The following is a 60,120-nucleotide window of genomic DNA, read 5'->3' on the forward strand; positions in this document are numbered from 1 at the left end:
ACCCTTTAAGTCGGTTGAGATCCTCCTCAAATCCCTGTACGGAATTGAGCAATTGATTCCCTAGCATTTAATGGTGGGTTTTAAATTTTTTTATTGCATTGATTAGAATAAATGGGCCAAGCCCATAATTCCAACAATCCCCACCAAGAAATTCAAGCCACACTAGAAATGCTCTCATTCCCTCATTGATATACCAGTATTTGATAGAGACTGTTAAGTTAAACTTCCATCTAGGACAAATGCTACACTTATTCACAACTGTACAATAGACTATGCCTTTAATTGCCAGTCTTGTGCACACAAGTTTGACCAGAGCCCTACACTGGTACTAGGCTGCATAAGCATCCTCGTGGTTTGGAGCTTATAAGTCATACTCCAGGGCCTTCATGAGTTTCTAGAGAATACCCAGTTCTCATATACCATGACCAGTAGTCAGACTGATATAGGTGTGTTCCTTTCAGATGTTCTGTAGGACAACATCTTTGTTTCAAAAAAACAACTTATTTGTTTTAAAGAAACCAACTGGAACACATTAAGATATAGACCAACCTGTCATACAAATTAGAAGAGAAATGCACCTTATACACGGAATGAGCCTTTTTCACAAAGTTCTCTTCTCTCAGTCAGATTTTAGTTTGTTTCACCATCCTACTTCACGGGATCTCCGATCGCATAGGACAGGTTTCCACTATAGAATGACTCACGTGGGTCTCAAGGCCAATTCTATAGATGCATTGTCTATCACATTTTGTGAAAGACCCTTTGTAAACTGATCTGCCAGATTTTTAGCCGTCTGACATAGTCCAACGCTATAACTCCGGAGTTTCTCAATTTTCTGACAAATTTCAACCGCCTTTTCACATGTCTAGATGACTTCATGTTATTCTTTGAACTGTTCACCTTGACAACCACCGTTTGATTGTCACAGTTCATTAGAATTGCCGGTATTGGTTTTTCAACTATTGGCAAGTCCATAAGGAGCTCACGAAGCCACTCAGCCTCAACAGTGGCGGTATCTAATGCTGTGAGTTCTGCTTCCATAATTGACCTCGTTAAGATGGTCTGCTTGCAAGACTTTTAGAAAACAACTCCACCACCAAGTGTAAATATATATCCATTTGTGGCATTTATCTCATCAGCATCAGAAATCCAGTTTGAATCACTATACCCTTCTAGTACCCTTGGGTACCCGGTGTAGTGAATTCCATAGTTCATTGTCCCCTTTAGATAGTGCATTACTCTTTTAAGAGCCTTCCAATGATCATCTCCCGGGTTTGAAACAAACCGGCTCAGTTTGCTTACAGCAAACGAGATGTCAGGTCTTGTAGCACTAGCTAAATACATCAATGAACCAATGATATGAGAATATCTCAGCTGATCTCGTATTATCCTTTTGTTCTTCCTAAGAATTAAACTGGCATCATATGGTGTTGAGACAGGTTTATAGTCGCTATAACCAAAGCGACTTAACACCTTCTCCACATAATGAGACTGTGTAAGAACCACCCCACCATTACTCTCTTTTACCAGCTTTATATTAAGGATAACATCAGCTTCTCCCAGATCCTTCATCTCAAAACTTTGTGATAAAAACTCTTTTACTTCCTTAATCACATTAAGGCTAGTGCCAAAAATCAGTATGTCATCCACATACAAGCACAAAATCACTCCTTCAGCCCCACTATAGCGATAGTACACACATTTGTCAGCTTCATTCACAACAAAGCAAGCAGACATCAAAGTTCTATCGAACTTTTCATGCCACAGCTTAGGCGTTTGCTTGAGACCATATAAAGATTTCAATAATTTACAAACCATTCCTTCTTGACCCTTTGATACAAACCCATCCGGCTGATCCATATAGATCTGCTCTTCTAACTCTCCATTGAGGAAAGCCGTCTTAACGTCCATCTGATGAACGAGAAGACCATAAGATGCTGCCAGGGAAAGTAACACTCGAATTATGGTCAATCGGGCAACTAGTGAATAAGTGTCAAAGAAATATTCTCCTTCTTTTTGGGTATAACCCTTGCCCACAAGCCTGGCCTTGTATTTTTCAATAGTACCATCTGGCCTAAATTTTTTTTTGAACACCCACTTGCATCCAACAGATTTACATCCATAAGGACGTTCATCGACCTCCCAGGTTCCATTAGATATAATAGAATCCATCTCACTCCTCACTGTTTCCTTCTAATAGTCAGCATCAGAAGATGAATATGACTCTTCAATGGTTCTGGGTGTATCATCCATGAGGTATACAATGAAATTATCACCAAAAGACTTTACAGTCCTTTGTCTCTTGCTTTTTCGATGAGCATCATTGTTATCCTCCTCAGGATTTTCCACAAGTGTAGATTTATTGTGTTCTATCGGCTCAGCAGAGCTATCATCCTCGATGAACTCTTACTTAGATGAACTTGTTCCATCTCTCATGGGAAAAATATTTTCAAAAAATGTAGCATCTCTGGACTCCATTATAGTACCAACATGTATGTCAGGTACTCCAGATTTCACTATTAAAAATCTATACCCAACGCTGTGAATAGCATAATCTAGAAAGACACAATCCACAGTTTTAGGTCTAAACTTGCGTTTCTTGGTTATTGGCACACTCATTTTTGCCAAACAACCCCATATACGTAAGTATGAAAGTGTTGGCCTTTTCTTCTACCATTTCTCAAATGGTGTAATCTCTTTATTTTTTGTAGGAATACGGTTTAAAACATGACATGCAGTCAATATAGTCTCACCCCACCATTCCTTGGAAAGTCCCGCTGTATCTAATATGGCGTTAACCAAATCCGTTAGAGTGCGGTTCTTTCTTTCGGCAACTCCATTTGACTGAGGTGAAAAGGAAGGCGTCCTCTCATGAATAATACCATATATTCTCGCAGAATAAAGTGAATAAATTTGAGAAGTACTCGTCAACACGATCTGACCTAACTTTTTAATCTTTCTCTCAAGTTGGTTTTCTACTTCAGCTTTATAGATTTTAAAGTAGTGTAAAGCTTCATCTTTTGACTTCAACAAATAGATGTAACAAAATCTAGTGCAGTCATCGATCAAAGTCATGAAATATCTTTTACCATCTTTTGTCAACACTCCATTCATTTTGCACAAATCGGAATGAATTAATTCTAAGGGTGCCAAGCTCTTTGTCTCATGGGCCTTATGAGGCTTGCGAGTTTGTTTTGATTCAACACATACATGGCACTTAGAATTTTTGACAAAAGTAAATTTTAGAATTAAACTCAAATTAGCTAAGCGCATCATACAACCAAAATTAACGTGACAAAGCCTCGAATGCCAAACATTTATTTTATCAACGTTAATAATATTGTAAGCAACTTTATTACAAACATCTGTCAAAGAAAGACGGAACAAGCCTCCGCTTTCATAATTTTTTCCAACAAAAATACCAAACTTAGACAAGATACATTTATTGGACTCAAAGACTAATTTAAAACCATCTTTACACAGTAGAGAGCCGCTGTCTAGATTCTTCTTGATGGTGGGGACATGCTACACGTTCTTCAGCTGCACTGTCCTCCCCGAAGTAAACTTCAGATTTACTGTACCAACACCAAGAACACGCGCATGCGATCCGTTCCCCATCAGTAAGGAGGAAGTCCCGTCATCCTGGTAAGAAGAAAACAAAGAAGCATCAGCATAAATATGAATATTAGCACCAGTGTCAACCCACCACTCGGGTGAACAAAAAACTGAAAGAACTGTAGGTAATAAATTACCGTACCCCGATATTCCTCCAGGCTCGCTAATGACCATGTTGGTGGAGTCGTTGCCTTTGCGGTTCGGACACTTTGCAGCAAAGTGTTCTGTACTAGCGCACACATAGCAAGCTCCCTCCTTCTTCTTCTTGAAGGTGGTTGTCTGCTTAGTTTTTGGTTGGCTCTGCGGTGGTTTTTTCTTGTTCTTGTGGGAGTTGTTCTTCTGAACAAGATTGGCGCTAGAAACACCAACAACTCATTTCCCACGTATGTCTTTTGCTCTCGTCTTCTCCTCAACATCAAAAGTCCCAATGAGTCCATCTTTGGTGAACTCCTGTCTCTTGTGTTTTAGAGAAGTAGCAAAGTCCCTCCAAGAAGGTGGCAGCTTAGAGATAATACCTCCGGCCACAAACTTATCGGGTAACACACATGGGGACTCTTTGCTGTAATTTTTGAGATCTTTTGCCAGAGTATGTATTTCATGAGTCTGTTCCACTACAGAACGGTCTTCGACCATCCTATAGACAAGGAACTGCTCCATCGCATACATCTCACTGCCGGCATCAGACACTCCATATTGAGTCTCAAGAGCATCCCACAATTCTTTGCCAGTTGGCAGTAGGACATAAGAATCCACCAGATTTTCAGCGAGAACACTAATGACGCAGCCTCGAAAGAGGGTATCAGCCTCATCGAATGCACTCCCTTCCTCTGGAGTGAATTGTTCAGGCTCACCCTCTTTTACATGCATCACTCTCAGTACTGTCAACCATAGTATAAGCCGTTCTTGCCAACGTTTGTAATTGGAACCATCAAAAGGTGGTGGTTTGATTGTTGCAGTAAAGCTAGATACCGAAAGCCTATTAACAAGTTTAGATTTTTTTATTGTTAGAAAATTAGGCAATTTTTGATATATTTTAATTCCAAATATTACTAGCAATTTCATGACATAAAAGAATGATAATGTGTGAACAAAATATGTGCTTGTGTTCATGTTATTCTCACTAATTAACATGAACAAAATATTAAACCAAAATAGGTTTAGAATGTACCCCAAGGAGGGACCAGTGCCGAAGGCACCGGTTGCGCCGTTACCAGCTGGAATAGACATTCTATTCGACTGGCATTGCCTGATGTAGCCGAACGACGTCGATGCAGGAAGAGGTTCGCAGTGCAGTCCCATGAACGGTCACCAGAAAGTAGACGAAGTAGTCATTCACGCCGGGATGTAGACGAAGTAGTCGTTCAGGGAGCGAGCAGTCGCGTCAGACGCTCCCCAAAAATCTAATTGCCCGCACCCCGTGCAGGACCTTCAGCGAGCAGAGGTTCCGGAGGCCTGCTCTCACTAGAGCTGTGTGCGCAACGCTAGCGATGGGAATAACAGAAAGCAGCTCTAGCAACGCTAGCGATGGGAATGACAGAAAGCAGCAGAGGGAGAAGGGAGAGGTCTCCTAAGCAGGAGTACCTCAGATTCAACGAACCTGGACGTCATAATGGGCTTTGATGGGCAGCAATTACTGGTGCAATTGAGTCACAGGAATCTCATTAACCGCAAATGTTTTATTCTGTGTCATCATTCACCTGTTAATGCCAACCTGCACGCCACGTCCGGCCGCGCCACGCCACGCCACGCCTCGCCCTCGCCCTCGGCTCGGCGAGGCGAGCGAGCGCGCGCGTGCATGTGGTTCACCGACCTCCTCTTACCGGCTTCACAAGTGGTGTACACGAGGTCCACCCTTTAAGTCGGTTGAGATCTTCCTCAAATCCCAATACGAAATTAAGCAATTGATTCCCTAATATTTAATGGTGGGCTTTAAATTTTTTTATTGCATTGATTAGAATAAATAGGTCATGCCCATAATTCCAACACCCATCAGCAGTTTACTTTGTTCGCTTAACTTAAGAACATAATTTAGGGACAATTTACTTCCTCCAACTATTTCAATTAGTCGACTATATATACTCTCTAATGCGATTTCTCTTTTTTTTTGTGGGAGCCAGATTACATGACAGCCTATTACATAATTGTGTATTGAAAACTTTAATGTTTTTTTCGTAGTTTAATTAGTAACATTTGATAGGAGATTGACCCTCCCTAGAGATACAAACTGCATGTGAGGATCGGATTTTCTTTGTTCCGCGTGCACGCACGCATGTGCATGCATCCCTGAACCGCGTCCGCGCGCGTACCAGCTGGATCCGATAAGAACCACGGCCGACATGTCTCGTTCGACTGAGGTGCCGAGGTCCGGCGACGACGACGCAAGCGATGATGCGATGCGGAACGAGAGGATCGGAGAGCCGGAGACCAGAAAGGCTGGCTGACGCGGGCACCAGGAACCCGCGAAAGTTCATTCCTCCCTCCGACCCGGCGCGGGTCAAGGTCCAGCGCCGACGGCACCACCACCACCACCGGCTGTATTCTCGCCCGCCGACTTGCCTTTTGGACTCGCTCGCCGCACTCGCAGCCGCCGCCGCCAAAAGAGGAGGGCCCGCCCGTGACCGGCCTGCGCCGGGGATCGCCGCGGGCTCGGCACCCTTTCGGCCTTGTCGCCTTGCTCCCGTCTCTTGACACGTGTGCGGGTGACCCCGGCCCGGCGCGTTCCCGCGCGGACACGGGACGGTGGACAAGTGAAGCCACCCGCACCCATGCGCGTCACGTGGAGTGTCCACTACGCGCTGTCTGTCCGCTGCTGTCTACCCAACGACGACGCAAGCGATGATGCGAGATTAAGTTAGCTATTTAGTAAGTTAGGAGTATTAGAGGAGCTAAATTAAGAGTCAATTCAAAGCATCTATGAGTACACATACTATCACTAAAATTTTAAGAAAAAAATTTATAATGGTTGAGACAAATAAGGATCCTCCATCAGGTAAAATCGACGGCTGAGACATTGGTACATATTAAAAAATACGAATCGATATAAAAAAATAGGTGGGACTCATACAAAAATAGAAAAGATATTTTCCAGTACCTCTCGGTACTTTTTGGTACCTTACCAATACCTCTAGTACTTCCTGGTACTTTTCCAACCAGCGTAACAAACCTCAAATTTTCAAGTTTTAACTAAACTTTAGCCTATTCTAGCAGAGTTTCTGATTGGATATATACTAGTGATAAAGTTTAGCACTTTCATCCATTAGCACTTGATTGAATAGGACCTCAAAACTGCACTTGGAATACAAATCATCGATGGAATTTTTAATCAGGGGATTTATAAAACTTTTGGCGTGTCCTTGATAAAATGACTTGTACGAGAAGCGGGCTCGTTCAAAAAGCCAAGTCCACAACAGTGACCGTATCAAAACTGTTCATCTCTCGTACTTTTTCGCGACCTTTGCAAGTGGTGGGGTAGCTAGATCCAGCTACGGAGCTACAGTACCGGTCACTGTTGCTGCCCCCAGTTTCCAACCGTCTCTTGACCGGCCTGCACTATGCTAGCTGGACTGTCACGTCGCAAAGGAAGAAAAAGAACGGGTGTGTTTAGATACGTAAAAATGTGGTAGAAAAGATCACATCGGACACTGTAGTATATTGTAACACTTTTCATTTATTTGTGATAAATATTGTTCTATTATATGCTAACTAGGTTTAAAAGATTCGTCTCGCAACGTACATCAAAACTATGCAATTAGATTTTTTATTTACATACATTTAGTACTCTATGTATGGGTCATTTGCTATATTTAATGTTTCGATATGATTTCGATGTGATGAAAAATTTGTAAAATTTGTAGGAAATGAACACAGCCAACACTGCTTGCTTGAATGGAGACTCGACCACAAGCTATTTTTCTCTTATTTTCATTTTTTTCTAAAGATTGCAGGAGCACTGCTACATCATCTACTCCGTAGCTACAAGGTCCTCTCGCCTCGCAAGATTACGATTTCAGCGAGACTCTGCTAGCTACGAGCAGGAGAGTAGGGATACATACGTCGACGTGTACAAATATACGAGCATACGACCCATGCACTAGACGGCGTGGGATGTAATCCTAATAACAAGATGCTTGCGGTCAGCGGCAGAGTTGTTGTGCCGGACCAGGGGCGCGTACTACACGAAAGACGGGACGGCCAATCAACGAGACCCGGCGGCGAAATACCCAACGGGCAACGGCCGGACCCGCGCCAGGGACCAAAAACTTGGACTTGCTAGCAATTCGTCGTCGACACGATAATGCGTCGGAAATTGGTGCCGGGGTCGGAGTTTCTTTCTCGTCGCATTAACTGTGCTGTTCGCCGCCGGGCGAGCAGACGGTCCGCGATGGCAGGATAGAAAGAACGGAGGCCAGCCGGGTCGGGCTCACCATCGAGCCGCAACGGATTGCGGCGGCCGCGTGAGTTCACATGTGCCCGAATTGTAGTCCGACAGGGACGTCGATTATTTTTAATTTTTTTTTGTAGTGGATGTAGTAGAGGATTAGTTCCAGTTCAAGTGCTGACTAGGCATACGTGTCCTTTAGTTCGCACACAATATGGTACTACTATCGTTTCTGCAAAAAAGAAAAGAAAAGAAACGCGGGGGGGGGGGGGGGGGGGGGGGGTATTATCGTGGCTAATCACGTTACGGTCCCCTCAAGAAAAGATCACCCTGAGGTCGCGAAGGCGAGCTCACCTGGCCAGAGTTGTTGGTGTTAATGTGGAGGAAGAATAATGATTCGTATTCTTCCAAATCCTAGAAGAATGGGATATATAGATCTTATATATGGATATTTAGATGGGCCTCTATATATGGGCTCATATATACACCAACACCCCTCGCAGTCCGAACTACCGGCGCAGCGGTGTTCAAGACTGAACAACAAGAAAACCAACACCCCCCGCAGTCTGAACTACCGTTGCAGCGGTGTTCAAGATTGGACAAGAAGAGAGTACAAAGGGCAAATACCCCCCGCAGTCACAACTAGCCACCTGCTACATTGAGGCTGGAGCGAAACTCCGAGAAGGTCGAAGAGGGTAGTCCCTTGGTGAAGATGTCGGAAAACTGGGAGGTAGTCGGGACATGGAGTACCCGAACATCGCCGATGGCGACTCTGTCACGCACGAAGTGTAGGTCGATCTCCACATGCTTCGTCCGCTGATGCTGGACGGGGTTGGTGGAGAGATACACGGTGCCGACGTTGTCGCAGTAGACGAGCGTGCTCTTGGCGAGCGGGCTGTGGAGCTCCGCCAAGAGCTGTTGTAGCCAGGACGCCTCCGCCACGCCGTCAGCGACAGCACGGTACTACGCCGTTTTCCAGGGCGGCAACCTGGTCTCCTGGTCGTTCAAGCGGCAACCGGTTGTCTTCCGCTCCAGTTAATTTGTTCATCGAAGTTTTTTTTTTTGACTTGCTACATTTTTTTGCGAGGGGACTTGCTACATGTGCTTGCACACGACACATTCATCTATGCTCTACACCGTCAACACTATGTTGCGACCCGGCGTGGATTCTCTAATACTTGCTGAAAGCAAAGTTACCTCAGACTTTCCTCCTCTTGCATGCCACATCGTCCATCTTATGGCTGCTAAATCCCTAGATCCTTTTTATGCATAGTAACAATTAGCAACTTAGCACAGATGATGGTTTAGCTCGTGAGGGTACAGCTTGGGAGGGAAATGGGCCTAGTTAAGTAGGGGAGACAATAATATAAACAGAAAGGAATGAGTTAAAAAAAACATATACAGATACGTGATATTCACATGATAGGATAGGCATGTGTAGGCTCATCGGAAATTAGCCATTGTTTTCTTGCTGTATAGCGCAATGCTGTGGTTAATCATGTTGAAGTCCGGAATGTATCGGGTGCAAATCAAGTGCAAACTTCAATCTGGACTACCGGACTACTGGATTAATATATCCAAACGGCATGGATGGATTGAGTAATTTTACAAGTAACTACATGTCTTAGAATTGGGTAATCACACTTTTGCAAATCCCCCCTCTCACCCCCCCTACGCCCCTCCCCTTGGATATTGATCCGATGGTTCAGATTCGAGTTTGCATGGTTTGTGCGGAGAGATTAGTTTGCACATGATATGTTCCTATTGAAGTCACGATCGAGCTTAGTAAGGTAATCTAATTTTCTTGCGGAGAGAATGTGTATATGTTCATAAGTCGTCGGCGTGCGTGTATGTACACAACTGCTATACCTTTAGGTGTTTTAATTTTCAAAATGACAATAAAAACGCTCGTTACTAGCCAAGATTATTACACGTTTAGAGATGGATCGCCTCAACTTTATTACTTGTTAGTAACGTTAAGTCTTTCACATTGAATCTTAAACAAAATAACGAGACACCATCGCCAACTGATGCCCGAAACTCTGACGCGAACGAGCCAAGTTCTACCGAGTCTCCCTAACTGCCGGTCGAGTCCACGCCGGTCCTTTACGTGAGCTTTGCCCAATTTCCTGTTCTTTCTCTGTTCCTGTCAATGACAAGTCCCTCTCGCTCGCTAACCTTTTCGCTGCCCAGATCCACTGAATATACGGAGCCCAAAACAAAGAGCGTTTCCAGTTTCACCCGTCCTTGCCCCTGCACCCTCTAGAAGAGAATTCAGAATTCAAAAGTGGCAAGCCTGCGCCGCCGGTCAAGAACAGCTTCTGGTTACGACCTAAAACCTCGCCAGGGGTCATAAAAAAATGGTGCAACATTGACCCGTGCGGCGAGCACTATGGGAGTCTGCCCCGGAGAAAGAATGTTTTGGTCAGAATTAGGCAAAGCCACAGCCATTTTACAACTCGTTGACAGTTCCCCGGGTTTGATTGGGGGCTAGTTTGTCCCGGGGCCGGGCGTCTGAAGTCTCGACAGTCAGTTTTGTTGCTCACCAAACAAGAAAAGCCAGCTAGAAAAGAATATAGACGAACAATCTTACCTCACTTAAACTAGATGAGCCACTACGAAGGAAACACTAAGAAACAAATTTCATGAAGGATTTGAAAACGAAGAGAAACGAAAGGAAGGCTAATCCTGCCAGCTTAGGTTCCAAAGCTACTAGGTTCCAAAAGGCGGGTCAAGAAGTCGGTCCTCCCTCACTCCCCGAGCAGGAAAACCCAGGGGGGGCATTTCCGACAAACCGGCGCAAGTTGGCGCGACCCCCTTTCGCTAATTTTCTTTTTGTGAAAAGAATCCCTTTCGCTAATTCGCCCCCCGAATCTTGTAAGCATGCGGTGTATTTTCTTGACCCGGGCCGACATGCCTTTCCGAGCTCAAAGCTCACCCGCCTGCCTCCCACCCACCCGTGCCAAAATTACTCTACTAAAGAAACGTCGCGGTGGCCGGCCTGCCCGTCGCGTCGTCGTCGTCGTGCCTGCTGGTCCAGCACCCTCCACTCCCCTTCGTCTTCGTCGGCGTCGCCCTCCTCTTCCGATTCTCCCACCACATCCGCGTGCGCGAATTCCACGGCCCCGTCCCGTTTGTTTATTGGGTCGTCTCAGCGGCAAGACCAGGCGACGGGCGTGTGCGCGGGTGACGGTGACGTGGGCTCCTCTCCTTCCCCCTCGCCTCCCGCTTTCCAGAGACCGGGCAAGCAGGACGGACCATTCTATACTCCCCCTAGTCCTCCAGTCCCCGCTGACGTGTCGACCCATGCGCCGTGGGGCCCACGTGTCAGCGGCACAACTGCACGTGCAGTTACTGCACCGGATCTCTCTCCCTCGAGTCCCCTCTCTATATATTGCGGCTCGTCCCCCGGCCATTGCCCTCCACGCTGCTCAGGCATTCCTCCTACTCCAGCTCCTCTTCTCTCTTCGTTCTCTCGTCTCCTCTTCTCAATCGAGCGCTCGATTGTTGACCTGCTCAGCTGCACGCCGGCCTGAGACATCGGAGGGGGGCGTGGTGACCGGCAGATGGATCCGTGGATCAGCAGCCAGCCTTCTCTGAGCCTTGACCTGCACGTCGGCCTGCCGCCGCTCAGCCGCCACCAGGCGCCGCTCGCCTTGGCCAAGCCCAAGGTGCTCGTCGAGGAGAACTTCCTGCAGCCTCTCAAGAAAGAACCAGAGGTATGGTGGCGTGACTGATCTCGATTGATTCTAGCTAGCTAGCAGCCTCCGTGTTTGACTTGATTGATGAGCTGCCTAAGACTACGATCGAGTCTAACTAACTGATCCCCGTGGACGCGCAGGTCGCGGCTCTCGAGACGGAGCTCCAGCGGATGAGCGAGGAGAACAGGTGCCTGGCCGAGGCGCTCACGGCGGTGGCCGCCAAGTACGAGGCGCTGCGGAGCCAGTACACGCAGATGGTCGCCGCGGGCGCCACCACCACCGGCCCGTCCTCCACGTCGGAGGGCGGGTCGGTGTCGCCGTCGAGGAAGCGCAAGACGAGCGAGAGCCTGGACACCGTGGCGGCGGCGCCGGGCGCGCAGCACCCGCAGTACGGCCTGCACGGCGGGCCGCACCCGGGCGCCGCGGCGGCGGCGGACCAGACGGAGTGCACCTCCGGCGAGCCGTGCAAGCGCATCCGGGAGGAGTGCAAGCCCAAGGTGTCCAAGCTGTACGTGCACGCCGACCCGTCGGACCTGAGCCTGGTGGTGAAGGACGGCTACCAGTGGCGCAAGTACGGGCAGAAGGTGACCAAGGACAACCCCTGCCCGCGGGCCTACTTCCGGTGCTCCTTCGCGCCGGCCTGCCCCGTCAAGAAGAAGGTGCAGCGCAGCGCCGACGACAACACCATCCTGGTGGCCACGTACGAGGGCGAGCACAACCACGGCCAGCCCCCGCCGGCGCCGGCGCAGCAGGCGCACGACGGCCCGGGCGCCAGCAAGAACGCCGCCGCCAAGCCGCCGTCGCCGCCCAGGCCCGCCGCCCCGCCGGCGCCTCACCACCCGCAGCTCCACCACCACCACCACCACCACCAGCAGCAGCAGCAGCAGCAAGACGTCGCTGCGGCGATGAGCGGCGAGCCCGTGGGCGCGGCGGCCGCGGCGACGTCGGAGCTGATCCGGCGCAACCTGGCGGAGCACATGGCGATGACGCTGACGAGGGACCCCAGCTTCAAGGCGGCCCTCGTCAGCGCGCTGTCCGGCCGGATCCTCGAGCTCTCGCCCACCAAGGAATAACAACCGGGGAAAAGGGAAACGTATCCCAATACCATCACACGAGCTTCTTCTTGGTTGCTCAGATTTCCTCGCAGCCATGGCCAACCGGGCTTGGCCTTCCTCTGCTCACTGTTCTAGCAAAACAGCAAGATCACTGGTGGACGTGAGGATCTGCAGTTCGGCATCAGTATCAAAACGACTGAAGAGTCTGCGCCGCGCATCCGGACATGGCGCGGACCGAAGATCACCACGGCGGGTGATCTGACCTGAACCTGATTGACCGGCGATGGTCGAGTTTATTAGCAGATCGAAAATAGCACAGGAAACAACATCAAACTGTACAATCCTTGTAGGCAAATTATTGTTCGCCCATTTTTCCTTGATAAAATGAAATCGTTATATTTTTCTCCCTCTCCATTTGAAACGTGGTCAGTGACCACCGGTATGTCTGAATGAATTTGAACTCAGAGTCTTTTTGGATTTAGTATTAGTAGCAGCTACGCATATTCAGTTAAATTAATCAGGAGCTGTGTGGGCGAGACTGAGCAGTGGGCCACCCACCATTAGGCGAGATCTTCCTCGGTCTTATCCATAACACAATGGGGGCGTTCTGCTAGACCGGACTAGACGGCTAGTCGAAGACGCTTGCCGAGAAGGGGGGTTGAAAAGTAGGCGACCCTGATATTTCAAAAAAAAAGTAGGCGACCCTGATATTTCAAAAAAAAAGTAGGCGACCCTGTGGGATGGGCCCACGAGGAAAGTCCCTCGTCCCCGCGGCGGGCGGGGACCCACGTGCGATGGGCGTTCCGTGCTGCTGTGTTGACCGTGCGTGCCTCGCCGCGGCGGGACCGACCGGGAGAGGAAGTGAAGGGAAGGGTAAGGAAGCCGGGTGGAAACGCAAAGCCGCCGCGGCGTCGGGGGCTGGCGGTGGCGGGCCCCGCGGCGCCGTGGGCGGCCCCCCTCCCCGGCCGGGCTGGCTGGCCTGGGGATTCTAGTCAAACACGTGCGGTCGGCGGGTCCGCTGCTCCACGACCCGCCGGCCCCGCCCCGCCCACGCTCTTGTTGCCGCCGGAGCACGGCAGCCGCGTCGTCCGCTGGCTGCTGGCAGGCATCCCGCCATGCATGATGCATGCCGTCCGGGCAGCTCTCGCTCGCCGGGCTCGGAGGCAACAAGCACAGTGGCATCTGGAAGGTTCGGGGGGGTCGCCGCCGCCCGTCGCGGTCCCCGCACGACCCGGGGCGGCCGGAACATGGGGCGGTGGACGACCGGGCGGACTTCGCTTCCCCAACCCCACTAGCATCGTCGCCGATTGACCGGGGCACCCGCGCCGCGCCCACCCGTCGCGGCGTGTGCCCGCTCCATTAATAATCGCCGTTAGCTAGCCAACCGTGCGCGCGCCGCAATCCGTGCGCCATCAGCTGCCTGGTAGATGATGCTCTCATCTTTACTCTGGTCAGGTAGCCATCGTTTTCTCCGGGCGTATTATTTTCTTTGTTGCCTTGGAAAAAACCAGTGTGCTGCCCAGCCATGGAGTAGATGGACCGGTCCCGTGGTCGCATACGGCACCGCATGCGATGCGCTTTAGTCAAGCGCACGACTGCGACTCTTGGCCTCTTGGGTGTGCAAGTCTTCCCGTCGCGGCCCACGTTTGACTGGGCGGGGAGGCGGAGCACGAGCACCCTGAACCTCGACGTGCACATTTCCGGCTTCGGGGAGGGAAAATTAGGTCCGGGACAGATACTGCAAGTGTGCAAGTTGCTGGAGCACAACTCAAGCACAACCTAAAACCGGCGACTCGCCGAGAATTCCAGTACCATCATCGTGGGAATCTGGGAACGGAGAGCTCCTAAAAGAGCTGCTGCTATTTCCAGAGCCTGGGGAAGATAAGGGAAGGAGAAGGGGCAGCGTTTGAGATTCCCTCTGCTGGACTCGAGAGTTCAGAAACAGCCTGCATGTTCTATTGCTCAGTTCAGTTATCTGATCCAGTAAACGCACAGGCGACCACAGACTTCTTGCCCTGTCACGGACCTGTCGGTGTCCCGACCCGGGGGCCCAGATCCCAACTAGTAAATATTGCGTGTTTCCTCGTCCCAGATGATGATGCAAGAGGCAACACAGTAACGCACGGTTTATCCTGGTTCCGGCCGCGGGGCCGTACGTCCAGCAAAGGAGGTGTGCGAGGGCACTGTATTATCTTGCACCCGACGTGCTTGTAGTAGGGGTACAAGCGAGACGAGAGAGGGAGGAAGGCTCCCAAGTCTCTACTAGAAGAGGGGTTGAACGGGGCGAATAGGGATGCCGGAGCGTGGGTGACGATGGATCTCGTCTAGGAGCGTTTGAGTGTCCTCCGAGAGAGATAGGGTAAGAGAGCCCGTCTACCGGTAGCCCGCCTCCTCTTTTTATAGTCACAAGGAGGGGCGGCGCACATGAGTGGGCGTGGAAGTCGTCGTTTTCCCCCGAATCGCGGGGTACAGTGGTCGGATACTGTAGAAAGTACACTGTGGGGATGGCGGCCCGACGTGCGTATCGTCCTTGGTCTTGCGGAGATCGTGCCGGCGTCCTGCCCGTCCTTGCGGGCGGCGTGGTCGTCACTGGTGTATGGTCTTCTATATACGGCGCGGTGGCGTTCAGTGGGCCCTGTGGGCCAGGGTCCTGCACGCACCAGCAGTAGCGGTAGCGGGGTGCGCGGCGGTCCCGGACCCCCTGGTCGGAGCGCGGTCGTGCGCACTAGAAGGTCCGGGGGACACGTGGAGGTCCCGGACCCCTTGAGGGGAGAGGACCGGGACTCCGCCCGTGCGTGCTGGGCGCCCCTCTCTGGGGAAACACATGGAGTCGTCGGACCCCTTCCCAAGTAGGAGGTGGGTCTGGATGGCCGGTGTAGGCAGAATAGTAATCGGGAGCAGTGCCGAGCCTGTCTTGTCCCGCGTCGCAGGTCCCACAGTGTTGCTACAGCATCCAGTATGGCGGGGCGGTGGCTGAAGTCGGCGGATGAGACCCCGGTCACATCCACTGTGGGAATGGCGGCCCGACGCCGCCCGTCCTGGGAGCCGTGGAGGAGTGGCTGGCTTTTAATGCCTCCGTACGGTGAGTGGTTGAGCGGCGGGGCCGTTTGTCCCTTATGCCGAGAGGTGGCCTCGAGCGAGGGGGAGATGAGTTACACCCTCGAGGGTAGGTTTGCCACCCTCGAGCGAGGCGGAGATGTTTTGCCCGCTCGAGGGTAGGTGCGCTACCCTCGAGCGAGTCGGAGATGCGGGGCGCAGTCGAGGGGTCTCTACGGGGACCCTCGAGCGAGGCGGAGATCGTCCCGCGGGTTTGAGGGGGATGCGAATGGGCCGCACGCTGTGTCTCTTTGAGTCATTTCCTTCAGATTGGAAGGAGGCCGTGGGCCTTTGTGGGCCCAGTTGCCTTAGCATGTGTTTTGCGTTTTAAGGCGATCTTAGTACCCCGATTAGGGTGTCCCTAATCGCGGTACCCGACAGGACCGCATTCATGTTCACATCGTCTTCAACTTCATCGGCCTCACGCGTGTCCGCCTCATCCTCATCTTCTTCGAGCATTCTCAACCCGCCTAATGCTGTAGCCATATTAAAGTCCACATCGTCATCATCATTTTCCAAAATGAAATTATGTAGGACACAACATGCTAGAATGATTTCTGCTTGTGTACGCTCAGAATATTTAGGGATGCCGTAGTACAGAATTCTCCACTTCACCTTCAGGATCCCGAATGACTGCTCTATGACCGACCTAATTGAAGAATGCGCTTTGTTATATACCCCTTGTGTACCCGAAGGTCCTGGTCCCTTTCTCCATGCCCGCTGATGGTACTTCACCCCCTGTAAGGTGCTAGATATCCCGGTCTGTTGGGGTACCCTGCATCAACCAGATAAATCTTTCCTGCATTGACAACGCAACAATCAACCAACATGGTTTACATATTCATTGCAACATACAACAATGCTTACTTGCAAACAATTTACCTGCGGGTGGATAGGGAAAATTTGTGCCATATTTGTGAATGGCTTCTTGCAGCACTGTCCAATCATGTGCTGATCCAGGAATCCCCGCAGCAACAAATGTGAAGCGACGATCAAAGTCACATATGGCCAGTACATTTTGAGTTTTTTCATTTCGCCTATCGATATATTGGCCAACCTTACTGAAAGGTATGATAGCTTTGACATGTGTTCCATCTATTGCCCCTATTGCATTGTTGAAGACAGGAGCAGACCTATAATTCGCTACCTTGTTGTGGACAGAACAGAAAGTGGAGTCCTTGGGGCGAATTATATCTATGGCTAGCTTCAGGACAGAAGATAAGACATGGTGGAATTTGCGGCTAACAGTCTCCATGGACCTCTCAAATCTATTTTCAGCCTGCCTAACAGGTTGTGGGGGTCCAACCATGTAAAGGAACAATCCTAAAGTCTCTCTAGATGACATCCTCTTAGTAGACTTCAAACCATATCTACCAACCAACTGTTCATGTAGCATCTCCCACACATGCGGCTGCATCCTAAACATGTTGTAGCAACTATTTGCATTTCTTAATGTCCTCTCTACCCACTGAATTCCTGACTCCACTGGCACTCTATATGGTTGTTTGCACAAGTAAGTGTCGTGGTACATACCTACAAGTATGGCCTTCTTCATCAGTTTCCGCCTCCTCCTTGGACTGTCCAAGGTAATCTTAATGCCCTGGAAAACTGGATTTTCTTTGCCATACAACTCCTCTAGCTCCTTGTACTGCTCCTCATCTACCTCATCACTTGAGTTATCTTCACTCACCGAACTCGAGTCTCCTTCAAAACGATGCCCTCCAAATCGAATCCTGAGGTGTCCCCGTCGATGCCCTGCTCTGCTGCCACGGAAGGACCCATTCCAAAAATTTATGTGTTGTCACCTCGACTGGAACCCTGCATTGCAAAGACATACAACTTAGTTAGTAAATGTAGTATGGGATAAGAAACTAAATAGGGCATCATGTGTAAAGGAATTCCGACTCAATTATGACATAACAGGCCATGCGTACTACCAGAACATAGTACAGAAATTACTAATGCATGCACTCCCCGATACATAGTACGAATACAATTAAACAACACAGTACAGTGGTTCTAGCAAATTACACACCCTTAATTAAATAGTTCCTAGGACAATATACACCCATACGGCACGACAACACATCACTACTGCAGTACGACCTAATAGAACGTCCACGGTAATGGTAACCACTCAATCAATGCCGGCTCTCGAACGCTCTCTGGATCCAAATCCGCCTAGCTTCCCGTGTTTTCAGGGACAAGTACGCGTCTCGTTCTCGCTCGTCCTTGAAATGGTCATGAAGAAAAAAGTACTCCTCGCTCGCCTCATCGATCCCACAATCAACTGCCAACTGCAAGCAACGCATATATGCCTCGCGTTGCTCTTGGATCCGCTGATGCTCCTTGTCATTAAGCTGGGTGATCGCCTTTGCAGTTTCGCCGTCATTTGCTTTCAGCTTGCCTAAAAGTTTTTGTAGCACCGTTTTTGATTTTTTGGACCGACTGCTGCTTGCTAGGGACATTGCTGGTTGCTCCTTCTTGGAAGGGCTGTCAGCAGTCGATTTGGTTACGTCACTGCTTCCCCTCTTACGGCTACCTGATGTTGGTAGAGTGGTGCTATACTGGATAGGGGTGTCCTCGGAATCCCTCTCTGCTGTGCTCCGTGCGGCCGCTGTTCCAAGTATGGAGCCCCACTCAATGGCAACGTCCTTGAACATGGCGGGCAGCAAAGAAGCCCAACTTGGCTCCTCGAACTTCAAGCGTTCCACCTCCTTCAGCTTCTGTCAAAGTAATATAGACACCAATTAGCTTCAATGGCATGACATGTAGTACCAAAGACTTCAAGCATAGAAAATGGAGGTACTGTGCAAGAATGCTTACTTTAGTGTAGTGATCCCAAACATCTTTGCGGGCCTTGTACCCGCCCCCTGCTCGGCCACCCCCTGTGCTGCTTTTCAATTCAGTCAAACAAGTATGGAAGATTTTTAGCTGCCGGTACCTAGCAAGCAATTGATTCTTATCATGGTTCCACCCTGTTCTTTCTTTGAAAGCCTTAACCAGGTTCCTCCACCCTAAACGAGACATTTTACCCTCTTGACAGTTTCCTTGCTACATTTGTTCCAGCCATAGTTCACACAACGCTTCCGTTCGAGAATCATTCCAGTTGGCTCTACGGGTCTCGTTCTACGGCCACAAATGATTCAAGAAGTGACAAGTCATCAGGCATGCAACAAATTATTCAAGAAGTGACAAGTTCAATGTTCAAGCATAAAACAAGAAAAAAACAAGATTGTTGATGTCAAAGTGTTGTATGTTTTTTCAACTAGGCACACAACATTCCTTGCTGTTTATGGAAAGGGATAAGCAAAATATAAGTCCAATCAGTTAGTGAACCACTAACAGCAAAAGAGAATAGCACATCTGAAATAAAGATTTGCTGAATTTAAGTATAAAAAATAAAGGTGAAAGGGTGCGCATTGGAGATTGTATATGCTCAAAACAAAATGGAGGTAGTAACCTCCATGTTTAACGCATTAGCTTACAGCTACATTCTCTGAGTACATCTGAACCATAATCATATGTGTTCATAAATGGCCTCCAGACAAAAAGGTGCAGCAAGGTGCCAAAGGAAAAAAAAAATGTCATACCACCTGTATGCTGCACGAGAGTGATGCATAATACAAGGCATCAAGTACTCTAAAGATAGGAAGGAGACAACTACTGCCGTAGCCATTCTGAATACCTTGAGGCTGTTTGTCATGCCCAACCATGACCAGAATATCTAAAAATGAACATCAGAATATTTTGTTTTTAAAAAATAAATGGACTATTGACGTAAGTAGCAAGCAGTGTGCATAGTGCCTGTAGGGTCTCAGAGAATTAACTCCAACCACCTCTGCGTATTTTAAACATGTCCAGCAAGTTCCTCCAGTTGTTAACTAAAATCATGAAAAAGATGCAATGTGGCCCCAGGTACTATGGGAAGTCCGCATCAGAAAATCAAAATCCTCAGAATAACTGAACAATGTAAATTCAGTGGATAGTATTCAAATATATTTTTCCCTTTACAAGGCATTGCAGACTATGAATCAGGCAAGTCGCAACAATTATTTTTTACGGTCACTTATTCCTAATATAGTTGGGCATTTTACATGGAACAAAAGTAGTCAATCCAGCAGCTCAACTGGAACCAATTTTGCATCTCACGCATCCTAGGCCGTAGGGACCATTCAGCAATCAGCACAGTCAAACAAACAGTAGTCGAATACTTGTATCCAATTCAAATGGCGGCATATAACCGTATAAAATTACATGTGGCAGGAGTGCACTAACACATCAACACAGTACACAGCTAGCAATTGGAAGTAGTAATTTGAATTAGTAATCTATATATCTTATATAGATGACACACACTAACTATTTCTCTCTTCATGCAAGGTGTCCATATCATTCCCCACTAAGTGTTCCACTAACTTGCAATCCTTTCATGCAATCTATTCATGTTTTCTTATTAATTACAAAAAATATCCATATCATCTTTACTATGTGCAATACTTTAAATATTTAATCTATTAATATAAATCATATATGTACGCTATTTTTTCATCGCCTATTCTTCTATAATATATATCTTATATAGATGGCACTCACTAACTATTTCTCTCTTCATGCAAGGTGTCCACATCATTCCCCACTAAGTGTTCCACTAACTTGCAATCCTTTCATGCAATCTATTCATGTTTTCTTATTAATTACAAAAAATATCCATATCATCTTTACTATGTGCAATACTTTAAATATTTAATCTATTAATATAAATCATATACGTACGCTATTTTTCGTCACCTATTCTTCTATAATATGATCAAATATTCTATTGGTGTTTCTTCTATTAGCGTATCGATTTTTACCTGATCCGATAAACAAAAAATGTTCATGTCATCACTACTTCTAGCAATACTTTTAATTTTTAATCTATTAAAGTAAAGTTATATACAAACACTATTTTTTTTATCATCTATTCTTCTATAATATGATCAAATATTCTTTTGGTGTTTCTTCTATTAGCTTATCGGTCTTTATCAGATCCGATAAAAAGATAACATGCAAGTAAAATGCACCATCTATTTTTCCCAATATGCAAGCTATATATCCATATCATATAGAAACTCATTATATCAGAGGCCATCATTATCCACTAGGACCAACTATTTATATCTTCCACCGATTTTCTGTGAATGTTGCCAGCCAATCACCTTAGTATTTCTAATTTTAAATTTCACCTTAAAATTTTATTTAAGAAATACCACAGCAACGCGCGGGGTATCACCTAGTTTACTGAAGACTAACCGCAAAACTTTGTTTTCCTCACTCCATTTCTGTTATCTGCTAATATCTGAAATCACAAACTAGAAAATGCATTTCTTACCGAAGACAATCCGGCGTCAGCATCCTCATCACTTGAGTCACTTTCGTTGCTTGACGGAGTAGGAACGGAGGTCGGCGCCTCCCGGAGTGTTTGGCGTCGGGTGATCCGACGTCCGGGAGCTGAGGAAGCAGAGATATCATCGCCCATAGGCACCGAAGCCCATGGCGAGTGGAAGGGTGGCATGTCCTCACGGGCGGACCAGGTACTAGCCTCGCCGTACCCTCCTGCACGTATGAAACAACAGATACATGTTACAAAACATTATAAATGTGGAAGTCGGTACGACTAATGCACGGCACTGACCGTATGAGCTATGAACTTGACGCATCAGAATAGGCAGGACGGATGCAGAGGGGCCACCATGCCATGGTGCCATGGAGGAGGTGGAATGCCTTGCGGGTTCTGCAAGGGAGTGTGCGCCGGCAGGAGGAGTGCATTGGTAGTACGGATGCGCCGGCCCAGTCATGGCTGCTGCAGGACCCGTTTGTGTAGGAGAAGCGCCAAAGTACGGGCTCAGAAACACGGATACGTGGCTCTGATGGCGTATCGCGTATCTGATACGTATCCGACATGGATACGCCGCGAATACGCCGCCGATACGTATCCTGGATGTATCCGCGAGCTGGGCCATATTGGGCCGGGAAACCTCAGATTCAATACGTATTTGGTAGGATACGGCCCAGTTACAGCCCACCTAAAGGAGCAGGGGAGGAGCTTGGCGCCGGATCCGCCGCCGCGAGGGAGGAGCAGGGGAGGGGAGCCGGCACCGGATCCGCCGCCACGAGGGAGGAGCAGGGGAGGGGAGCCGGAGCCGGATCCGCGACGCTCCGCCCTCCCCACCCGCGGCCAGCCGGCCACGCGCGCCGGCTCTCGAGGTGGCGGATGGGAGGCGTCGGCCATGGCGGGCGCGGAGGAGGAGTTGGCCGCCTCCGCGCCTGGCCCCCGCTTGTAGGGGGAGGGAGGGAGAGCGGCCTCCGCGCCTGGCCGCCACCGGCGTCCGATCCGCTCGAGCCCGGCCGGTTCCGCCGCGCCTGGCCGCCGCCGGCGCCCGATCCGCTCGAGCTCAACCGGCTCCGGCGTGTGGGCCAGCGCCGCAGAGGCAGGCGATCGCGGCGAGGGAGGCACGCGAGCTGAGGGGTGAGGAGGAGTAGAGGGCGGCGGGGGAGGAGGAGCAGAGGGAGGCACCGGGGTGGACGGTGTGGAAGGGCAGCGGCGGCCGGACCCGAGGTCGAGGGGGTAGACGGACGGCGGCGGCCAGACGCGAGGAAGAGGCACTGGGGGGCGGCGGCCGAACGGGATCGTGGGGAGGTGGGGGAAAGGAGGGTCGGTCTGGCTAGTGAGGGGACGGGGGAGTCGTAGATAAGGCAATGGTGGACTGGGCTGGGCCGTATTGTCTAGTTTAGTGAGCTTATTTACATTTGGTCGACTACTGCAGTGTATAAATCGACTGCTATTTCGCTCTCTGTTCGATTGGGATCAACACTGGAGCTGCCCTAAGGAGGTGGGTGGTGTTGTAGTGGAGTTTTACGTTGGATTGCTAGTTTTTTATTTAATTAATATATAATATTATTTGTTTCTAAAAATATTAAAACGTATCCGCGTATCGGATTTTTGGAAAAAATGACGTATCCGTGTATCCGTATCGGCCCGATACCGATACACGTATCCGTATCCGTGCTGCATAGAGTACAGGTACCCGGAGTAAGGAAAGGCCGGCGCATTGGGTCCTCTGCTGCCCGGCGGTGCGCCACTGAAACCGGAGAACCCATGCGGTGGCGGTGGCATGCCTCCGGGACCCGGCGATTGGCTCGACGACGAGCCGAAGTAGGGGTTCAAGCCGGTCGAGAACTAGGGGCCCGGCTGTGGGTAGTTGCCGAAGCCGTCGTCCCCTTGGCCGGCCATGGCAGCGCGCAGCCAAGGGGGAGGAGCAGTGGGACGAAAGCTGGAATGGAGGGAGTGCGGCACAAGAGGTTGAAGGACGGCGTGGGGGAGCCTGTTGGGCGGCGCACAAGGATGGGAAGGGCCCCGGGGGAGAGCAGAAAACAGGGCGGCGGGGCGGATGTCTGCGGACGGCGGTGGCAGCAAGGAAGGACGGCGGACGGGAAACAAGTGCGGCCGCAACGAGGGAGGGATGTGTGGCGGGACGCCGGATCCCGCAGAAGGCAGGCGCGGACCGTGTAGCGGGGGAAGGCAAGAGGCCGGGCGGCGCACCGGGTCAAGGTAGGCGGCGGTGGCTGAAAATGGGGGCACGGACCTTGGGCGGCGGAGATCTTCCACGCGAGGGGACGGTGCCGCGGCCAGGAAGAATGACGATTGGGGGCGGTCGGCGGCGGATTCGACAGACGCTGCGGTGTGGGGGTCGAACACGGGCCGGCGGCCGCCGGTCCGGCCCCGAACTTGAGGCGCCGCCTGGGCGAGTTCGACGCCGGGAGAACGGTAGAGTCCCCCAAATTTGCTGTGTCGTTGATAGAGGGCCGCGGATCCGTGCAATGGAGGGGGCTCCGACGGCCGGCGGCGGCGGATTGCTGTGGCGGCGGAGCGGCGGCGCTGGGGTCGGGGTGGGGTGGGCCAATAGGGCGTGCGTGGGTGAGGCGGCACATCTTGCGCGGGGTGTTCGCACGGGTGCGCCTAACGCGGTCGGTCGTGGGCCCCGCGCTATGGCCCCATCACCTGGGCCCAAATTTCACACTGTTGCAATCAAACGTATTGATTGGATTACCGGAAAAATTTTCCCCTCCCACAACCAAACAGGGCCTCTGTTCCTCCCGATCGTGAAACAGCAGTTCTAACTTCAAAGGGCGCCACGTGACGTAGCAACTAACTGAGCATTAGTCATGTAATGATCCCGAGTTAAACTGTTGATTTCGAAGCTCGCTTTTTGGATTGGCAAGCAGGTTTGACAGTCGGTCAACCATGAGCGAATTTTACGGCGCATTTGTTAGCACAGCTAGCTAGCACAAAACAAAAGGTCCTTGTGGTTCTTGCCCGCCAGTATTGCTCAACTGATTGAATTTGATTGTAATATATCTCCTCAATTAATAAGCTCACCTTTGCCCTCCTCCCCACCCACCACCCAAAAGAAACGACACATCCTTTATATAGAACATATTAGACGCAAACTAATATTTTTGTGAAAACCGTACAAACTCCAATCTGGACCACCAGATCAATATCCAAGAGACATGGGGATTGAACAATTTTACAATTAACCACTCGTCTCTAATCACAATTTTGCAATTAACCTGATATGTTCCCTTGTTTATAAGCTTCATATGTGAAGGGCAATAAAGCTTCATATGTGAAGGGCAATAACAGAGTCGTTTGATCTGCTTTCTTCATCCTTATTTACAACTCTAAAAAACACGTATTTTGAAGGGACTAGAGCGAGGACGCGTAGAGCGAAGATGGTTCATGTAAACTGGAAATAGACAATCCAGCCCATCTTTCTGGTGACGTCAGTATCCAATCTGTCGTGAACATGGCATTACAAAACTGGGTTCAGCCCAGAAGCCCATGACAACAATCTAAGTAGGCTCTGGTGACGTCAGTATCCAATCTGTCGTGAACGTGGCATTACAAAACTGGGCTCAGCCCAGAAGCCCATGACAACGATCTAAGTAGGCTGGTCGTGGCCCCAAAAAAAAAGTAAAAACGGAGCAAAAGCGTGGTCGGCAGGATTCGAACCTGCGCGGGCAAAGCCCACATGATTTCTAGTCATGCCCGATAACCACTCCGGCACGACTACTTTGATGCTTCCTGTTAAATTTATGTTCACTTATCCAGTAAATATTCACAAGGCCAATGTGCTCCAAGCGAGATCGCCGGCTTTACGCCGTGCGCTGGACTACTGGCGAGCGAGCTCGACGGGACGAGGAGACCCGGCGGACCGGTCGTCCAGCGAGCGTTTTGGACGCTTTCCCCAACTAGCGGTCTCCACGCCGGCCGGCCGATGGCGACCGGTCCCAATCCGTCAACAACAGCGGATCAGATCTATGTATCACCGATACGCGATACGGGTACGGCGATACGGTGATACGTGAGTTTAAAAAACGATATAGTGGTAGTATAGAGAGTATCGGAGTATCGAAGTATCGGATATGAGTACGGCTGGGTTAGTGAAGTATCGGTGATTCATGGGATCAGACCGATCTCCGACGTGCTGGATCACCAGTCCTCCGTCAAGTCGCCAACATGCGCGCTCGCTGCTCGCAGACCCCCCCTGCGGCCCTGCTTACCCACCCGCCGCCGTCGCGTCGCGCGCGGCGCCAAGCCGCTACCGCCGCCGACGCCGACGCGCCCCGCCTGCATTGGCGGCCGGCCCTGCGCGACGCGCCGGCCGGATTTAATTAGCTAATGATCCGTCGCCATTCCGGGCCGGGGGTTAAGCTTTGTCGCGGGGTCCCTGGCGCGGGAGGCTGGACGACGCGAGGGGCCGTGGCCCATGGGCGGGCTCGACACTTGCCGCATTCACGCCCACGCCCCTCTCCCAGACGGGGCGCGCGTCGCTGTCGCCGGCGCGATCTCCAGCGCTGCGTCGCCGGTCAATGATTGGGAATGGAATAGTCGCCGGCGGACCATGCTGACACGACACGCGACTGACTACATCTACATGCATCAGGCTTGGGGGCGGGCCCCACGCTGGGCTCCATGATGGTCGCTCTCTTAATCTCTTCCCAAGTGTAGGCGTTGGATGCTGCTCCACTTGTGTTAGTGTTAGCTTAACAATCTTTGAAGATAAGGTAATGTGATGGCGATGTCGTGCAGGAGCAGGAGGATGTCCTGAAGCTCACATTGAAACAGGGAAGCCGCAGTGAGGAATCTGATGGTTTCTTTTCCTCTTTTTTTTTTCCCGCGGTCTCTCTTCTTCGTGTGTGTGTCCCAATGGAATGTTCTTTTCCGGGGCAGCTGCCGTGGTCCGGCAACAGGAACGCGGCGACGTGTCCCGTGCGCCCACCGTACTAACGCCATCCCCGCTGCCGCCGCGGCTTCCTCTTCCCACCACCACTCCGGTTGATCCCCCTCCACACGGTGACACGCCGCTCCGCCCGTTCGGGGGTTCACTGCTCCGAGCTCTCGCGCGCCCTCACGATGCCCGCGCCCGGCGACGGCGGCATTGGCGAAGCGGAGGCGGCGAGCACCACGAAGAACAGGAGGACGATCTCCGACTTCCTCGGCGAAGGCGAGGACGGCGAGGCGGCCTCGCCGCCGTCCCCGGGGACGCCGCCGCGGCTGCGGCTCCCGCGGTTCACCTGCGCCAGGATCAGGTTCGGCCGGAAGCGCGGCGGCAGCCGCGCAGGCCGGGAGGAGGCTGAGAAGAGCGGCGGCGCGTCGTCGGCGGACTCCCCATCAGGTGCGCGCCGCGCGCGCGGTATATATCTACGTCGTCTCGTCCAGACAGACATGACATGGCTTCCATCTAGTTGTGCTGTCAACTCATATTCGAGTGTTCCGGCCATGGCAGGACCGTCGAAGCAAGCTGCGGGAACCGCCGCCGCCAGCAGCGGCACCAGCAGTGTGGCGGCGGCGGCGCAGACCACCGGCATGGGGCTGAGCATGCTCCTCCTCCTCGCGAGGACCTGCGTGGAGTTGAACCGGATGGCCGAGGTGCGCGCGCAGATGGAGGCGCTACTGAAGGAGAGCAGAGACGAGGCCGACAGGGTGAAGGGCGCCGCGGATCACGTCGCCGTCACGCCGGGGACCTGCGACGGCAACCTGCTGCCGTCGACGTCGGCGACCACCGCGTCGTCAAGCTGCGTCTCGGACACGAGCATGAACTGCCTGGGGATCGCGCGCGGCGAGGACGGGAGGAGGGCGTCGGCGGAGGACGAGGGGTGCGCCGGAGTGGTGGACGGCGCGCTGGAAGCAGAGCTCGAGGTCGAGGCAGAGCCCGCGCGGCGTCAACCACCGCCACTGGAGTGGACGTGCAGCACCGAGCAAGAAACTCCTGAGGTACTGATCCAGTGATCCTTGTCTGCAACTCAGCGTAGGCGTAGACAGGGCCGTACCGGCAAATTCGAAGGCCTTGTGCGAAACTATGAACTGGACCCTAGTACCATCGTTGCGCCTGCGAGTGCCCAGTGAAATCCAGAAGGTGGAAGTGCAGACGTGACTTGTGCCGTGCCTGGCGAGCGGTTATAGTGGAAGCGAAAAAGATTGCACTGCGATCTGCAGATTTGATTGAAAGACAATGGTCAAGCGACATATTTCTTCTTCTATAACATATTTGGGCTACAGTTTGCTTCGTATTGGATCAAAATATAACTAAAACAAAATCTACTATATAACTATACCTAGTATACTCGTTATATTTTGGGCCCCTAAAATTTGGGGGCCCTGTGCGGTCGCATGGCCCGCACGGGCCTAGATACGGCCCTGGGCGTAGATGACATGTCGTCCGCGACGAAATTTGGCACGCTGTGATTCGCTGATCGACGGTGGCGTGGTTTGCGTAGTGTTCGATGCGTTCGTCGTCGGACGAGGACGACGAGTTCATCGAGCTGGAAGGAGGGCGCTTCGGCGGCGTTGGTGGAGACTCCGACGACGGCAGCGAGCGGAATGAGGGAGGGGTGTCGGCGGTCGAGCTGGAGCGGAGGCTGCACGAGGTCCGGCACCGGCGGGACCGGGAGCGGATCTCGGCGCTGGAGTCGGCGCTGCGGCGCGCGTAGCGGAGGCTGATGGAGAAGGAGATGGAGGCGCGGCTGTTGCAGGAGACGGCCGCGCTGGCGCTCGGGGGGCAGCCGGCGCCGCGCGGCGTCGAGCGCGGACATTGACCCCCGCGCGCCGCCGTACCCGTACTACTGGCGTGGCGGCTGCTGTGCAGCCACCGCTTGTACGCTGCTCGGGTTGTGGTGTGGTCCACAGGTTAACGATGATCAACGAACAAGTTCCTCTCGGCTCTGGTCTGATCTGACAGAGTGTTACTGTTACCATAACCTTTTATTTTCGATTGCTTGAAAAAAAATGGGGAAAAAAAAGAACTCGATCAGCCACTTTGGCCGTTTCGGCAGAGTTGTTCTCTTTTGAGTCTGAGCTCTGAGCCATCGGGCGCATGCAGCACTGTAGCATCAGTCCATCTGTGAGGCCGTGACGTCACACGACCGTACAAACAGAAACAGAGTCGCGCGCGAACCTGCACGGCGGGCGGGCGCGCGAGGAACAAAACGGCGCCTGCCGGGCCGTGCCGTGGCAAACGGTTGGGCCGCGAGCGGGCAACGCTGAGGCCCATCTCTTACATGGGCCGGCGCTGGCGGGAGTGACTGCTTGGGCTCGACGGCAGAGAAGAGGCCCATAAGGCCGCCGCTGCGCGGGAAATCTGGCCCATTTTGGGGCCAATACCCCAGCTTCTAGATTATTCGTTGCGACCTCCTTGGTTTGCTCCTTCCTCTTCCTTCCCGTCGGAGGCAACGAGCCAACGAAGAGCCCATCTCTCTCTCTCTCTCTCTCTCCACACCAACCAAGCGCGAGCTCCTCTCCTCCTTCCCGAAGAAACCGAGACCGGCGGCTGTTCCGCGTTCCCCTCTACTCTTCTCCGTCTCAACTCCGCTACCGCCGCCTCCGCAACTGCCGCAAGATCCACCGGGGAGTCGATTTCTCGGTAAGCCTCGAGGCCCTCGACTGTCGGCTCAATTTCTCGGTAGTCCTAGGGCCATCCAACTGTTCCGGCCCCATCCGATTCCCGCTGCAGGCCCTTAACCGCGCGCGCTTGTATGAGATCAGTAGCCGCAGGAAATTGTGCCTGGCAGAGTTCGTCTTCTTGCCAACTGTCTCTACTTGTTCGTATGTGCTAGCAATTTAGGCCCTTCGCGCGCATGTGCTGCCAATTTGTTCACAGGTGCGGTAAAAGATGCATCTTTTTTCGGAGTTATAAGTTATTACTGAAATTCAGCTAGGCTAGCAGCATTACCGCTGTCTACTGCTAAAGTAACGTGTTGAATTTCTGATCAAACTGGGCACTGCGCGGAAAGCCGAAGCAATATACTGTGGTAATCATTGGAACCACTAATCATGGCTGAACCTTATACTATGCCAATCTATATTTGGACCCTGAATTTTGCTTTGCGCCTTTAACCAGATACATGGTTATCAATTATATGGGCTTAAATATATGACTGTATCTTGGATATCTATTTTTCTACCTCCATAATTGGTTGTCAACTTGCCATCTTGTTCATGAGCATTTTACGAACATGCTTTCTCCTTAGTGCGAGTGTTAATTCTTTGGTGTGATGTTGCATCTTCTTAGCCTCAGACAAGATGATATTCTCTCATTTCTTGATTGTCACATTGGTCATAAGTATGAGTACAATTATTTTTGTAGCCGTGATTTACGCTCGAGGCTTCGAGTGCATACTTTTGTATCTCTGCCTTGTCTTCAGCATTTAATTTATTTACTTTTGTTTCTGATGTTCTAGGGAGCAGAAGGGGTTAACCTTCGTGTTGGAAACAATGGTAAGTCCTTTAGCTGAAAATATGATTTTTTTTTCTTATCTTTTTTCTTTGCATGGAATCATGTAATTAGCTTGTTCCTCTCACATGGAAGTAGCTGATATCACCGTACATTCAAACAATATCAAGAGATACTCCTTAAGGTCCCCAAAGTTCTTCCATGATACTTGCTGCCATTGCTTGATCAATATGATAGCATTTGAACCTGAGCCAAGCTACGGTCTCTTTTATGTATCATATATGTTATTGATGCTCAAAACTAAAGAAGTCCTTTAGCTCAAACCTTGTTGCATTTTCATACAAGAACTGCTACTTATTTCATTTGTTCTTGAGCCACACTGCTTTGTGCTCAATCTTTATACATTTCTTTATGATGAATAGTACTTTGAGGGCTATGGCTACCGTGGAAGCACTTTCGAGCAGACATATCGCTGCTATCCTTCATCTTTCATTGATAAGGTTTGTAAATTCTTCGGATTAGGTGCCATATTTTCTATTTGAATATTTTTTTTTTGCTTCATGCTTCACCCTGTTCATGGGACATGACTAATGAGATTGCTGCTTATTATGGGATACTGTAATCAATTCTTCTATTCCATTCTGCATTGCTTTTGTCCTCCTTTGCATCTGAATCATATTCCGCAGATTGGGTTCCGATGCCTATTTTTATTCGGTTGTTGAATGGGAATCTGTCTTCTCTTATCACCATGAATTGCAAATTGAATCAAGTAAAATATCGTTTAACTATCAGTAGTGACTTGCTTTGGTGGCATGCTTATATTGACTCTTGCCTTTGTAAGGATGTCACAGAATTACTAGTAAGCTTGTAATGTTATTATTTACTAGAATAACATCTTGCAGTAAATTCTGTAAACATAGAATGCTAGAGTAGTTACCACTTTGCAAGATGGCATTATTTAGTTTGCATTTTTCGAATTATTTGTAAGATATCTCTTTGACCTTTTTTGCAGCCACAACTTGAGGCCGGTGACAAAAGTATGTTCTCCGCTCCCTGGATTCTGAGTCTCTTATCTATTTTATTTGAGATTAGGAGTTTACATGATTATTATTTTGCTTCTTTTCAGTTATTATGCCGCCATCGGCTCTTGATCGTCTTGGTAAGTTAGCACATTTGACTACTTCTCTTCATCTTACATTGTTTAGCAATTTTTCCACATGCATTTGATAATAAATTCTCATTTCTTGAAAAATTGTGTTTGGTTTCTATGCAGCATCTCTGCATATTGAATATCCTATGCTTTTTGAAGTCCACAATGCGGCAGCAGAACGGACTTCACATTGTGGTGTCCTGGAGTTCATTGCAGAAGAAGGCATGATTTACATGCCATATTGGGTATGTTGAGATCTAGGATACCGTTGCACTTCTCTGGATACCATCATGTCAATAAAGCTAACTTTATGTACTCACCATCAGATGATGCAAAATCTTCTTCTGCAAGAGGGAGATATGGTGTTCATAAAAAATGCCAACCTCCCCAAGGGCACATATGTCAAGTTGCAGCCTCATACGACAGACTTTTTAGATATCTCAAACCCCAAAGCAATGTTAGTATGTTTCTATTAATTATTTCTTATCCTAGGGGAACACCTGTTTATCCTTCTTTCTCTATATGACTACTTTATGTGACTAGAGTAACATGGTATGAATAGTGAGTAATGCAAGTATGCAATCCCTGAAGAACACCAATGACCTGTTCGCGTCATTCTTGCAGCTTGGAGAAAACTCTGCGGAACTTTTCTTGTCTAACCACAGGTGACAGCATTATGGTAGCGTATAATAACAAGAAGTACTACATTGATATAGTGGAGACAAAACCTTCCAATGCTATAAGTATTATTGAGACTGATTGTGAGGTTGACTTTGCACCACCACTTGACTACAAAGAACCTGAGCCAGTAAAACCTGCTGGTCCTGCAAACACGGAGCCTACTGCCGGTACTGCTTTTGTTCTATACATCACTGGACGTGATTACTCTTCTTCATGCTTTCTATCCTGTAACTTGTAGACAGCAAACACCAGCTCTATAATTCTTTTTTGGTTGTTTTTGCAGAGGCTCCAGCTGAAGAACCAAAGTTCATTCCCTTCACTGGTTCCGGAAGGCGTCTGGATGGGAAGGCTTCCAAAGATAAAGATGTGCTGGCCTCATCCCCTGCAAAACGACAAGCTAATGTGACCAATAGTGTCCAGCCATCAACAGCCACCATGTCACAGGGCAGTTCATCGCGTAAGACCACAGGAAAGCTTGTCTTCGGCTCTAGTGGAAGTCGAGCTGATAAGGTTGGTATTTTGCAACATATGCACCTTGTAAATTATAACCACTGTCTGGGAACCCCGATGATGAACAGCATTATTTTTTTAGAGCTTGTTTGAGTTGGCAAAGATGCATAGAATAACTGACTTAGGTTCTAGCTTTGTTGTGCTAACATTTTGTCCATCAATTTGTAGGCACCTGAGAAGGAAGCAAAGGAAGAACCAAAGAAAGAAGAACCGAAATTCTCGGCGTTTACGGGAAAGAAATACTCACTGAGAGGCTGAATAAATAGCCAGATATTGTATTATCAGCATTTCCAGCGGCAGACATGGTCAGGGAGAAGATAGCTATATATATATATATATATATATATATATATATATATATATATATATATATATATATATATATTCCACTGTGGCTGTTAAAGAATCACATTCTAGTTTTCTACATAAAAGAAACATTCAACTTTAAGATGCCACTAACCCAACCAAGGATGGACATCCCACAGTACAAGGATAGCTAGCTAGTAGCACTTCAAGTTCATGTCTGTTTATGGATCTTTGTTCCAACTTCAATGTACATATTACCGTCTTATTTACTGTTATTTGCCTCGCCTAATTGGGATGTGACTGTAGGGTGGCTTGTTTCCCTTTTCTTCAAAATTTCAGTGAGCAGCACATCTGTAGGGTGCCTGAATGCGTTAAGAGTCCATAGACACAAATTGTTTCGAGGACAAAACGACATAAATTTGACAATAAAAAGAAGTTGACAAAAGAGTCAAATTAAGGCCCTGTTTAGTTTGCGAAAAAGTTTGGATTTTGGTATCGTAGCATATTTTGTTGTTACTTGACAAATAATGTGATGAGTCGGTTAAGAGAGACCTTAAGGATTGGAATATCTCTAAAGAGATAGCTTTGGATAGGAGCGCTTGGAGACTAGCTATCAATGTGTCTGAACCTTGAACTTATTTCTTTCGGGTTTCATCTCTAGCCTACCCCAATTTGCTTGGGAAAAAAGGCTATGTTGTTGTTGTTGTTGACAAATAATGTCCAATTATGGACTAATTAAGCCTAAAAATTCATCTCGGTCTAATTAGTTAGACTGTGTAATTAGTTATTTTTTTAACTGTATTTAATGCTTTATGCATGTGTTCGAATATTTAATGTGACGGGTACTTTGAAAATTTTTTGGGAACTAAACAAGGCCTAAATGTATGTGTTTGACCACAAGAGGAGAGTATCTCTAATCTCTAATGAACGAAATCTGCACCAGAGACTCTGGGCACACATTGGGCCACGTCGCTCTTTTATCTCAGCCATTGAATGTTGATCAGACGTGCAAATGCGGTGAAGCAGCCACGTTCCAGAGGTGAAGCAGCCACGTTCCAGAGCCTTCGTCTCAACCGTGATGAAACAGTGTCTCTTGTGTCCCTCTGCAGCTCGCTGCCAGCCTACCACGCACCTGCTCCAGCCTCCATCTAGCGGCCGCCGGGCTGAGAGGCCACGCTCCACCAGCTGCGGCACAGGTTTACCCCCCCCCCCCCCCCCCCCCCCCGGTTCTTTTGTTGATTTACTGAAACGATGTTTGCAATTTAGGTCAAAACCCTCCTTTAACACCATTCCATGGTGTGCTATATGATTCATATATCTGATTTGATACTATTGGTTATCAGAAGATTGTTTTTTTTAAAAAAATCCGAAGATTGTGACATCCAAACATATTGATCTTTTTTGTAGATTTACACACTTACACGCTGTACAACAGAGCTTCTGTAGGTACTATAATACTAACACAAGGAGGCATACCCTGGTACCCATGATTTTGTGGATGGTTGATCCCCATAATATAACAACTTCTTATTCAAATATTGCATGAGGATTTGATACCCTTTCCGAAGATTGTAGTATCTTTTTTTGTCTAAAAGCAAAATTTGATATGTCTGCTGAATTTGTAGTAGCATTTTTTTCCTTGAGAAGTTTAGGGATACTACAAACACGTTTTCAGGTACTTCTCTCGATCTTGCAGTCAAAACAACAGAGACATGCAATAAACGACGGGTAAGCATCTCCATTACTATGTCTTGGCTAAGCTATTTTAGAGGGCAAGCAAAACAAAATAAGGAGTACTAAGGCACATATCGAAATATCTTATCTCGTTACAAATAAAGCATATGAAAGTCTCATGTTGATCACTTTTGTATATTTTGTACTAATTGATGCACATCTAAATGCTAATATTACAAAATAAGTGCGGCACGATTATCTTACAAGAAAACATTAGCTACACAATTACGTAGCTTATAAGAAAAACACTGGCCCGACTCCGACAGGCGCGGCAACGCGGCGCATTGAGTTCTAGTATGTATATAAATTAAACACAAGCATTGTAGAACGTACTATAATCTTAATGCTCCGGGCTGCCTGTGCGCGCATCGTCTACCGTGCATAGAGCCATAGACCGGTCATGAAGTGCATAGACCGGTCAGGTTTCTTCATGGCACGCCGTGAGCGAGCGAGTCGTGACCAGCTGTGTCACGGTGGCGATGTGACCACTCTGTCTCAGCCTGTCAGGCCTTGTAAACACGTACGGCCGGGCCGTCGGCTCCAAACTCCAATCGAGACTGTCGAGACACGAGTTTTGTCCTCTCCCCTCATTGAGCTCCAGAGTCGTTGGACAGAAAGTCACAGTGCCGTAACAGGACCCGGGCTACATGCCTACATATGGCAAAGCGTATGCTTGATTTTTAGGGATGGATCTAAACATCCGAATTCTTAGAACAAATTTGATATTTTAAAATATATATATTTAAAATTTTATGCTAATCTTTTTTTTATATTATCAAGCATATTATTACACATAAGAATAAAATTTTGTATAAATTTTTTTATGTATTATTTGCTCCCTACAATTAAAAAGGTGAAAAAAGATTCGTATCCGTATCCGATCCGTATTCGAATTTTTATATCTATTATTTGAGAATATATATGATGAATTTAAGGTTTAGTTTTTATGAATCTTTACAAGATCAATGTTAAATACAAGGCTATGAATTTACTATGTAAATTCTATATCTTATTTGTCCATAATCGAAGAAAAATGACCAAAAATCTGAGATTCGAATAGACATCCGAATCCATCCTTATTGATTTTACACTACTTGCAACTACAGGTTGCATGACCGGAGTCGTTTCAGTTGCGTGGTGTGGGGTTGTTATTGTAGCTCTTTAATTCTTTTTTTTTCTCCCATCTGATGCTTGCCCAGTATGAGCTTCCAACTAGTGTGTATTCTATGGATAGCTGCCTCCTATGACGTTGCACACTCACACCCGTCCGATCGGCACCGAAGGATTGAGATTAAGCCACATCGACATGGCTCAATTTCATCTCTTCATCACGGATTCGATAGTTGTGAGTGTGGGTGGGCACATGACCTTAGGCCCTCCAGAGTGTTAGCCTTGAGTGAAGCTCCAAATTGAGAGAGTATCCGGGCTTCACTTCCCACCCTACAATTAGTGGTGCTAGAGTGATGCCACAGTTAAGAAAAATGGAAGCGATGCATATCGATACCCAATGGTTAAATAAAGGGAAAAAAATGAAGATTCTCCATCCTCTACTCTCCGTGTGGGCTCACTGCTTCATTGTTTATTTGCTTTTACTTGTATCGTGGGACCAAGAAGTGATGCCTCCTACTGCAGCAGAACAAGAGCAATGCCCATTTCGTACAATAAAGTTCTTTTCGGTTTAGACATCACTGCCACACTGTGGAGGGCCTTATGCCCAAGAAGCATATAACATTTAATATAGTGGACAATTTTTATTTTTTTAAAAAATAATATAGTCAGCAACTCTCCTGTATGGTTCGTTCGGAAAAGAAAAAGAAGTCAAAACAACCCAACTCTCAATCTCCCATTGCTGAAAAACCGTACTAGTATGTTTCTCTACCAACTCTGATATTGACATAGAACTTTCGAGCATGCTACACTATGTTGTAGGAACCGGTGTAAACGAAAACCGGTTATTTGGAGAGGACAAAACTGGAATGTGTCATAATCCATAGTATCTCTCCATAGTCTATACGGATTTGAAACTTGAACTACACGTCATATATTAAACAACATGGTTTTAGATGTACATTGCATAACATTAACTTTTTGTTGGGGTTGCATAATAGAAGGAATACACACTATGTAAGAAACAGACAAAGGACACGCAGTATTCAGAGACGCGGAATTAAGACGCGTCTCCTATACGTAATTGGGGAGTTTGGGAAATTGGAAAAGATGGTGAGAGATATGAAGACCCCACTCTATCCAGGCTGCAAGGAGAAGTGGTCAAAACTCTTCACATCACTTAAACTTCTAAAGCTAAAGGCCACACATCACTGGACTGATCGCGGCTTCAAGGCATTGTTAGATTTGCTAAGCGACATGCTTCCGGAGGGGAATAAGATACCCAAGACCACTTATGAGGCGAAGCAGACCATTTGCCCTTTGGGGATGGAAGTTGAGAAAATCCATGCTTGTAAGAACGACTGCGTCCTATTCCGTGGTGACCATGCAGATCTCACTGAATGCCCAGAGTGTGGAGCCCCTCGTTACAAATGAAGGAATGACGGGGGTGATGAGGGAAGGGTGCACGGAGCTCCTCATTAGGTAGCATGGTATTTTCCATTAAAACCTCACCTAAGGCGTTTGTTTGCATCAAGCAAGGATGCAAAGCTGTTGTGTTGGCACATGGAAGGGCGCAAGACAGATACTAATATACGCCACCTGGCGGATTCAACACAGTGGCACCTCATTGATTGGAAGTATAAAAAATTTGGTGATGACCCGAGGAGTCTTAGTTTGCACTAAGCACAGATGGAATGAACCCGTTTGGTCAGATGAGAAGCTCGCATAGCGTTTGGCCGGTGTTGTTATCGATCTACAATCTTCCGCCATGGTTGTGTAACAAAAGGAAATACATGATGATGTCGGTTCTCATCTCAGGTCCACATTAGCCTGGGATTGACATCGATGTGTATCTAAGACCTCTTGTGGATGATCTCAAAACACTGTGGTCACATGGTTTTGATGCGTACGACGGGTACAAGAGGGAACCCTGCACCGTACGTGGTTTGTTGTTCTGCACGATTACTGATCTATCGGGTGGCCGTTCTGTGTCTGGACAGTGTAAAGGTGAAAATGAATGTACTCATTGCCTAGATGACACAGAGACAATTTGGTTGAACAACACAAAGAAACGGGTGCACGTGCGTCATCGGCATTTTCTTCCCAAGTCCCATGCGTACCGAAACATGAAACGCCAATTTGATGGCACAAGGGATATGGAAAATGCTCCAAGGAATTTCGATGGGGAGCATGAGTACGACCAGGTCAAGGATCTCCCCGTTGCCCATGGGAAGAAAGGCAAGACCACCCTTGGAAAACGCAAGCGAAAAAAAGAATGAATTACCTGAGCCGAAGCAAAGGTGGAAAAAGAAGTCAATTTTATGGGAGCTACCTTACTGGTCATTCTTACGTGTCAGCCACAGTATCGATGCCATGCATGTGAAAAAGAATGTCTATGGCAGCTTATTTGGTACACTCATGAACGACAAACATAAAACCAAGGACCATGAAAATGCAAGAAAAGATCTAGAAGAGTTGGGCATAAGACCTGAGCTCCGTCGCGACAGCACCGGAGGACAACTCCCAGCATCTGTCATAACTCTAACTGTGAAAGAGAAGAAGGAATTGTGTGATTTTCTTCGTAGTGTCAAAGTTCCTTTCGGCTATTCATCAAACATCCGAAAACTTGTGCACGCAAAGGAGCAGAAATTTCTTCCCATGAAAGCTCATGATTGAGATGTCATGCTCACCTCAATGCTTCCTGTTGCTATCTGGAATATATTGCCGGAAAAAGTATAAATGATTAGCATGAGCTTGTGTTTCTTTTTCAATGCAATATCTCATAAGGTGATTGATGTCACACCCTGAAATTTTTAATTTCAGGATGTGATTAAAATTAAAAATAAATCAATGTTTTTCTCATAATTTTAAAATTTTGTCAACACTTATTTTCTTTACAGGGAATTTATTGTAAAATAAAATATATGTTGGTTGTTTTCCAAATTAAACAAGGTTGTTCTTTTGTGTTGCATTCATGCCACCTTTGCATTGTTTTATTGCTTGTTGTTCAATTTAAATTTGAATTCGTATGAGTTTGAATTTAAATTGAATGTGTTTGAATCTTTTCAAAAATGGAAAACCAACTCTTTTCTCTCTTTCTCGTTTTCAGCCCAGCCCACCTCCCTCTCTCTTTCTTTTTCTTCTCCCGCGGCCCAAAACCCCTCCCGCGCCGGCCCAAGACTTTCCCCAGGCCCGGTCCACCCCGCGCCCCTCTCCTGCGGTCACTGCCGAGCGGGCCCCGCCCGTCGGACCCTCCTCCCTCCTCCAGCCGAGCTGGACTCGATTTCGGGGAGGAGTCCGGCCGCGCCCCGACGTCCGTGACGTGGCGCGCACGCCCAGGGGACCATGCGCCCTATAAATAGAAGCCGCCCGCTCGCCCTTGAACCCTTCATCGAAGCCGCCCTTTGCCCCAAACCCTAGCCCGCGCCGCCTATGGAGCTGCCGAGCTCGGGCTCGACGCGGATCCGCCGTTCCGCCGCCTAACCTCGTCGGCCACGCAACCCTGGAGCTCCGAGTAGTGGTGAGCAACGTCTCCAGCCTTTTTTTTTCCACTACTTCCCTCAATGTTCCATGCGGGATGGCTCGCCGGAGCGAGCTCCGACGGTTCGCGCCGCCCCTCACTGTTGCGTGCCTTCCTCCGGTCTCCCTCTCGCCCAACAGAGCACCCAGATGAGTTCACTGCGCCGCTCTCGTCCTCCTCATCCAAACCCGAGCCTAATCCAAGTCCAAACGGCCGATTTCGGCTAAGTCCGGCCATGCGCCGCCGTAGAAGCTCGCCGCCGGCAGACCAGCGCCGCCGCCGCGTCCCCGACCTGATCCCGTCCGCCCGATCCGCTTTCTACGGTTTAGATTAGATTAGTTTCTCCGATCGATCCAAGCCGGTAGATCCAGATCCGACGCCCCAGAACCCTAGATACCGGTTCGTGTGGTTGTTTTGCAAAAGAGACCCTCGGTTTTATGAGAATCAACCCGCGGTCCAAGATAGTTCAAAAGTATTTAGAAACCAGTCCTTTGTTTTCCGTTTTAGCCCCTGAGCTTCTCCAAAATAGAACCCGCAATCCTGCTTAGGTCTTTTTACGTGCTAGCCCTTGAAGTCTATGGTTAATTAGGTTTTAGCCCCTGGTTTCTTCAGATCTAACCCCTGGAAGCTCTGTTTCCTCACAAACAAGCCCCTATAACCTTGTTTTATCTATAACTTCTTCGTTTTAACTCCGTTTTCAGCGATTCTTGCGCTCACGTGATCCTTGTGATGTGTGCAATAGCTTTGTAACCTTTTTATCCTTTGTAAGCACACTTTGTTGTGTCTTACAAATCTTTTCCGCAAGCTCAACTCTATAGTTAATCGCGACTAGATCCCTGAAGCACCGTTTAGTCCTTAGAATCACCGTTTTAGTTCCGTTTTCTGTGTTGCTTGCGCTCTCGAAACCGTAGCATCGAGCCCTATCTTTTAGTGCGTTCTTTTAAAGCCTTTCTTTTGTTATGGTGTAATGTTCTTAGATGTATCTTGTTGTTTGCTTTGTATGTTTGCCCGATGATTGCTTCGAGTAGAAGATCGCTGTTCAAAGATTGAAGAATCAAGAGTTCCAAGTGAGCAAAAGCTGAAGAGCAGTAAGAGTAGCTTTTCGTTGGAGAAAGGCAAGTGACCCTAACCATCTTTCTATCTATGCTTTATTCACAAGATGATATGATTTAATTGGAACATGGAGAACCACCCAAGAAAACCGTACAACCACAATACTAATGGGCTCTGGTCTTGGCTGAGTAATTAGATGAACTATATGTTGTGTTGGGGTTGTTCCGCTTGGTGGTTATGAGTTTGTGTTGTGGAGCGGGTGAAGGAAGCTGCGTCTTCTGAGGGACCGCACGGCAGGGACCAACACATACATATAGGAATTCTTTGTAAAGGCCTCGTAGCGTCCCTATGCAATCACACCTCGGAAGTGTGGTATTGTGCCTGATCAGCACATATGCGTGGTTGGGTTCAAAGTTCTTCGGAACTTTTACGCGAATTGTGGTGAAAGTGTACAACCTCTGCAGAGTTAAAACTAACCGGTTAGCCGTGCTCACGGTCAAGAGCGGCTTGGACCCTCACATGATTAATAAACTTAAAGATGGATATAAATCACATTCTGGTTATTTCTTGTGGCCTTGCTGAGTACCAACCATAAGTGTACTTACCCTTGCTTACTGCTGCTCAGAAGGAGAAGGTGTGAGAAGTATTTTGAAGATGATGCTGAGTTCTAGGCATACGCAACCCCCAGTCGATTGCCTGTGAAGTTTGGAGCCTTCGTTTCCAGGATAAGCTGTAAACTCTGATAGTCTTTTATTTGTTTTAGTTCTCTTTTTCGTGATACTGTTACTGATTATTCACTTATGATGTCTCTATATGTATGAAATTTGATCCTGGCATACATATAGTTATGCATTCGGTTTTGTCCTTAAAACCGGGTGTGACAATTGATGAGGAGTCACTCGATGAGCTAGAGAAGAGACTGTTTGAGACAATTGTTCTCCTTGAAGCATTCTTCCCACCATCATTATTTGACGTATCAGTGCATCTCATTGTCCACCTGATTAAGGAGATAAGATATCTTGGGCCGGTGTTCCTACATCATATGTATCCATACAAGAGATTCATGAGCACTCTGAACAAGTATACAAAGAGCCGGGTTCATCCCGAGGGTAGTATGGTTCAGGGGTACTCTGTTGAGGAGGTGGTCGACTGGTGCCTAGATTTCATTGACCCTACAAATCCAATTGGCATATCGAAGGCTCGCCACGAGGGAAGGTTAGCAGGGACGGGTATACTTGGGGAGAAGACACTCAACCCAGACACGAATGCATTTCAACAAGCTCGTTTTCTTGTGTTGCAACACACAACGGAAGTGTCCCCATACATTGATGAGCATAAAGCACACCTGCGAATAGAAAATCCAGACCGGAGCGAAGCTTGGCTAGCGAGGGCACATATGAAGGGATTCAATATTTGGTTCAGAGACCGAATACAAAACTCAGACTCTAGCACAGACGATGCTCTTAAAAGTTTGGCGGTCGGTCCTCTGTTCACAATAACTAGCTATCAAGGTTATGATATTAATGGTTACACTTTCTAAACCACCGGCCAAGACAACAAAAGCACTTATCAAAACAGCGGAGTGCGAATAGAGGCTGTTAACAACAACGACGAGAAGACAGCATACTATGGACAAATAGAGGATATATGGGAGCTTAACTATTCGGACTTTAAGGTGCCAGTTTTGAGGTGCCGCTGGGTTTAGAACACAAAGGGTGTCATGAAAGATCTGTATGGGTTCACAACTGTTGACCTGGAGAAAGTTGGGTATAAGGAAGAGCCATTTGTACTTGCGGATCAAGTATCCCAAGTCTTTTATGTTCCTGACACGAGAAACAAGAAAATACACGTGGTGCTCCCTGGAAAAAGACGGGTAGTGGGTGTTGAAAATGTTGTGGATGAGGAAGAGTACAATCAGTTCGATGAAGTTCCTCCATTTGGTACTTGCAACCTCCCTGTGCTCCTGGATAGCGAAAAAAACCCTTACTTGCGGAGCAGCCACAAGGATAAAGGAGTCACCATGGCAAAAGGCAGAAAAAAAAGACGAAAACGACAAGTCAAAAATGGAAGGTAAATTGTAATATAAGTTGTAATAAGTTAGGTCTCATGTTTGTAATATAAGTTGTAAGATAAGTTAGGTCTCATATTTGTAAGATAATTTATGTATAAATTCTATTTAAATTAGGTCTCATATTGTAATTTGGCACATCCCAAAGATTGTAAGATAATTTATGTATAAATTATATGTGCAATATGATGCTTGTATGAGTTATGTGTCAATTTTATGTGTAATGTATCTTCTATTCACCTATGGCCGAAACTGAAACTGGAACAGAAACAGAAACTGAAACTATTGTCTATATAGGAGACGCGGATTTGTTGACCCGAGTCTCCTATGAGACATAGGAGACACGGTTTTGTTGACCCGCATCTCCTATTTGTTCTGTTCTGAACAGCTCCATAATATAATCTTTCAGATAGGAGAGTCTGATTGCAAATATAGGCAGCAAGATTGCAAATATCATTCAGACCGGCACACAAATACTAGTATCTAGCAGACAGATATATAGGCAGATATCATTCAGGCATATTTACACAGATAGGTGCATTACATAACTAGAGGTTCATCAGCAGTACATAATCCAGGCACATAACCAGTAGTATCATTAACCTACTTATTTACAAACCAAAAGAGATGTCACAGTGCATCATCTAGACACATAAACAGTGCATCTACAAAATCCCTATCCTGCATGAAGTCAATTGATCTTGCTGACTTCCTGGATATCTTCAGCTGTTAGCACCTGTTGGTGCAGTCCCACCAGTGATAGCAATCATCCGCGTTACCACCTTCCACTTGTTGGATATCTTCAGTTGTTCTTGCTTCAGCTCTTGTTTAATCATGTTCTTCTGTGCTTGTTCCTATGCAAGCTGGTCGACTAGTCCACTGATCTTGTTGACTTGTGTTTGTAGTCTGTTGTGCAAGGCAGTGATTTTCTTAGCATTCTCAGCAGGGACTGCCTACATATCAAATTCAGAATGTTAGTTTTTTTATGGGATAACTCTGCTGCATATAATTTTCTGAAAAAAAGAACACCAACTCTGACCAAGATTTAAATACTATCATCACTAAAGGTAAAGTTACCCAAATATAGCATTCTGTTAGATTTCGGGTGCAGCTCAGTTAACTTGGACATATATATACTCCCAAACTATTTTTTTCACATCAAAACATGCACATCACATAATCAAGAAGCTCAGGGCTAATGCTTGCACCATTTCAGTAAAAAAACATTATCAATGATATATGCACTGAAAATTACCAACTATAACTAGGGCTAGAGTCCTTATTTCAGAATACTATCACTACAAGAACTAGAGTCCAGATTTCAGAATACTATCACTACAAGAACTATAGATTGACACAATTATAAAGTGCTAGAGTCCTTCTGAGCATTTTAGTGCCTTAGCTCATTGACAAACAAAGAAAGAGTAACACATTGGTAGGTTACTGACTAGATAGTAATAATCATCATTTAATACCAAGTAATAATCTACAAAATCTCTATCCACAGGTAATAGCAAGGGCAAACCATCACTACATTTATTCAGAATTAACAAAATGGCATTGTTGACATGGACATATGCTCGGATTGAAACCATCACTACTCGAGAGCAATATCCTACTCGAGAGCAAAACCTTAAAAATAATCCAAGAAAGAAAAGGCAGAGATCGAGAGCACAATTTATCTGAAAGATTATATTAGGGACATATGTGTTTTGTTGTTGTTGAAGTTGACAATATATGCATCGACCGGTGAATCTGCAAATCTCTACTTGTCAAAATGGTATGTTGCTGCTCCAAATCTACATAAGTTACTAGAGTTTCTTAATATTATGTTGCTGGTCTAATTTGATTTCCTGAATATAATTAGCAGGCCTCATCCGATGAATGGACAAATTCTGGCGAAGACGGTGTTGAAACAGAGGAGGAATATGATGTTTGCAACAGCAATGAAGAAGATTTGGTGGGTGATGGGTCTGGGGGTCAACGGAAGAGAGCTAGGACATCAACAAAGTGGCTCAAGGACATGATTGTAGTAACTGGGATTGATCGAGGGGGATGCCAACAGAAAGGAACCAGAAGTTGAGGTTGCGGACGCTGGCTGGTCTCATTGCAAGACAGAGGCTATCTCTAGTTATGCCAGGTTTCAAATCCCTAAGTGACAAACAGAAGTGGTTTTTGTTCGATAAATATGTGCAGTTTTTTTTGGAGTTCCCGCCAGAGATGAAGCCATTTGGGTTTAGGCAGGTCATGAAGTCAACAGCCAAGGCATGGAGAACCCACAAAAGCAAGCTTAAGGCACAATTTATCAAGAAATGACTGACTCCATATCAGAAGCACCCATATATCGAACTGGAAGACTGGAAAGAGTTTGTCCAGTTCACAGAAACTGAAGAAGCCAAAAAAGAGAGTGAAAGATACAAGTTGCTTTGAGAACAGTACAAGCACGAGCACTACATGGGTCCGTGTGGTTATGAAGGGATGCAAGCACAATGGGATGAAGAGGACGCAAAGTTGGCTGCTCTAGGGATCCCCAACCCATGTGAGGAGTACCTTGAAGGTCGGACACGAAATTGGCTGCGAGCAAGGAGTAAGCTGGTGATATCAGAAGGTGTTGCTACTATTGAGTGGAAGACAGATACAACTAGGAGACTTTCAGAAGAAATCAAAGAAAAGCAAGCAAATGCAGAATCTTCATGTCTCACTTGGATCATGGAGAATGATGTGCTTACTCAATGCTTGGTCCCCAAGCAACCTGGACGCGTGCGGGGTGTCTCCAGCTACAATGGCTGGAAGGAAGCATAGCCTGAGCACTCGGATATGTACAGGAAGAGAAGAAAGATCAGCTCAGCAGACTTGCTGGCAATGAAGGAGACAATGAAGGAAGAACTCAAGGCTGAGCTGACCAAGGACATCCTCTCCATGCTTACAGCACAGGGTTTGCAGATTGTGCCAATTTCTAGGAACACAAGCCCCGCATCCGGATGGAGAAGCAGTTGTGCATCTGTCTCTGAGGCTGCTAAATAGCACAATGGCGGTACTTCAGACTAGGAAGATGGAGATGGAAATGGAAATGAACATGAAGATGAAATTCCAGACCGGATGGACACAGATCATGATACTATAAGTGGCTTGAGTGATCCCACACCATGTTCCCTAATGCATACTGTTGGTGGTCACCGATCTAAGGTTGCATGGGGTACGGTTTATCCAAGACAACTTGAGCTACATACGGTTCCGATTAATGCAGAATGTGCAGTGGTCAAAGTCGAGTTTGTAGCCGAGTGGCCTGATATGTTGCTTCCATTCCCTCCTAATGATGAGATCTCAACTATTGGAGAAGCTGTCTTCCAAAGGATACAGTGGCGACGGCGTGATATTGTGCTAAGGTCAAAGCAGTTTTCTTCACAAACTGTGGCAAAGGGAAACAAGAGGAGTGCATCAGATGCAGCCTAGACCATTGTGCCATCAAAGGAAGTTGATGAACCTGCTGGTGCTTCCAAGACTGCTCTGATCACTGCTGCAACCAATAATGCTCCCAAGACTGACACATCTAAAACCGAAGCAAAGAATGTGGCTTCCAAGAGTGTTCCCAACACTGCTGCAACCAAGGGTGCAGCAGAAAATGCAGCTACTGCAGACAAGAAAGAGGCAGCCAAGAGTGCTCCCAACACTGCTGCAGTCAAGAATGCAGTAGCAAATGCAGCTAGTGGAGAAAAGAAGGTTGCTGCCAACACTAAGGCAGAGAAAAAGAAAATGACTGAGAATAAGAAGCAGCCTAAGCAGAAAGGTGTAGCACTGGCATGGACTCAGGCCAACCCACATTACAAATATGGACAGCCAATGTTGACAGCTGCTCAACTTGAGAGCGCCGGACCTGCAACCAATGCACTCCATAGGTACTACATGAAAGGTTGTGTGGCAAAATAGATAGATGTAGGTCCAGTACAAGTGTATCTGTGTTTCAATGACTTATATGACCTCTTCAATGACTTATATGACCTCTACAAGCGTATTTTCTTCTGTGTTTGAATGACTTATATGACCTCTTCAATCTCGATGGGATGGATGTGTCTTTACTCTGTATCTTCACGCTGTAAGTTACTCTAATATGATTCTCACAAATTTTTAGTTCATTTGTTCATTTGTTGTCTAGGCAATAATTTTTTCTTAACTAGGAACATGATTGTGGAAACAAGGAAAAAGTCCGTGCCCGTGGGCTTCCTCGATCCGGAGCTGATGAGCATGAGTACCATGGATCAAGAGCGATCTTATGTGGTGGAGTATTTGGGAAAAACCTTGCACAAATTTGCTAGAAAAAAAACCTAGAAAAAAACTTATAATGTTTGCACATAACACAGGTGGCCACTAGATTCTAGTGGTTATCATTCCAAAGTGGAACAAGGCTTTGTACTTTGATTCTCAAAGGTCCAAGGCGCGGGATTACAGTGTGCTTAAAGAGGTCATTAATGAGTGAGTTCTTCCATAACCTTCAACTAATTTCCAAAATAATCTCTATACCCTAACAATAATGTTCCATGGCTGTGTGATTGTGTTCTTGTAGGGCTTTTCTTTCATACTTCACACTGAAGAAGATGGACTGCAGCCGGAGCTTGGAACATGTCACAAAGTTCCCGGTACGATATACATTGCTATGAAAGCTAGTAATGAAGCTGTGTAGTTTCTTTCTTCTCACTATTTTTATTTGGTCTATTTATTGCTTTTTTGCAGTGCCACCAGCAACCTCCCGGTAACACATGTGGCTTTTATGTTGTCCATCACATGGTCAAAGCAATGGAATTACTAAGTTTATAAACACATGTGGCTTTTATGTTGTCCATCACATGGTCAAAGCAATGGAATTACTAAGTATGGCCAATGACCCTGAGGTATATCTCCCAAGTGATGGCTCCTTTTTTCCATGACTTAAAACTGAAATATGGATGGTTATTCTTAAAAATGGCATGACTGACATGATAGTTGTATTATGTTGGCCTGTTGGAGATTAGTTTTTTTTGAATTCTGGTGCTATTTGAGCAAATAGTTAGAGGGTTGCATCAGTTTGGATTGCTCCTTTTCCTTTTTTGCTTTGAGAGGCTTAATGGTAGTCAAATATATATACTTTATGATGACTATTTTATCTCTGCAAGTTGCTAATTCCTTGCTGACTTTGTGCTTCCAATGCAGGAGTTCGAAGTGCCGACAACCCCCCTCAGTAATGATGATTTGCACCCCATTCGAGAAAAGTTGTCCTCCTTAATCATGGATCAGGTGATCTCGAAGAAGGGAGAGTTCCACTGCAATAATCCAGCGCCTAATCATGCTTAGACAAACTTGTTTTCATGGTCTCAGATGAACTGACAACACTGCAAAATTGGTTCTTGTGAAACTATTGGTGGTCTTGAAACTGTTGATGGTCTTGTACCTGCTTGTTGAATGTTGATCTTATAAATACTTGCCGAATGTTGAATCTTGAACTTGTGATATCTGAATGTTGAATGCTTAATCTTCTACCAGTAATGTTTGAGCATATCTGTTAGTTGGGAATTTCTATGTGTGTCTGTGCTAAATCTGTGAGACAGATGCAATGGGCCATAGGAGACGCGGAATGGTAACAAACTGCATCTCCTATAACAGAAAGAAAGGAGACGCATGACAAAATCAATGTCTCCTACAATCACACACAAAGGAGACGCATGTCAACAAAACGAGTCTGCCATAAGGACATATAAAGGAGACACTGCATACAAGCCGCGTCTCCTATATCTAAAACATGAGACGGGGATTGACAAAGTTAGGAGATGCGATATAACAGGGTCTCCTATAAGCACCCACTTAGGAGACGCGGCTTCTGATACGCGTCTCCTACATAAACTATTATAGGAGACGCGGGTTAAGACACGCGTCTCCTACATTAGTAGTCAGTGGAGACGCGGGTTCCGCGTCTGAGAAACTATTCAGTGGAGACGTTGTATGAAATATTTTGGAGACGCAGTTATACCCGTCCCCTTTAAGAGATTTGGGAGACACTATTTTATCCTTCAAGGCGCGTCTCCTATATGGTCCCTATAGGAGACGCTGCGAACTGCGTCTCCTATTGGTTCACATCGGAGACGCAAATTTGGAGACGCAAGTAAACCGCGTCTCCTATAGGAGTTAACACGCGTCTCCTACAAGCCTTTCTTACATAGTGACAAAAGCTGAATCATTCCTCCTTCGCTATCATAAACATTGTTGATGATTCGAGCAAGGCAAAGCAAGGGTGATTCGCAAAAAAAAAGGTGGACTTAGGTGAAGAGCTGATTCGACCTGGGTGCCGATAACGCGTTTAGAGTTAGGAAAGTGAAAAGTGTATTGGTCTAATGGATGAATGATTCTCTTGTTTAGTGTTGTGAACAGTGATTACATGTATATAGTGTTTAGAGGACACCAACGTGCTGTTAGAGCTGCTCCGACTACACCAGCTGTTGATGATGGGCCACATTACCCTACGCGTGCAAGAGGGCCCAGTGTGCGTGTGTCGGGAGTTGAGTGGGCTAGGCCCATGTAAGCGTGCATGTGTGCAATGCGTGAGCACGAGATGCTCATAGAGGTGGGGTTTGCGTACGTGTATTCATAGGGGTGTGAGTGTGCATGCGTTGTGTGTATCTGAGTTATACTATGTAATCTAAAAAACAAGAGATGGCATGAGTGTTGCGGCGACCTGTGTGCTTAAGAGGCGCCGCCGGGAGAGGCGAGAGGCAAGAACAAACTTGTAAAGACAATGCTGAATTCTCCTAATCTGTCCTCGCCCCTTCCTTTGCTGTTCTTCACCTTGATCTATCTCGCATTCCCCTTAATCCCCACTGCTGCTAACACGTGCCTTTTCGGAAGGGACAGGCCCTTTCAGTAAGATGTGCCCCATCATTAGCAACTGCTAAAGGCATGAATAACTACTAATCCATATGTTAATCATGTGTCTAACATAGTAATTTATTATATGCTACTTATTTCTAACATAGATCTCTACTACCAGCAAATTAAACTGCATTGGAGGTAAAATTGGCGGAGAAGAAAGTACAAGGGAAACAAGGGAAATGGCTCGCGGTGAAAACCTCGCTACTCGACGCAATGGTTCTGAATCACTTTCTGCATTATCTGGATAGTAATGTAGATTTTGGTGTTCTCTTTAACCCCAATCTTGGGTCAGTTTCCTCTAACATCTAAGGTAGTTTTGAAGAAGATAACAGTCCCTCTTGATTACTAAATCAACTGATCGCATAATACATACATACCCTCACAGAGAATTTGAGTTTGCAAGTGAAGATAGAGAAAACTAAAAAGGACGTTGCAAGAAGACACAAGGCCGCTAGGACTATATTTATCATGGGCATCTCATTATGGTACGGTGTGCATTGCTAGTTAGCTCCACCGCACAAATTTCATATGAGCAGCGGCACAAGCATGATGATTCTATCATGCTATTCTTGCAACGTCCTCAATAGCTAGGCACGTGGAATTCAAATCCACTCGGACCTTGCACGACACAGTCCTTATTAGTATGGAGGCAATGTCTTATTAGTGGGCCGTTTCCTTAACGAGAAAGAGAGTTTAGCCTTCTTCCCCTAATGTACTCCAAATTTTGTCACGGTAAATTTGTGTCACGACCACTCACTCACCAGACGCGCAAACCATGTGAGCATTTTTGCCCCGATCGACCCGGCGATGCCAGGCACAGGCCGGGCAGAGACCTCGGATTCCTCCGCGGCACCCTGTCCCGGATGCACTGTCCATGTGTGCTCGCTTTGCTTGGCCAAGAATTCAGTACTTGAGAATGAAACTTCAATCATATCGAAAATTACCTATTATCAGCGAGTTACACATTACAGGAAATCCCAGACCATTTTCATTTTGTGCTTGTAAACTGACTCCAGCGGAACAACCAGAGAGTCAACGACGTGCATCCAGACCAGTAGAGCGAGATGCGGCGACGCAGTGGATGGGAAGCGATGGAGAAGCCCGGGAGATCAAGGGAGAGCAGCCGGTGCTGCAACTGCAAGATGGACGGCACGGCAGCGGCGGCCTTGACCCGCACGGCGACGGCGAATGGGAAGAGATGGGTGTGAGCAAATGTGGGGAATCGTCAATAAGGAGCGGCGGTGGGGAAGAAGAAGGCCCGCCTTGGCATGAAATCAACGGAAGAGAAATGCGCCTCTACAAAATTCCATCTTGGTGGCCTGAGACCTGAGCTGAGCTGACGGCACGACGCGCGGCCCGGCCAGCCAGCAGGCCACCGACCGCGAGGTCAGGTGGTGGACCACGTGAATGGCCGGCCGGCGCGGCGCGGCGGTGGCGGCCGGCGGCGCGGACGTGCGCGTGTTGCCGGGAGTCCGGGACAATGGCCGGGCCAGCTGCACGGCCGCGTGCAGTGTGCCTTACTAATTCTCGTATTCGTTCTTTAGTTTGTCTTGAGGATTAGTTCCTCGTTAATTACCCATTTTGTTCCTTGTGTTGAGTTCACATGTCTGATACATGAATGTGACCATTATCTGTCTGTGTCATACAACTCAGTTCGGCACATCGAGCAACAAATCTTGCCACAGTAATAGAAATCAGCGGCCATTCATTGGTTATAAAGTTCAGCTCAAAAAAACTAATAAGGAGCGTAATTAAGGAGGATATCTCGATCATTTTGATTTTTTTGATTTCATTTTGATTTTTTGATTTTGAATTTTCTCACGTAGGCATATGTAATCACTTGGTAATAGATTAAAATATTCTTGATGACAAACAGGACACGTTGTCTAACTGGAAGCATAGGGTGATGCATGAGAAATGGAACCCATGCTTACATTGTGGCACAAAGACGACATTCGACTCAAGCACCAAGTTGTCCAAGCATATGCTGCATTGCGGTGCAGCCTTGATGCATCCTTGATTTTGCTTGAAAACTTACCCTAAGCTGAGCCTAAATCTAACATGCTTGATATTCCACAAGTTTTCGCCAAATTTATTAGATTATCAAAATAGCAGCCAATGGAGCCAAACTTAAAAACTAGAGCAAGAACCATAGAGTACTTTCATCTTTGATGGCATTGAATCACCAATACTTTTTATTTCCCTTACCCAGTCTCCTGTTTCAGTTTATCCATCTCGTTGCCAAAGCTTTCATACGATACGACTCCTCGACGAGCGCCATGCTAGGTGGGCGCCATGCCAGGTGGTCAGTTTGTATCTGGATCGATCACAGTTTGTCCTGCCGGACCCCTTGATGATTTTATCTAACCTCTACTTGATCACCTCACGCTTCTCCTCGGCAGATTTGGATGTAAGAACTAAACTCCGGGGTTCTCCCTGCATATAGCTACTGCTTGGTTCAGTTTGCTCTAATATCTCAATGGCAACATGAGAGTGTAGACAAGAACATTTGCAAGGCATATAGACCCCTAGCTAGGTTCTCTTTCTCATGACCACACTAATAGCTTGTATTTATAGGTTCATTGTCTATATGCTAAAGGGCATGATAATGTCATGTAGTAACAAAAATAATGCTGGGCAACCTGATTATGATCATTCAATTTTCGCCTCTAACTGCTTAGGCTTCACAATCTACAGCAAGATATGCGTTCCTCTTCTTTTATCTTGTATTTAAGGGCCCATGGCCTATATGTTGAGGGCATACGATACTTGCCATATTGTTGCTTCCAACTGCTTAGACATCGTATCCAATGCAAGATAGGTGCTCGTTTTTTTCCTTTGAAAGTGCTAAACTTTAGCACTAACTATCCAAACGGAACTGCTAATGGAGTGGGTTAAATTTTAGCTAAGACTTAAAAACTTTAGCACATGTAGTAGTGCTAATATGTTCTAAAGTTTAGTACTCAACTTTAGCTTCTCCAAACAGGACCTTACGATATATACAGTATATATCTCAGGTTGGTATGTTGAGCAACAATGCAAATCCGACTCAATACTTTCACTAGTAATTATCCGACGCGTGGCATTAGTTAAAACTTAAAACAGACAAGTCGTAAGATGGAGAAGACGAAAGGTACAGGTTGTCTAAACTGATGTTCACGCAACTTTTCAAAAGGATTATTTCACAGCACGCAGGCTAAGACGGGAAAATGCAGAGCTATCAACTGATTATCTTCTCACCGGACCAATCTCAATGGAAACTAACTCTTCGTTTCCATTTTCTATATATCCTCTGACGGACCAGTTCCTTCTGTGGAGCAAGGCATTTTGCATTGGATGCAGAACTCATTTTGTCTTTCTCGAAATTGCCCTTCAGGACACCAACAGCAATCTAGTTCTCCACCATCTGCTGAATCACTCCCTTAACGGGCCTTGCGCGGTTGCGCCGTAGTTGGGGACTTGGGACCAAAGCAAGACCCCAGAAGCTCCACGGCCTCTGGTACAGATTCCCGTTCTTAACTGTCATGTGAACGCTCCAAAAGTAGTCTCTAATTGTTTAGCGAGAGAATGATAATAGGGCATGAACATTCTAATTATTTAGTAAGAGATTGATAGAGCATAAGATGGACTAGAAGAAAGACAAATCATCTGAACAGGTATTCATCACAGTTTACTAAAAAGAACAGATATTCACAATCTCTTCAGATGAAACTCTCGAGATTATATTCACAGATATTTGAACGTTCTTGTGTTCTAATACCGGATACGACTCCACAAGAACCTAAAAGGCCAAGCTAAGCTTTCTTAGACACGAAAATGCAGAGCTAACGGCTGCTTATCCTCTCACTGAAACACACTCGCCAAAAGGTAAACCCCCAGACATCCTATTCCTAGTCATTGGCAACTAACTCTTCGTTTCTGTTTTCTACCCTCTGCAGGACTAGTTTCCTCTGTGGAGCAAGGCCTTTTGCGATTGCTGCAGAACTCACATCCACGAGGACAGTGTCGTCTTCCTTGAAATCGCCCTTCAGAACACCAAGGGCAATCTCGTTCTCCACCATCTGCTGAATCACTCTCTTGACAGGCCTTGCGCCGTAGTTCGGGTCAAAGCCAAGAGACCCCAGATGCTCCACGGCCTCCGGTGTATATTGAAGATGAATCTTCTGTTGTTTCAGCCGGCTCTTGACCCGGTTCAGCTGTAGGTGAGGAAATAATTTCAAATTAGTGAGAAGACATGACAAACTGTGTATTACTGTGGAGAAATTACTTAAGTTGATACTAAATATATCTATCAGTCATGCAAAAACTGTACTAAATATTTACCTGGATCTCCACAATGTGGTTGATCTCACTTGTGTCTAGTGGTTGGAACACAATGAACTCATCTATCCTGTTCAAGAATTCTGGTCTGAATGTTTGCCGGGCCATCTCGATCACCTGCTTCTTCATTATCTCGTACACGGCCTCCTTGCTGTCTGTGGTGTTTCTAAGCGTGTCCAGGATCAATGGTGACCCAATGTTTGAGGTCATGATGATGACACAGTTAGTGAAGCTGACAGTCCTTCCTTGTGAATCAGTTATTCTTCCATCATCCAAAAGCTGCAACAAGATGTTGAAGACATCCTGGTGCGCTTTCTCAATTTCATCAAAGAGAACAACAGAGTAAGGCCGGCGGCGAACAGATTCAGTCAATTGCCCCCCTTCCTCATAACCGACATATCCAGGTGGAGCCCCGACCAAACGGGAGACAGCATGCTTTTCCATGTACTCACTCATATCAATCCTGATTAGGGCATTCTCAGTGTTGAAGAGGAATTCAGCCAGTGTCTTACCCAGCTCAGTCTTTCCTACACCTGTAGGTCCCATAAACATAAAGCTTGCTATCGGCCGGTTAGGGTCTGATAGGCCTGCCCTAGAACGACGGATGGCATTAGCCACTGACTTGACTGCAATATCTTGGCCAATAACCCTCTTGTGAAGCACGTCTTCCAGCAGCAGTAACTTTTCTCTTTCAGATTGTTGAAGGTTCGACACTGGAATACCAGTCCATTTGCTAACAATCTCAGCAATGTCAACATCAGTCACCTCTTCTCGAAGCATTGACTTCCCTGATTGCTGGAATTCAACAAGTTTATTCTCAGCCTCTTCCAACTGCTTCTGTAGTGACAGAAGCGTTCCATACTTGAGTTCAGCAGCACGATTTAAATCATATTCTCTCTCAGCAGCTTCAATCTCCAGGTTCACTCTGTCAGTCTAACCCATGATAAAGACAAGAATTAGAGACCCTATAACATCATGGAAATAAATGTGGCAGAAGGTACACAGAAGAGTAAAGCATGCACATACCTCTTCCTTAATTGATTTTATACGAGTCATCAAGGATTTCTCATATTCCCAATGTTCCGAAAGGTTTTTCTGCTTCTGCTTGAGAGATTCTAGTTCAGCTTCAAGCTTGCTCAGTCGTTCTTTGGATGCTTTATCCGTGTCATTCTTCAATGAGAGCTTCTCCATTTCAAGCCTTATGATTTCTCTGTCTACCTCATCCAATTCAATAGGTTTTGATGTTATCTCCATTTTGAGCTTAGCAGCTGCTTCGTCAACCAGATCAATGGCTGCAAGCAAAAACAAGAACATTATATAATGAATAGATCAAATCACTATTAGCTGTAACATGTCAACATTATTGCATTCACTGATACACAGTACCTTTGTCTGGCAAAAAACGTCCAGTGATGTAACGATCTGATAAAACTGCTGCAGCAACAAGAGCTCCATCTGATATTTTAACTCCATGATGCAGTTCATATCTCTCTCGCAAGCCACGCAGTATGGAAATGGTATCCTCAACTGCTGGCTCACCACAATAAACCTGCTGGAACCTACGCTCAAGAGCAGCATCCTTCTCAATGTACTTCCTGTACTCATCCAATGTTGTTGCTCCAATGCAGCGGAGTTCTCCACGGCCTAGCATCGGCTTCAACAGGTTACCAGCATCCATTGCTCCACCAACGGCTCCTATAAGAGAATAAATCATAAGCATGGCAATATTCATACAGTCTGATGTGAGCACTAGCACTCCTGGTTGTGCTATATGCATCAATTTAATAAAAGAAAGCAACAACTTGGCAGCACGAAGCCAGCACAAACCAAATAAAAATGAAAATTACTATGCACTGGCGCAGATCTGTCTAACTACCTACATAGAGCTTCGTCTAATATTTCCAAGTGTATAGATGTTTGCTTGTTAGCATCAATATTGTTTAGGGGTTAGCTTTAGAAACATGTGAATAGCCAAATGCATTCTTCCAAACTCCTTGTACCTTCAGGACTTGTGTAGGAATTGAAATTTTGCAAATGGCCAAAATGCAGGCCAAAGTTATAGGTACAGACCTGCGCCAACTACTGTATGGATCTCATCAATGAACAAGATGATTTGCCCATTAGAAGCAGTGACCTCCTTTAGAACAGCCTTTAGTCTCTCCTCAAAATCACCACGGAATTTAGCCCCAGCAAGTAGTGCTCCCATATCCAATGAAATAAGCTGGAATCCGAAGTGTATACAGCATCAGAATGACCAGTCTATCACATTATTGAAATTAATACACTGATTGCTAATTCTGCATATTGCATTACTTTGTATTTAAAAACTTTTTAAGGTACAAAGAAATTATATATTTAACTCATGCCAAGAATTAACAGTTGCCTCTGTCATAAGAGTCAGAAATTCAGTTAAAGAATTAAGAACTAATATATATACTGTGAAATTCAATCAACTAGATGAATAGAAACAGTTCAGTACCCTTCTATTCATCAAAGGTTCAGGAACATCTCCCCGCACGATACGCTGAGCCAATCTGAAATGAGAGCAAGACAACTGATTACTGCAAGTTCAGAGAAGCAATTGTAGGGATACTATAAAAAATCTACAAATAATAAATGAACAAGTAATCACCCTTCAGCAATAGCAGTTTTGCCAACTCCTGGCTCGCCAATAATTACAGGATTGTTTTTAGTTCTCCTGCATAGAATCTGAATGCATCTGCGCACTTCATCATCACGGCCTATAACAGGATCAAGTTTTCCACGCCGAGCTGATTCTGTCAGGTCAATGCCATACTTCTCTAGGGCCTGGTACTTTCCTTCCGGATCTGGTACAGAAAAATAATTATAGGCACATAAAACCTGGTTATTGTATTGTTATCAACTTATCAGGATCAACTAAATTTCGTGAACAATACACGAAATTATGAACAGAGACTGAAACCACAAGAACTCCATGGCAAAAGAAACCACCAAAGACAAATTAACAGTAAAAAGAAAAGAACATTGCACGAAACGTACTCTGATCTGTGACTCGCTGGCTTCCACGTACTGCTGAAATAGCTTCTTTAAGATCATTCTCCACAATATTCAAATCTTTAAACAGCTGCTGCCCAAACCTTTTATCTGAAGTGAATGCTTGCAGAATGTGCTCAACTGACACAAACTCATCACCATATTCTTTTTTATGCTTCTTTGCGTTATCCAATATTGAAACAAAACTTGACCCTATAATTGGCCCAGACGTATCACCGACAACCTACCAATGCAAGACCCATAATGTTAATAAAAGTTTACCACCTTAATATACAGAATTAATTGAGTTGGTTTGATTTACAAAATTACTAAGGGCCACTGCTAATACCTTTGGCTGTCTAGATATAAAGTCATCAGTCGCTTGTAGAACTGATGTGTTGTCTATTCCAGCTTTTGAAAATATCCTGCGTGCCAATCCATCCTTTTGCTCCAGAAGAGCTTTCATCAGGTGCTCCGACTCCACTATCTGCTGCTTTGATAATCTTGCTGCATCAACTGCACCAACAATGCCCTCCCAAGCCATTTCAGTGAATTCATCCGGTGTTATCTGTTTGATCAAAGAAAATTAAGGAAAAGAGATTATGACTCAAGTCAACAGTCGTAAGAAAGTCGTTGATATCCACATTCTTCAGGACTCAATTCAATGACACTTGCCAACATGTGCTAGCACGCATACAAATTCTGTAAGCCAACCAAAGGGCTAGATGGGTGTGAAAGCGAAAGCTGATTTGTTACAAACTGATCAGCGCAGTCTTTTCGCTTTCAAAGCAAGGTTAAGAACGGTGCCTCATTTAACAAATAAAAACAAGATAATGCAATCAACAATGCAGGATACAGATAGATCACAGGAGATCAACACAAGCTAACACCTAAAATCATCACGCAACTGCAATTTCTGAAGTTTGGATTGTTGAGATGTTCAAAACTATCGATCCACACAATTTTCATTCAACCCTGCGTACTGTTGACGATCAGAGAACGGAACTCCTTCACATATAGATTGACTAAATCAGTTTACCAACACAACACGATCGTATGGCATACCACGCAAAATCATCATCACATCACAACTGCCACGATTTTTTAGCGAAAGTGCACACGGCGGAAGCTTCATGACCCAACAGCTTGATTAATCAGCAACCACGCATCTACAGCACTGACCAAAATCGAACAGCCACAGCTAGGAGCCCAATCGGCGCGAAACAACAGACACTTGCGTGGCAGAGGTACAGGGCGCACCAACCTGGGACGAGGACGAGGTGCCGGCGGCGCTGTACTGAGCGGGCGCCGTGGAGTGGAACAGCCGGCGCGGCGGCACCGTGAGCCCGGCCCCGACGGGAAACCGCCCCAGAGGCGCCGCGAACCACGCCGGCCTCCTCGTGGCGGCGGCGAAGGCGGAGGCATCACCCGCAAGCGGAGCCGCGAGGGCCCGCGGGAGGACCTCGCGGCCAGCGCCGGGGCCCTGGCGGCGGGCGGTGGCCGCCGCGGCCGCGCGGGCGGCGCGCGCGAGCCTGGACGCGGCGGAGCGCGCCATCGCGGGGGAGGGGTTTGGGGTTGGGGTTTAGCGCTTAGCTGCTGCTGCTGCGGCGGCGGCGGCGGCGGCAGGCAGGCAGTGGGCTGGTAGCCAAGTGGAGACACCGCGTGGTTGCCCGCTCGGAGGTGGTGGATGGGAAGGGAGGAGAGTGGAGAGGAGTGGCGATGCTTGGAGAAGGGGAAAGGAGGAGGACAAGAAGAAGCGCCGGCACCGGAGGCGAAGCGAATCGAAGGTTGGAGAAGTTTCTGCTGGGTGGTGCGGCGCTCGTCGTCCCGTCTGATCCACGGCCGCTCTTCCCGAAACCGACGGACACCGTTTGCACCGAACTCCGGGGGGCCCACTCGTCGGCAGGAGAGAAACAACGGCGATCCGCGCGAGTGTTTTGTTTGTTCAATGCAATGTTGCAAATTTCTATTGGCTCCATTTCAAATTATAGTTTGTTTGACCTTTTGTCTTCAAATTTGACCATCGTCTTATTCAAAAAGTTTTTGCAAATATTACTAAATTTAAGTCATTTTGAAGATCTTGAATTGATAAAACAACCCATAATAAAAAAGTGATATTTTGCACAAATTTTTTAATAAGACGAGTTATTAAATTTTGAATCAGAAAAATCAAAGGATCTATAATTTGAAACGGAGGGAGGAGGGAGTATATGTTAATTACTGCCATAGGTCAATATGCGGCACACAAATATTTTAAAGAAATCTAGAAAATAAAATTTTACATTTCTAGTAAAAGTTGCATTGTGAATATTTTTAAAAAGAACCTAATAAAAAGGTGTTTTAATTAATGAACCAACAAAATACAATAAATAAAAAATAATATAATTAAGGTAAACAAATAAATGTTATTGGTCCATGTAGCAAAAAAGAACCATAATATAATCAAAACCAGAAATTAACATGCGAGCTAAGTAATTAAACAGGTAAACCAAAGGATGTTATTACCATTAGGAGTATTTTCTTCATGTTTCATTTGATTATATATTATTGATTTAGATATAGTCGATGAGACAGTAAAGCAAACTTTAGTCTCCGCATCACCAATCCTGCTGCGGTGGCAAGTGACGATCAATACTAGCTTCAAAAATGGTGAACGAGAAATGTGCATTGAAATAGCAGATGTTGTATCTAAAATACAAAGCATCTTTATCTGTTGGGCTCGTGAACAATCGATGAAGGCCATAGGGACCTCTGGTATGAAAATATTGACCTTCCCTTGCTGGTAATAGAAATTGGGACCTTCTCTAAGGCTCCAACGGAGCCCTGTAAAGCGCCCCCCACCCCACGTAGGGGGAGCTTTGGGGGGAAATCCGATCCAACGGTTCCCCCCAAAGCTCCCCCTATATACGGGGGGAGTTGAAACTCCCCCATGTATAGGGTGAGTTCCAACTCCCCCTATATCTCTAATCACATCGTTTCTTCGTGATATTAATCATGTTTGAGTCCCGTAACATGATGATAATGCGTATTATGACAGTACAAATATTGTATGATTTTTTTAAAATTCAAAAACGATAAATAAATAGTTAGTTAATGAGTGATAGTATATAGAGGGAATAGATATGGGGGGAATTGTTGGAGAGGAGTTATAGGGGGAGGAATTTTTTGGAGGGAGATAGTAAAATATAGTAAATAATACGTTTGGGGGGAGTTGGATGGGGGGAATGGTTGGAGATAGCCTAAGAAACTTTATGGCACCGCGATACTCACAACCGGGGACCTCACGCAAATGTGGTGCTCAGATGGCAAATGTTTGTATATTCCATCGTATGGATCATGATTTGGCACCACAATGTTAGGATCTACAGCCGTCTCATACTGAATTTTTGTTTACACATGAAATTTATTAAAATAATTAACTATTAACTATTAAATTAGAGTTTAAAAGTAAATATATTGCAAAGTCATATTTCTAAATTGGTCAATACATGCAACATTGAAAACTGTCGTCTCGTCATCTTCATAAAGTTTTGGTGCACCTTCGTTGGGCAAGAAACAATCCAAGTCTTCCTCTATTATGCAGTAAACATTATATATCAACAGCCTCGTGATCCACAATAGATTAAATCGACATAATTATTTATCACAACAAATTAAATTATCTTCCACTAGTGCAGTTGCATCATCTGGCTCCCAAAGTCCCTATAAAAATTGACCAGTATTTCTTTCGTCGACATTGATCTTAGACCTAGCCGATTTCAATCTTGTAATCACATCTGTCAAAACAAGATTGTCTAGACCCAACAATAAGTATATGTGCTGGTTCAACTGTATGGAGTAAGTCAGATGTAATTTCATAACTGACATAATGGTATGTGAAATAATGACTTACATAACCGCTCAACTTGTATATTCACTTTAGTTTTTTAAATTCATATTTTGATGTAATCTTCTTTTTCTTATAGAAGTTGGCAAATTAGCATATCGTGCTTACGCTTTTTTGGGGGTATGTCTTCAAAATGAATGTGGAAAGGTGTGGCTGCACAAGCCGTTTGGATCCCTGCAACTAAAACTTTAGTCCCGTCACATCAGATATTTTGGACACCGATTAAGAGTATTAAATATAGGCTAATTACAAA

The 60,120-nt window shown here is 46.7% G+C and overlaps 4 protein-coding genes and 1 non-coding gene across 5 annotated transcripts; 3 read left to right on the forward strand and 2 right to left on the reverse strand.

The window, feature by feature from the left end:
- The first annotated feature begins 11,389 nt into the window (after window positions 1-11,389).
- On the forward strand, window positions 11,390-13,161 carry LOC120673695 (WRKY transcription factor WRKY71-like). The gene is made up of 2 exons (XM_039954700.1): window positions 11,390-11,712; window positions 11,835-13,161. Exons 1-2 carry the CDS (start codon window positions 11,560-11,562, stop codon window positions 12,765-12,767), a joined length of 1,086 nt encoding a protein of 361 aa, XP_039810634.1. The 5' UTR covers window positions 11,390-11,559; the 3' UTR covers window positions 12,768-13,161.
- An 11,721-nt stretch (window positions 13,162-24,882) lies between these two features.
- On the reverse strand, window positions 24,883-24,964 carry TRNAS-AGA. The gene has a single exon. It is a non-coding gene; the product is annotated as a tRNA-Ser (tRNA).
- Window positions 24,965-26,001: 1,037 nt separating this feature from the next.
- Window positions 26,002-28,317, forward strand: LOC120651130. Its single transcript, XM_039928516.1, has 3 exons — window positions 26,002-26,569; window positions 26,681-27,168; window positions 27,672-28,317. The coding sequence occupies exons 1-3, from the start codon at window positions 26,308-26,310 to the stop codon at window positions 27,882-27,884; spliced, it is 963 nt and encodes a 320-aa protein (XP_039784450.1). The 5' UTR covers window positions 26,002-26,307; the 3' UTR covers window positions 27,885-28,317.
- A 283-nt stretch (window positions 28,318-28,600) lies between these two features.
- LOC120673758 (ubiquitin fusion degradation protein 1 homolog) lies at window positions 28,601-32,738 on the forward strand. Its single transcript, XM_039954789.1, has 11 exons — window positions 28,601-28,813; window positions 29,631-29,667; window positions 30,046-30,123; window positions 30,636-30,660; window positions 30,750-30,782; window positions 30,897-31,018; window positions 31,100-31,230; window positions 31,398-31,621; window positions 31,738-31,964; window positions 32,133-32,267; window positions 32,526-32,738. The coding sequence occupies exons 2-10, from the start codon at window positions 29,665-29,667 to the stop codon at window positions 32,220-32,222; spliced, it is 933 nt and encodes a 310-aa protein (XP_039810723.1). The 5' UTR covers window positions 28,601-28,813; window positions 29,631-29,664; the 3' UTR covers window positions 32,223-32,267; window positions 32,526-32,738.
- Window positions 32,739-52,281: 19,543 nt separating this feature from the next.
- Window positions 52,282-57,795, reverse strand: LOC120673834 (chaperone protein ClpB3, mitochondrial-like). The gene is made up of 10 exons (XM_039954897.1): window positions 57,246-57,795; window positions 56,331-56,549; window positions 55,988-56,225; window positions 55,599-55,794; window positions 55,446-55,500; window positions 55,037-55,187; window positions 54,353-54,661; window positions 53,993-54,258; window positions 52,970-53,899; window positions 52,282-52,842 (listed from the first exon to the last, which is right to left on the reverse strand). Exons 1-10 carry the CDS (start codon window positions 57,534-57,536, stop codon window positions 52,537-52,539), a joined length of 2,961 nt encoding a protein of 986 aa, XP_039810831.1. The 5' UTR covers window positions 57,537-57,795; the 3' UTR covers window positions 52,282-52,536.
- Window positions 57,796-60,120: the final 2,325 nt, after the last annotated feature.

Source organism: Panicum virgatum, chromosome 1K, assembly GCF_016808335.1.
Source record: "Panicum virgatum strain AP13 chromosome 1K, P.virgatum_v5, whole genome shotgun sequence".
Classification (NCBI taxonomy): domain Eukaryota; kingdom Viridiplantae; phylum Streptophyta; class Magnoliopsida; order Poales; family Poaceae; genus Panicum; species Panicum virgatum.

What these genes read in the sequence shown, in the direction of transcription:
- LOC120673758 (XM_039954789.1), top strand. An exon ending in ACTTGAGGCCGGTGACAAAA is followed by an intron (nt 30,661 to 30,749) that starts GTATGTTCTCCG and finishes GCTTCTTTTCAG; the next exon opens with TTATTATGCCGCCATCGGCT. An exon ending in GTGGAAGTCGAGCTGATAAG is followed by an intron (nt 31,965 to 32,132) that starts GTTGGTATTTTG and finishes ATCAATTTGTAG; the next exon opens with GCACCTGAGAAGGAAGCAAA.
- LOC120673834 (XM_039954897.1), bottom strand. Translation starts at nt 57,536, where the DNA reads ATGGCGCGCTCCGCCGCGTCCAGGCTCGCGCGCGCCGCCCGCGCGGCC. An exon ending in CCAGCGAGTCACAGATCAGA is followed by an intron (nt 55,795 to 55,987) that starts GTACGTTTCGTG and finishes TTTCTGTACCAG; the next exon opens with ATCCGGAAGGAAAGTACCAG. An exon ending in AACCTTTGATGAATAGAAGG is followed by an intron (nt 55,188 to 55,445) that starts GTACTGAACTGT and finishes TTCGGATTCCAG; the next exon opens with CTTATTTCATTGGATATGGG.
- LOC120673695 (XM_039954700.1), top strand. Translation starts at nt 11,560, where the DNA reads ATGGATCCGTGGATCAGCAGCCAGCCTTCTCTGAGCCTTGACCTGCAC. An exon ending in CTCTCAAGAAAGAACCAGAG is followed by an intron (nt 11,713 to 11,834) that starts GTATGGTGGCGT and finishes GTGGACGCGCAG; the next exon opens with GTCGCGGCTCTCGAGACGGA.
- LOC120651130 (XM_039928516.1), top strand. Translation starts at nt 26,308, where the DNA reads ATGCCCGCGCCCGGCGACGGCGGCATTGGCGAAGCGGAGGCGGCGAGC. An exon ending in GTCGGCGGACTCCCCATCAG is followed by an intron (nt 26,570 to 26,680) that starts GTGCGCGCCGCG and finishes CGGCCATGGCAG; the next exon opens with GACCGTCGAAGCAAGCTGCG. An exon ending in CCGAGCAAGAAACTCCTGAG is followed by an intron (nt 27,169 to 27,671) that starts GTACTGATCCAG and finishes TGGTTTGCGTAG; the next exon opens with TGTTCGATGCGTTCGTCGTC.